At 40.5% G+C, this 61570-nt stretch overlaps 7 protein-coding genes across 7 annotated transcripts in view; 4 read left to right on the forward strand and 3 right to left on the reverse strand.

Moving 5' to 3' along the window:
- Positions 1-285, reverse strand: part of LOC138611604 (E3 SUMO-protein ligase ZBED1-like) — a 1936-nt gene extending 1651 nt beyond the window's left edge. The window contains exon 1 of the mRNA XM_069684784.1: positions 1-285. This exon is cut by the window's left edge and continues 569 nt beyond it. Within this exon, the coding sequence (XP_069540885.1) occupies positions 1-285 (285 nt within the window).
- Positions 286-7250: 6965 nt separating this feature from the next.
- On the forward strand, positions 7251-8933 carry LOC138611084 (tripartite motif-containing protein 16-like). The gene has a single exon (XM_069683993.1). It carries the CDS (start codon positions 7266-7268, stop codon positions 8931-8933), a length of 1668 nt encoding a protein of 555 aa, XP_069540094.1. The 5' UTR covers positions 7251-7265.
- An 11524-nt stretch (positions 8934-20457) lies between these two features.
- LOC138612256 (tripartite motif-containing protein 16-like) lies at positions 20458-22146 on the forward strand. Its single transcript, XM_069685572.1, has one exon. The coding sequence runs from the start codon at positions 20473-20475 to the stop codon at positions 22144-22146; it is 1674 nt and encodes a 557-aa protein (XP_069541673.1). The 5' UTR covers positions 20458-20472.
- An 8270-nt stretch (positions 22147-30416) lies between these two features.
- On the forward strand, positions 30417-32713 carry LOC138611315 (tripartite motif-containing protein 16-like). The gene has a single exon (XM_069684344.1). The coding sequence runs from the start codon at positions 30443-30445 to the stop codon at positions 32108-32110; it is 1668 nt and encodes a 555-aa protein (XP_069540445.1). The 5' UTR covers positions 30417-30442; the 3' UTR covers positions 32111-32713.
- Positions 32714-40116: 7403 nt separating this feature from the next.
- LOC138611605 (tripartite motif-containing protein 29-like) lies at positions 40117-41630 on the reverse strand. Its single transcript, XM_069684785.1, has 3 exons — positions 41620-41630; positions 40561-41102; positions 40117-40121 (listed from the first exon to the last, which is right to left on the reverse strand). The coding sequence occupies exons 1-3, from the start codon at positions 41628-41630 to the stop codon at positions 40117-40119; spliced, it is 558 nt and encodes a 185-aa protein (XP_069540886.1).
- An 825-nt stretch (positions 41631-42455) lies between these two features.
- Positions 42456-44131, reverse strand: LOC138611606 (E3 ubiquitin/ISG15 ligase TRIM25-like). Its single transcript, XM_069684786.1, has 2 exons — positions 43195-44131; positions 42456-43086 (listed from the first exon to the last, which is right to left on the reverse strand). The coding sequence occupies exons 1-2, from the start codon at positions 44103-44105 to the stop codon at positions 42456-42458; spliced, it is 1542 nt and encodes a 513-aa protein (XP_069540887.1). The 5' UTR covers positions 44106-44131.
- Positions 44132-56310: 12179 nt separating this feature from the next.
- Positions 56311-57827, forward strand: LOC138611049 (tripartite motif-containing protein 16-like). Its single transcript, XM_069683937.1, has 2 exons — positions 56311-57707; positions 57796-57827. Exons 1-2 carry the CDS (start codon positions 56315-56317, stop codon positions 57825-57827), a joined length of 1425 nt encoding a protein of 474 aa, XP_069540038.1. The 5' UTR covers positions 56311-56314.
- Positions 57828-61570: the final 3743 nt, after the last annotated feature.

Raw genomic sequence — 61570 nt, forward strand, 5'->3', positions numbered from 1 at the left:
ATAGCTGTGGTTGCCAGCTGAGGTCCAGTGATCTCCGGTTATAGCAACACAGTTTGGCGAATCCTCCACCAAAATCTCAAGTTTGTTTTTCTTTTCGCCGTCGTACATCTTGCTGATTTTGGTCGTCACTGTAGTCCTGCACGGTGGCTTGTATGATGGGTCAGTGGACGCAGTTTGCAACACCTCTGTTAACCCCTCGTCTTCCACTATGTTTATCGGCCTGCAGTTCATCGCTATCCACTTGGCAAGAACATTCGTCAGCCTGTCAGTCGCAGACTTGCTCATACGCGGGGTGTGCTCCTCAAATTTAGTTTGGCGAAGAGCTTTGCTATGGCTCGATAAATTGCTAACGTCTTCGCTTCTAACGTTAGCTGTGGCTGCACTCGCGACTGGGTGCTTTGCGTTGATGTGGTAGGCTAAACTTGAGCTGCTTCGGTGGTAAGCAAACTCCTTCTTACACAGAAGGCATATCACTCTACCTTTATCAATGGTGCCGTCGGGGCGTTTTTGAAATGTAAATTTTCCATTCATTGGACCGACAACTCTCACATGCTCCATTTTCACGTCTCCTCTCCGCTCCTCACCGCTCCTCACCTTGCCCCCCCCCAACTACAATGGGAGCCTATCAGCTAATGCTGAACAATCCCAAACACAATGACAGCCAATCGAAAAACGGATTTTATAAAAAGGCAACTCACATACAGAAACAGTAAAGTTCGATATTAATAATCAGATTAACGCGATTTAAAAAAACATAACGCGCTAAATATGACTGTAATTAATTTATCGCAATTAACGCGATAATTTGACACCCCTATCAAACAGTATTATAAATCCTTAATAATAGTGTTGCTGTTGGTTCTAATGTAACTGTGGCTCAGTTACATTATGACTAGTTTAACTCTGAATAATCAGTATTGGGCAAAGGTTATTAAAACAATGCCATGATGTGTTTAAATGTAATGTTGAAAAGGAGAAATTTCTTGATTAAAGAAAAACACTTTTTAATGTCTATAAAACTAAACTCAGATTAGATAAATGAGTTGAATGTTACTGGGTCTCAAAGATCTGAGAAAGTAATGATAAAGATAAATTGTTGTTTGGATCTTACAAACTGCAATTAAACACAAGTAGAAAAAAGTACAGTGAAGTAGACTTAAAGGAAAGTGAATGTACTAAATGTTAGATATCTATGATGTACTAACAATGTAAATATTATACTAATTAGAATATAATTTGTGCTACTAAAGATATAATGAAACACAATGAAAGCTACTTGGCTTAGACACCATTAAATATACAATTGAACATACTCGGGTTAAACTTGTTTATCTAATGCTACTTTTTTAAATGCACTTGATTGCTAAATTGTTCCAAGTGAAAGAATGAAATGTGATTTTATTTTGAAAGTCCGAACAAATTCTAAGAAATACATCTTACAAAGTATTTTCATACACTTCTATTCAATCGTAAATATTTCTTGTATGTTTGAAGTTGTATCATTTTAAACGTTCAGATAGAAAAGGTACATTTTTAAAAGCTTTGTGAAAAAAGATGAACTTTAATTCATGTTACTTGTGTCTCTAAATAGTCCAGTAACATATTATCCTGTGTAATCTCACATTTATTGTACTCAGCTGTTTTTTTTAACCTGGTAAGTCTTCAAATGAAGAAGCTAAAAACAACAGCAGCACAATCTCCTGTTGCATAAACTGTGTTTTCATGTTCACTCACATCCCCAGTCTTTAGTCCACTTAGTTAATTGGTCTTTTAAAGCTGTGAAGAAAACAGATCACAGCTGTTATTGATGATTGTAAAGCAAACAGTTTGACATGAACCACAGTAATGGCTGAGTGATTACCAAACCCTTCAGAGGACAAAAGACTTGGTTGCAAACTCGTGTAATCCTGAGGTGTAAAGAGGAGAGGCATTACAGCACTTGAGCCTGACCAATGGCAGCAGAGCACAACACCCACTCTGCATATGCTAATGCCTCCAATGCTCCCTGTGATCCAACTCAGAAGCCATCACAGTACAGCTTCCAGAAACAAACACTTTTGACCCTGCAAAGAAAAAGACCGAAAAGGGAGCCCTGAACAACAGAGCATAGAAACTCTAAAACATTCAGCCCATCAGGGCACATGACAACCAGCTTTCCTGATAAACTTATTTTATTTCTATTAATACAGGTCACCTTCACCTTGCTGCCTCATTACACGACAGCTTAAAGGATGATCCTGCCCACAAAAGACTTATTAAACATCTGCTGCATGGTTTAGAATGATTTCCACTTGGCTAAATTAAATCTCACCATATTTCCAGATTTTAAAGCTATGTATTAATCATTATAATGATAGAAAATATTGGTTGTAAAAATCAACAAGCCATATAAAACTCTGTGATTGGTTGGAGGTGAGGACGGCCAAAAGCAGAGACACTGATGTAAATAAATGCCATCTTCTCTAAACACAGAACTTTGTGCCTCAGCTGTGTTAGGTTCAGTTTTCAACAGATTCAACATCAGCTTAGTGCGACGGTCTGGAATAAAGAGAGACTAAAGTCTGCGTTCATTCTTGAAAAAACTTTATTTGTTTGTTTACACATCACAAACAATTTAATGTACAGAATCCCATCAGTGTAAAAAATAGGGATGATGTCCTTAATGATTATCAGAATCACAGTTTTGTGGTACCTCATTGAACGTCAAAATAACATTTGTTCTTAATGTGAAAATAACTAGATTTGCTTTCACTCTTCAGACTATTGAAGTGGCATAAAAAACACGACATGCCAAACGGTTGTACCAATATTCAAAAACCACAGAGCACAGAGAAGTTCACGTTTTTAGTAAACAAACCATCATAATCAGTGGTAGCCTCCAAGGCTAAACAGGATGATGTGCGATCTTATGAACCTCAGCAGGTGATCGCTTTTTTCAGTCCATTCTGTCTATTTCAGTTTACAGAACTCAGCAGTGGCTGGAGGAAAATATAAACCAAGTCCAGCATAGAGAGGCTGATCGAATGTGGTCTGGACTCTGTGGAGTCATGGTTTCAGAGATGCTGTAGAAGGACAGGATACCTGCATCGTGATCCAGGTACACTCCTACTCTGGAGGACAGAGGACCTGAGACATCGGTTCTGCGCCAGTTGTGCATGAATCCATAACCTGATTCACCACCGAAATCTGGGAGTTCACAATCTAAAGCCCAAGATTTTTCATTGTATCCAAATCTTATTTGATTTTTACACACTCTCTTGTAATTCCTGCTGATATTCTTGTATGTGACTGCGATATAAACCGTCCTCCCTGTCCTCTCCACCTCCCAGTAACAGCGTCCAGTCAGACTCTCTCTACCCATGACCTGGGACCAATAAGTAAATCTGTTGGAGTGATGAGGATAAGACTGATCTTCACTCATCAATGTTGCTTTTCTGTTCCCATCAGATAATAACAGCCGTGTGTGTGGTGTGTTAGATAGAAATATCTATTGTCGTAAAATCAGGAAAAAGTGAAACAAGTGGGTTTGGTGACACGACACATGAACAAAAAGGAAAGACCTTTAATAAATGGTTTACAACAGAACATGATGGAGTTGTAAGCAGATATAATAAGATTTTATTCATCTGTCAGCAACTGCACGTCCTCCATTAGGAACCTATACGCTGAGTCTGTTACATAAAAACATCCTTATTGTTGTTGTCATAATAATAGTTGAAACACGTGTGCGTACACACTTGCAGACAAATGTGGACAAATGCGTCCCAGACCACCTCCGTATGTGAGTGGTTGGATCTCAATGCGTCCTCAATCCGTCCTGGGTGTGTTTACACCTGTACTGAAGGCTGTCCACTTGTGATCTGATCACGAAAACCACATGTTGATACCAAACGTGAACAGGGTCAGACTGTCTTACTGCTGCCCACCTGATATGTTCCTGCTTCCTTCAGTTTCTGTGCCATCTTTTTGGTGTCTTTGATGAAAGTATGGACAACTACTAGATGGAAAAACACAGTAAAACTCATGATTCTTTTCTGATAGTCGGGCTACTTGGTTGTTGAGGGAGAACAGTTGGTTGTGTCGGAAAACATTTTGAAGCTTTATAATCAAATGTTTTAGAGTTGAAGTTATATAATCAAAAGTTTTATAATGATATGTTTTAGTTGAAACTTTATAATTAAAGGTTTTAGAGTTGAAGTTATATAACCATAAGATTTATAAATTAAATGTTTTAATGCCTTAAAGTTAAAGTTTTATAGTTAAAATGTCTTAAAGTTAACTTTTCTATAGTCTAAAGCCTTAAAGTTAAAGTTGTACAGTCAAATGTCTTAAAGTTAAAGTTTTACTGTCAAGTTTTTTATAGTTGAGGTTTAACAGTCGAATGTTTTATAGTTAAGGTTTTATATTCTAATGTTTTATAATAAGTTTTTATAATCTAAAGTGTTAAAACTCTAAAATAGAATCCTAAGCTGAAGCTAAACTCGCTGGGCTCAGTATGAAAGCCAGGTGCAGGGTTGGCAGCTGGCCAAGAAGAACAGGTGTCCCCCCCCAGCCCCTCCTTTTCTGTTGTACAGTGCATGAACGCGCCTAATTGGCCGGAGTGAAGAAGAGGCCTGCAGAAAAGTTGGAAATGGGTCAGGCAAAAACTGAGAGGAAACCGACTGAGGGAAGAGAGCCAGAGCAAGGGGGGGGGGGCTCCAACAGGTGTTGGGGCAAGCTGAAGCCCAGCGAGGGAGGGGCTTAGAGTATATAAGACCCGAGCGGCTGACCCGTGGGCAGTCTTATCCGGATGGACTCGGGTTTATTTGGTTGTATTTATACGGGAATAAACTCTTTTTGCATCAGATTCTGCCAGTCTCTAGTGTTTGCTTGTCTGAGTTTTTGAAGACTTTGATTATATTTTTTAACCAAGTTTTCTAACCTAGTTTTAAGAGTTTTTCAACCATGTTTTATTATCTATTGGAGATTGAAATTAAGTTGCAGATAAGAGAGTTTGTGGAACTTTTTTGCCACAACAGTTGATGAGGAGGCGTCATGTAAGAGACGCCTGTTTCGCCCCCACCTCTCCTTTGTTTAGCAAGAGTCTCTGCACGCTAATTTTGAGCTTGATCAGAACGTTCATCTACTTCTACGACCTGTTCTCCGTGCGGGTGGGGGCAATGGCTTTGGTCCGTGTCTGGAATATGTGTGCTTTAGGTCGTCCACCTCCAGACTGTGAGAAAATGTTTCTCAGAATGAGTTGGAATCTCATCTGTAAGAATAACAATGATGATATTTATAAAACTTGTAGCTTTCTGAAATCTCAGTGGGACAACACAATTTGCAGGAATAGTGCAACGATGTCGTGTAAAACTATACAGATGAAACACGGACTGGGCTTTGGAGGCTCATCGTCGTCGTGTTCCTCGTGGATAAAACATGAACCGACTAGAAAATGTTTTTGCAATTATTTATAAAAGTTATTTAAATAGCTGTCAAAAAGTGGCCTCGTACAAACAAACACCCGAGGACAAGTAATCACCGCTTAAATATTGTAAAGATGTGAGTCGTAGCAGTTTTTCTTGTACAAAATAACGATCACAATAATCAGCATCATCAACAAAGGCTGAAATAATGTCAGACAGTAAACAGAGCAGCCGAGTCTGCATCATAAAAACACCCTGTGTGGTCTAAAGAAGCATCTTAAGCTCTGATAAATACAATGAAAGAGCAAGAGAAAAGTATATCTGTCCACCAAAAGCAACTCAAATAAACTCCAAAATACCACAAAGCTTTAAAACTCACATGAAACTGATATGATATAAATATAACTTGTCTATGAGCGGATCAGATCACGCACAAACAGATGCCCTCGGTCTGTTAAATATTCCTGGTGGCGGTCGCAGGAGTTGGCAAAGATTGCCTGCAACGCTTCCTTAATACGGGACTAAGATTTACTTTGGCTTATAAACGTGATGTTTCTCAGCAGCAGAGACGAGCTGTGTGTAATGCGCTCCACATGGTTAACACCTGATTTATACTTCTGCTGCAAGTCGACGGAGTGGCCTTCAGGTAGCGCGTAAAAACTCGTTCAGTTTCTCTGCCTCTGTGTTGACCTTATTCTTGCTCCTACGTGTACTCCAACAACAATGATGGCGACTGAAATGTTGCGTGTGTGTTAGATTAGGAGCAAATAAATGTGAACAACAGTTTTACTGAAATGACTTGAATGCAGTAAAGAAAGAAGAAGTGGAAGCGACCAGGAAAGAAGGAGGAAGAAACCTGTGATTGTGAATTAATCGGTTGTCAAGAACTTCAATCAATCCCCTCATGTTGGTGAAGTGAACTCTGTCGCCTCCCAGTGGATTCTCAGTGTTTGACAGCTGGTGCTCTCATAAAGCTCCCTTTGTTGTACTGGCTTTATTTACATCACTAATATTGTATGCTCTCTCTTTTTCAATAAGTGGATTATTGATACGATGCATCACTAGTTGGACAGTGATTTAGTGAGTTTTGCCAAATTAGACGTATTTTAAAAACAAACAAATGGTTTTAAACATATTTTAGAAGTGTTAATGAATTTACTGCATCCTTCAACATTTGTTATTGTTCCTATTTGATTTACTATATTGTCTGTACATTATCTGTTTATATGCAGGAGCCTCCACGGACTTGCACAGGAGGAGTTAAAGTGGTGGACAAATGTATTCTTTTTCACATGCATCATCTGATTACAACTGCACACTAATAGTGTTGTATTAACCCTTTAATTCAAAGTGTTTGTACCTCTTACAAATATTAAATAGAGATGGAACATTTTAAAACCATACTCAACTGTTTCCTTAAACTCTTTCTTGAATTTATGTCTCTATTGTTGTTTGTAGACTTTTTGTTCTCGTCACAGTTCTGTCTTTTATTCACTTATTGGCCTTTGGATTTATCTGTAAAGAACATTGTGAGAACAGTTTTTGAAATGTTATATAGAGTTTGCTAGCTTGCTGAAAACAAACAGACAGTGTTTGTTTTCATGTGGAGAAACTGTGCAACGTAACATGAAGCAGAGCTTGATAACCCCTCCCTCTTCTTCCTGCTCTCAAACACAGCCAGCTCCACTCTGACTCAGTCACTTCCTTGTTCCCTCCCCTTCAGATCTACAGTTTGAAGATGGGTGTAACCAACCAGAGCTGACACTCACTGCACAAACACATGCTGTGTAGATCAGAGCTCAAACTAGTTTCAGTTCTGAAGGTCAGAAACTGAGACAGGCGTTGTCACTGAGAGATGAAATGGCGCAGAAAGGACTTCAGCTGGACCGGGAAACCTTCTCTTGTTCCATCTGTCTGGATCTACTGAAGGATCCGGTGACTGTTCCCTGTGGACACAGCTACTGCATGAACTGTATTCAAACCCACTGGGATAAAGAGGATGAGAAGAGAGTCTACAGCTGCCCTCAGTGTAGGCAGACCTTCACACCGAGGCCTGTCCTGCTGAAAAACACCATGTTAGCGGTTTTAGTGGAGGAGCTGAAGAAGACTGGACTCCAAGCTGCTCCTGCTGATCACTGCTATGCTGGACCTGAAGATGTGGCCTGTGATGTCTGCACTGGGAGAAAACTGAAAGCCTGCAAGTCCTGTCTGCAGTGTCTGGCTTCTTACTGTGAGAAACACCTTCAACTTCATTCTGAACTGGATCCATTAAAGAAGCACAAGCTGGTGGAGCCCTCCAAGAAGCTCCAGGAGAACGTCTGCTCTCGTCACGATGAGGTGATGAAGATGTTCTGTCGTACTGATCAGCAGTCTATCTGTTATCTCTGCTCTGTGGACAAACATAAAGGCCACGACACAGTCTCAGCTGCAGCAGAAAGGACCGAGAGGCAGAGAGAGCTCGGGGTGAGTCGACAAAACATCCAGCAGAGAATCCAGGACAGAGAGAAAGATGTGAAGCTGCTTCAACAGCAGGTGGAGGCTGTCAATCGCTCTGCTGATAAAGCCATGGAGGACAGTGAGAAGATCTTCACTCAGCTGATCCGTCTCATGGAGGAAAGACGCTCTGATGTGAAGCAGCAGGTCAGATCCCAGCAGGAAGCTGAAGTGAGTCGAGTCAGAGAGCTTCAGGAGAAGCTGGAGCAGGAGATCACTGAGCTGAAGAGGAGAGACGCTGACCTGGAGGAGCTGTCACTCACAGAGGATCACAACCAGTTTCTACACGACTACCCCTCACTGTCACCACTCAGTGAATCTACAGACTCATCCAGCATCAAGATCCGTCCTCTGAGGTACTTTGAGGCTGTGACAGCGGCTGTGTCAGAGGTCAGAGATAAACTACAGGACGTTCTGAGGGAGACATGGACAAACATCTCACAGACAGTGACTGAAGTGGATGTTTTACTGTCACAACCAGAGCCCAAGACCAGAGCTGAGTTCTTACAGTACTCATGTGACATCACAATGGATCCAAACACAACACACACATGGCTGTTATTATCTGATGGGAACAGAAAAGCAACATTAATGAGTGAAGAACAGTCTTATTCTAGTCACCCAGACAGATTCACTTATTATAGCCAGGTCCTGAGTAGAGAGAGTCTGACTGGACGTTGTTACTGGGAGGTGGAGTGGAGAGGAGGAGGAGTTCATGTAGCAGTCGCATACAAGAATATCAGCAGAGCAGGGAATGAATGTGGATTTGGATACAATGACAAATCTTGGGCGTTATATTGTAACAACAACAGTTATAACTTTTGGTACAACAATGTCCACACTCCTGTCTCAGGTCCTCGGTCCTCCAGAGTAGGAGTGTACCTGGATCACAGAGCAGGTATTCTGTCCTTCTACAGCATCTCTGAAACCATGACTCTCCTCCACAGAGTCCAGACCACATTCACTCAGCCTCTCTATGCTGGACTTTGGCTTTATTATTATGGATCCACTGTTGAGTTGTGTAAAGTGAAATAGACAGAAGTCATTTAAGGGACAGCGGGTTAACTTCTGTGTTTTCATTCTTCAGCTTGATTTTTATTCATGTTTGTTGCTGAGAGCTGATTGTTGGCACATTTTTGTCACCTGTCAATCAAACTTGATGGGCGGTACTTTGACGTCTTCTCATGTGTTCTGTAAATGAGTTCCTTTAAGTGACGCTCCTTCCTGTGTCTGTTTAGCGATGGAGGCTTTCACTGCTCATGATGACTGATGTTCACCTGAACTGACATTTCTCTGCGTGAAAATAGAAACTTCTCTCTGCTCTAAATGTTTGTTGATTGTTTGTATTGATGCGTTTATATGCTGTTGTTTCTGTTGTAATTCATGAGTGTGAAGAGAGAAAGCATCAGACCTTTCTTTAACATACACATTTCGTTTTCACCACTTTGTACATTTGTAGAAAATCTATAATCACATTGATATGAAAATGTTTTGTTGCTTTTTAAACGGATGAAAAATGTCCTCTGAGGTATTTTAAACCTTCAATGATCATGATGAAATCAATAAGGAGATTTTTTGACATAGTTTAGATTGTGGTCAAACAAACTGATGGTGTGGATGAAGTGAATCTGTTGATGACATCAGGAACAAGAATCATTGAACAGACTTTACTGATGTGATGTGTGAACAAACTGAAGTTTGACATCATGAATAAACAAACAGGATCAAAGTCTTTTCTTCTCGTCTTCATTGGTTGAAAGCTGTCCTTGGATGCTGTGAGTCTTCTCAACATCACTTTAGTTGCTGCAGTTTAAAAAGCCAGCGTATCTTATTTTAAAATACAAATCTTTGCAGAATCCAGAATCTCTCCTTAAAGAGACTCTGGCTTCTGCAGCTCAAACTCCCACAGTTCTGTTTTTGAAATTCCAGATGGTAAGAGAGAGACGGGGTGACAGAGAGGGGAGTCAGAGGGTGCCGTCTTCTCTGCCTCAGTTTCATCGGATAAACTGCAAACTTCCCGTTTTTAATCTGTCAGTGGATGTTTTGGATCCTAAAACCTGCAGCTCTCGAAGGAAAATCATCAAATGTCCTGAGTGTTGTTTGTTTTGATCATTTATTAGTACGACTAAGGAGACAGCTAAACGTGTGAAGCATGACAGCAAATGTATCCAAGTATATTGTATTGTATTGTATCACATTGAATCCTTTCCCATATTGTGCCTTCTTAGTTTACAAGAGATAAAAGTCATCTTAAACCAACAATCTCTAAGATTTCAGTTTCATTCTCTTGGGCACCACCTAATGGCAATAAACGGTAATTGTAAGGGCACACTTCCCAATCTAACCAGACGTCCACGGTCGGCTCCGGTTGTAACTCTTGATTTTCCTGGCTGACGGTCGCTTTCCTTTTTAGACTGTTTGCTTCATCTGAGCGTCGAGTTTGTTTCTTTTTCTTTGGATTTTCACTTCTTGTTGAAGTTGTATCTGTAGTCATCCATCTTTTCTTTGTTTGTTCAGCCATAGTAGATTAGTAGTAGATGTGCACATGCAAAATCGCGCCGAGCTTTATAGGGAATCATGCATTTAGGCAGAATTAAAGCATTGTTTTATCAGCGGAAAATATCGGCAGTAAAACGTCATTTTCAAGCCATAATCTGCAGATACCGATAACGTGCCGATAACATCGTGCATCCCTCAAACAAACTGTTAAAAAGTGGTCAGAGAAATAATATAGAAATCTGCAACATTACGGACACATTTTTCACAGACATGCTCAGAAAAGTCCAAAAAGACAAGACAGTGGCTCCTCAGCAGTGCCTAAATCTGGGCCACCCTCTGCCCAGGAAAAACTCTGGTGATAAACCGGCTGTCATCATGAGGTTTGTCAATAGGAAACACAAGATTGCACTACTAAAACAAGGAAGGAAACTTAAAGGATCAAATGTTTACATCAATGAGCACCTGTCCAAGCATAATGCAGATATAGCAAAAAAAGCACGGTACCTAAGAAAGCAGAAAAACATTCAACACACCTGGACCACAAACTGTAAGATATTCATAAGACTCAACGGAACACCTGAAGAGGCAAAAGTGCTGATGGTAAGAAGTATCGAGGAGCTGGACAAATGCCAATGATCAACATACGCTGGACTGTAAGGTAAACTACACACAACCATGATGACACACACCGAAAGAAGTCACTCATCTACATCTGGAGGCATTAGCAACATAACTCAGAGGATTAGTGAATATGACAATCTGGAACTGCAAACATTTCAATACACTGATCACAATACACAGGATATGGAGCATGATATAGACCCAGATAACAACTTCTTCAACTCAGTCAACAATAACTGCTGCTATTACACTGAGGAACTGTATAACCAAATCAACAAGGATGGGAAACTTTCAATTATACATATTAACAGTAGGAGTTTGTATGCAAACTTTACAAACATCAAGGATTACTTGCGGCAATTTACACAACCATTCAACATCATTGCAATAACTGAGACATGGATCAATGCAGAAAAAGGGGGGAACTTTGAGCTGGAAGGATACGAGTTTATGCACATAGATCGACAAAACAAAGGTGGAGGAGGAGTTGCAATCTTTGTGGACAAAACATTAAATTTCAGGGTGATAGACAATATGTCAACGCTTGTTCACAATGTTCTGGAATGTTTATCAATTGAAATGTACAAAGAAAAGAAGAAAAATGTAATCCTTAGCTGTATATATCGAACACCTGGGTCTAGCATTGAACTGTTTGGTGACTGGCTGGAGGAAACGTTCTCAAAACTAAGTCACAAAACAAATTTCATCTGTGGAGACTTCAATATTGACTTCCTCAATCCAAATAAACATCAACTGACCAATAACTTCATTAATACAATATACAGCATGAACTTATATCCCAAAGTCACCAGACCCACCAGAATAACCTCCCATTGTGCCACGTTGATCGACAATATATTTACAAACGACATTCTAAACAACACAATAAGTGGACTATTAGTCAGTGACATCAGTGACCATCTGCCGGTTTTCACAGTATATGACAGTAATTACAAGACAACTCAATTTACCGACAAAAACAGAATACAGAAGGATGAGAACAGAGGAGTCAATAAACTGATTTAGAAATGACTTAATGGCACAAAACTGGGAAAGCATATGCAATGAGAATAACATCAACAGTGCATATGATGCATTCCAAAGAGTATTTAGAGTATTATATGATAAAAATTGTCCTGTAAAAAAAATGAACAGGAAGTTAAGATACATAGAACATCCTTGGATAACAAAGGGGTTACAGAATGCCTGCAAAAAGAAAAATACACTTTATAGAGAATTCATTAGACTGAGAACTAAAGAGGCTGATAATAAATATAAAAAATATAAAAATAAATTAACTAATATAATGAGAACAGCTAAGAAAGAATATTATAATAAAATATTAGAGGACAACAAAAATAACATTAAAAGAATATGGGACATAATGAACACTGTGATAAAAAGTTGTCCAAGACAAGTAAGTTATCCTAAATACTTTATTGTTAATAACAACGAAAAGTATAACATGACTGAAGTAGTTAACAGTTTTAATGAATTCTTTGTAAATGTTGGACCTGACCTGGCAAAGAAAATCCCTGAGCCAGCAACACCGGAGGAACAGGACAGCAGTTTAATTGATAGAAAGCTGAATTCAATGTTCATCACTGCAGTTGATGAGAAAGAAATTATAGAAATTATTTCGAATTGTACAAATAAGAAATCTACTGACTGTGACGACATTGATATGTGTGTTGTGAAAAGCGTGTCTGAGGGGATTGTTAAACCATTAACGTACATCTTGTCATGAGTTCTTATTGTTTAATTTTGTATTTAATATATTGTGTTCTTGTCTTGATTTAGTCTTGTTTAGTTATGTAATTCATTTGTGTTTCATTGTCTAGAGATTTTCTGTTTGAGTTCTGCTGAGTTTGGTTTTTAGTGTTTCCTGTTTTATTTTGTAGTTCTTGCCCCATGTATGTTTTGTCTTGTTTTACTTCCTGCCTTTGTGTGTTTTCCCACCTGTTTGATTATGTGCCCTGCCCTTATTGTTTTCACCTGCTCCCTTGATGGTCTCACCTGTGTCCGATTAGTTTCACCTCCCCAGTGTATTTAGTCTTTGTCTTCCCTTGTCCCTGTGCTGTTCAGTTGTCATCCATCGTACGTGGGTCTATGTCATCCAACGTGTGTTAGTCTATGTCCATGACCTTTCCCTGGATATTCTTTGTGCTTCCCCTGACCCCTCGTGTCTCTTGGATTACCTGTTCCTGGTTTTGTTGTAAGTTTTTTTGCTCTGCCTTTTGATTTTCCTTTTTGTCTTTTGTTGGAGTTTAGATTTTGTTTTTGCATTTTTGCCTTTTGTTTATTAAATCCATTATTTCAGTCTGCATCTGGGTCCTCACCTTTTTTGTTTAAACCGAAACCGTGACACATCTGTCATTTATCATTTCAAACTGGTACTTTTCCAAACAAAATGAAAATAGCAAAAGTCATACCTCTGTACAAATCTGGGAACAAACACCACTTCACAAACTACAGACCTGTCTCATTCCTCCCTCAATTCTCTAAAAATTGAAGAAAAACTTTTCAATAATCGACTGGACAAATTCGTAGACAAGCACAAATGACTCACTGAAAACCAATACGGGTTCAGATCTAATCGAACAACATCACTGGCACTAATCGAATCTATTGAAGAAATCACTAACTCAATAGACCAAAAACAGTATACAGTTGGAATATTCATAGACCTGAAAAAAGCATTTGATACAATAAACCATAACATATTATTCAATAAACTGGAACGGTATGGTATTAGGGGTAGAGGGTTGGACTGGCTGAAGAGTTACCTCAGCAACAGGAGACAGTTTGTGAAGCTGGGTGATTACTGTTCAGCATGTTTGGACATTACTTGTGGGGTCCCTCAGGGGTCAGTGTTGGGCCCTAAATTGTTCATTTTATATATCAATGACCTATGCAAGGTATCTAATGTACTTAAGCTGGTGTTATTTGCAGATGACACAAATATTTTTTGTTCTGGTAGCGATTTACAAATCTTAGTGCAAGATATTAATACTGAATTAATTCAACTTAAATTATGGTTTGATAGAAATAAACTGTCACTAAACATGAGCAAAACAAAAATAATGCTTTTTGGGAACAGCAGATCTAATGCACAGGTACAGATTCAGTTAGATGGGGTTGATATTGAAAGAGTCAATAAAATTACATTTCTGGGGGTTACAATAGATGATCAAATCAGCTGGAAATCACACATTAAGCACGTACAAACCAAAGTATCACGGAGCATAGCAGTATTAAATAAAGCAAAACAGGTTCTGGATCACAAAACACTCCACATTCTATACTGTTCAATAGTTCTTCCATATCTAACTTACTGTGCAGAGGTTTGGGGTAACAATTACACAAGCACAATATATCCACTAATCACTCTGCAAAAGAAAGCAATAAGGGTAATTCATAGGGCAGGATACAGGGATCATACATATAGGGATCACTCTTCTTACAATCAAAACTACTGAAATTCAAAGATCTTGTGGAACTACAGACAGCACAAATAATATTCAAAGCAAAACATAATTCATTGCCTGGAAACATTCAAAAATTATTTACTGTAAGGGAAGGGGGTTACAACTTGAGGGGAAAATTCCATTTCAAAATCCAGAATACACGCACAACAAGAAGGAGCTTTTGTGTTCCTATCTGTGGAGTTAAACTATGGAACAGTTTGAATGTGGAGATAAAGGAATGTCCAAACATAATTCAGGTTAAAAAGAAATATAAAGAGATGATTTTCAACATGTACAGGGATGAGGGTGTTGAAAATCAAATGTGCTTATTATTTATTTAAGTATTCGGGTATTTATTTGCTTATTTATTATTTGCTGTTCTTTGGGTGTTGCCTTCAGTTTGTCTTTGTATATGTATGTGCCTATATATGTGTATGCCTGTGATAAAGAGTATTGATGAGTATGTATATGTATATGTGTACATATATGTATATATATGTTTGTGTGGGTGTATGTTTATATATGTGTGTATATATATATCTGTGTATATGTATATATGTATGTATTAGATATGTAGATGTATATGTATATATTAGATATATGGATATGCTATATGGTAGATATTCATACATATGTTTGATACTATAGATTATATTGTCAATGAATCTAGAGAGTTAATTAATGAATAAGGGGGGTGGGAGTAAATAAGTTTCACTTCTTCCCACTCCTTTTCAGACATGGGAAATCTAAACATCATGTTTTGTTTTCAATTTTCATGTTGTCTATGGCAAAGTATTTATTTATTTATTTATTTATTTTTTATTTTTTTTATGTCTGTCCATTACTGTTTTGTTTTCTTGTTTCCTTTTTACGAGTCCGAAATAAACTCATAAACTAAAACTAACTTATTTTATTTCTATTAATACAGGTCACCTTCACCTTGCTGCCTCATTACACGACAGCTTAAAGGATGATCCTGCCCACAAAAGACTTATTAAACATCTGCTGCATGGTTTAGAATGATTTTCACTTAAATAAATTAAATCTCACCATATTTCTAGATTTTAAAGCTATGTATTAATGATTATAATGATAGAAAATATTGGTTGTAAAAATCAACAAGCCATATAAAACTCTGTGATTGGTTGGAGGTGAGGACGGCCAAAAGCAGAGACACTGATGTAAATAAATGCCATCTTCTCTAAACACAGAACTTTGTGCCTCAGCTGTGTTAGGTTCAGTTTTCAACAGATTCAACATCAGCTTAGTGCGACGGTCTGGAATAAAGAGAGACAAAAGTCTGCGTTCATTCTTGAAAAAAACTTTATTAGTTTGTTTACACATCACAAACAATTTAATGTACAGAATCCCATCAGTGTAAAAAATAGGGATGATGTCCTTAATGATTATCAGAATCACAGTTTTGTGGTACCTCATTGAACGTCAAAATAACATTTGTTCTTAATGTGAAAATAACTAGATTTGCTTTCACCCTTCAGACTATTGAAGTGGCATAAAAAACACGACATGCCAAACGGTTGTACCAATATTCAAAAACCACAGAGCACAGAGAAGTTCACGTTTTTAGTAAACAAACCATCATGATCAGTGGTAGCCTCCAAGGCTAAACAGGATGATGTGCGATCTTATGAACCTCAGCAGGTGATCGCTTTTTTCAGTCCATTCTGTCTATTTCAGTTTACAGAACTCAGCAGTGGCTGGAGGAAAATATAAACCAAGTCCAGCATAGAGAGGCTGAGTGAATGTGGTCTGGACTCTGTGGAGGAGAGTCATGGTTTCAGAGATGCTGTAGAAGGACAGGATACCTGCATCGTGATCCAGGTACACTCCTACTCTGGAGGACAGAGGACCTGAGACATCGGTTCTGCGCCAGTTGTGCATGAATCCATAACCTGATTCACCATCGAAATCTGGGAGTTCACAATCTAAAGCCCAAGATTTTTCATTGTATCCAAATCTTATTTGATTTTTACACACTCTCTTGTAATTCCTGCTGATATTCTTGTATGTGACTGCGATATAAACCGTCCTCCCTGTCCTCTCCACCTCCCAGTAACAGCGTCCAGTCAGACTCTCTCTACCCATGACCTGGGACCAATAAGTAAATCTGACTGATCTTCACTCATCAATGTTGCTTTTCTGTTCCCATCAGATAATAACAGCCGTGTGTGTGGTGTGTTAGATAGAAATATCTATTGTCGTAAAATCAGGAAAAAGTGAAACAAGTGGGTTTGGTGACACGACACATGAACAAAAAGGAAAGACCTTTAATAAATGGTTTACAACAGAACATGATGGAGTTGTAAGCAGATATAATAAGATTTTATTCATCTGTCAGCAACTGCACGTCCTCCATTAGGAACCTATACGCTGAGTCTGGTACATAAAAACATCCTTATTGTTGTTGCCATAAGAAATAGTTGAAACACGTGTGCGTACACACTTGCAGACAAATGTGGACAAATGCGTCCCAGACCACCTCCGTATGTGAGTGGTTGGATCTCAATGCGTCCTCAATCCGTCCTGGGTGTGTTTACACCTGTACTGAAGGCTGTCCACTTGTGATCTGATCACGAAAACCACATGTTGATACCAAAGGTGAACAGGGTCAGACTGTCTTACTGCTGCCCACCTGATATGTTCCTGCTTCCTTCAGTTTCTGTGCCATCTTTTTGGTGTCTTTGATGAAAGTATGGACAACTACTAGATGGAAAAACACACTAAAACTCATGATTCTTTTCTGATAGTCGGGCTACTTGGTTGTTGAGGGAGAACAGTTGGTTGTGTTGGAAAACATTTTGAAGCTTTATAATCAAATGTTTTAGAGTTGAAGTTATATAATCAAAAGTGTTATAATGATATGTTTTAGTTGAAACTTTATAATTAAAGGTTTTAGAGTTGAAGTTATATAACCATAAGATTTATAAATTAAATGTTTTAATGCCTTAAAGTTAAAGTTTTATAGTTAAAATGTCTTAAAGTTAACTTTTCTATAGTCTAAAGCCTTAAAGTTAAAGTTGTACAGTCAAATGTCTTAAAGTTAAAATTTTACAGTCAAGTTTTTTATAGTTGAGGTTTAACAGTCAAATGTTTCATAGTTAAGGTTTTATATTCTAATGTTTTATAATAAGTTTTTATAATCTAAAGTGTTAAAACTCTAAAATAGAATCCTAAGCTGAAGCTAAACTCGCTGGGCTCAGTATGAAAGCCAGGTGCAGGGTTGGCAGCTGGCCAAGAACAACAGGTGTGCCCCCCCAGCCCCTCCTTTTCTGTTGTACAGTGCATGAACGTGCCTAATTGGCCGGAGTAAAGAAGAGGCCTGCAGAAAAGTTGGAAATGGGTCAGGCAAAAACTGAGAGGAAACCGACTGAGGGAAGAGAGCCAGAGCGAGGGGGGGGGCTCCAACAGGTGTTGGGGCAAGCTGAAGCCCAGCGAGGGAGGGGCTTAGAGTATATAAGACCCGAGCGGCTGACCCGTGGGCAGTCTTATCCGGATGGACTCGGGTTTATTTGGTTGTATTTATACGGGAATAAACTCTTTTTGCATCAGATTCTGCCAGTCTCTAGTGTTTGCTTGTCCGAGTTTTTGAAGACTTTGATTATATTTTTTAACCAAGTTTTCTAACCTAGTTTTAAGAGTTTTTCAACCATGTTTTATTATCTATTGGAGATTGAAATTAAGTTGCAGATAAGAGAGTTTGTGGAACGTTTTTGCAACAGTTGACGAGGAGGCGTCATGTAAGAGACGCCTGTTTCGCCCCCACCTCTCCTTTGTTTAGCAAGAGTCTCTGCACGCTAATTTTGAGCTTGATCAGAACGTTCATCTACTTCTACGACCTGTTCTCCGTGCGGGTGGGGGCAATGGCTTTGGTCACTGTCTGGAATATGTGTGCTTTAGGTCGTCCACCTCCAGACTGTGAGAAAATGTTTCTCAGAATGAGTTGGAATCTCATCTGTAAGAATAACAATGATGATATTTATAAAACTTGTAGCTTTCTGAAATCTCAGTGGGACAACACAATTTGCAGGAATAGTGCAACGATGTCGTGTAAAACTATACAGATGAAACACGGACTGGGCTTTGGAGGCTCATCGTCGTCGTGTTCCTCGTGGATAAAACATGAACCGACTAGAAAATGTTTTTGCAATTATTTATAAAAGTTATTTAAATAGCTGTCAAAAAGTGGCCTCGTACAAACAAACACCCGAGGACAAGTAATCACTGCTTAAATATTGTAAAGATGTGAGTCGTAGCAGTTTTTCTTGTAAAAAATAACGATCACAATAATCAGCATCATCAACAAAGGCTGAAATAATGTCAGACAGTAAACAGAGCAGCCGAGTCTGCATCATAAAAACACCCTGTGTGGTCTAAAGAAGCATCTTAAGCTCTGATAAATACAATGAAAGAGCAAGAGAAAAGTATATCTGTCCACCAAAAGCAACTCAAATAAACTCCAAAATACCACAAAGATTTAAAACTCACATGAAACTGATATGATATAAATATAACTTGTCTATGAGCGGATCAGATCACACACAAACAGATGCCCTCGGTCTGTTAAATATTCCTGGTGGCGGTCGCAGGAGTTGGCAAAGATTGCCTGCAACGCTTCCTTAATACGGGACTAAGATTTACTTTGGCTTATAAACGTGATGTTTCTCAGCAGCAGAGGCGTGCTGTGTGTAATGCGCTCCACATGGTTAACACCTGATTTATACTTCTGCTGCAAGTCGACGGAGTGGCCTTCAGGTAGCGCGTAAAAACTCGTTCAGTTTCTCTGCCTCTGTGTTGACCTTATTCTTGCTCCTACGTGTACTCCAACAACAATGATGGCGACTGAAATGTTGCGTGTGTGTTAGATTAGGAGCAAATAAATGTGAACAACAGTTTTACTGAAATGACTTGAATGCAGTAAAGAAAGAAGAAGTGGAAGCGACCAGGAAAGAAGGAGGAAGAAACCTGTGATTGTGAATTAATCGGTTGTCAAGAACGTCAATCAATCCCCTCATGTTGGTGAAGTGAACTCTGTCGCCTCCCAGTGGATTCTCAGTGTTTGACAGCTGGTGCTCTCATAAAGCTCCCTTTGTTGTACTGGCTTTATTTACATCACTAATATTGTATGCTCTCTCTTTTTCAATAAGTGGATTATTGATACGATGCATCACTAGTTGGACAGTGATTTAGTGAGTTTTGCCAAATTAGACGTATTTTAAAAACAAACAAATGGTTTTAAACATATTTTAGAAGTGTTAATGAATTTACTGCATCCTTCAACATTTGTTATTGTTCCTATTTGATTTACTATATTGTCTGTACATTATCTGTTTATATGCAGGAGCCTCCACGGACTTGCACAGGAGGAGTTAAAGTGGTGGACAAATGTATTCTTTTTCACATGCATCATCTGATTACAACTGCACACTAATAGTGTTGTATTAACCCTTTAATTCAAAGTGTTTGTACCTCTTACAAATATTAAATAGAGATGGAACATTTTAAAACCATACTCAACTGTTTCCTTAAACTCTTTCTTGAATTTATGTCTCTATTGTTGTTTGTAGACTTTTTGTTCTCGTCACAGTTCTGTCTTTTATTCACTTATTGGCCTTTGGATTTATCTGTAAAGAACATTGTGAGAACAGTTTTTGAAATGTTATATAGAGTTTGCTAGCTTGCTGAAAACAAACAGACAGTGTTTGTTTTCATGTGGAGAAACTGTGCAACGTAACATGAAGCAGAGCTTGATAACCCCTCCCTCTTCTTCCTGCTCTCAAACACAGCCAGCTCCACTCTGACTCAGTCACTTCCTTGTTCCCTCCCCTTCAGATCTACAGTTTGAAGATGGGTGTAACCAACCAGAGCTGACACTCACTGCACAAACACATGCTGTGTAGATCAGAGCTCAAACTAGTTTCAGTTCTGAAGGTCAGAAACTCAGACAGTTGTTGTCACTGAGAGGTGAAATGGCGCAGAAAGGAGTTCAGCTGGACCGGGAAACCTTCTGTTGTTCCATCTGTCTGGATCTACTGAAGGATCCGGTGACTGTTCCCTGTGGACACAGCTACTGCATGAACTGTATTCAAACCCACTGGGATAAAGAGGATGAGAAGAGAGTCTACAGCTGCCCTCAGTGTAGGCAGACCTTCACACCGAGGCCTGTCCTGCTGAAAAACACCATGTTAGCAGCTTTAGTGGAGGAGCTGAAGAAGACTGGACTCCAAGCTGCTCCTGCTGATCACTGCTATGCTGGAGCTGAAGATGTGGCCTGTGATGTCTGCACTGGGAGAAAACTGAAAGCCTGCAAGTCCTGTCTGCAGTGTCTGGCTTCTTACTGTGAGAAACACCTTCAACTTCATTATGATTCCCCTGCCTTTAAGAAGCACAAGCTGGTGGAGCCCTCCAAGAAGCTCCAGGAGAACGTCTGCTCTCGTCACGATGAGGTGATGAAGATGTTCTGTCGTACTGATCAGCAGTCTATCTGTTATCTCTGCTCTGTGGACAAACATAAAGGCCACGACACAGTCTCAGCTGCAGCAGAAAGGACTGAGAGGCAGAGAGAGCTCGGGGTGAGTCGACAAAACATCCAGCAGAGAATCCAGGACAGAGAGAAAGATGTGAAGCTGCTTCAACAGGAGGTGGAGGCTGTCAATCGCTCTGCTGATAAAGCCGTGGAGGACAGTGAGAAGATCTTCACTCAGCTGATCCGTCTCATGGAGGAAAGACGCTCTGATGTGAAGCAGCAGGTCAGATCCCAGCAGGAAGCTGAAGTGAGTCGAGTCAGAGAGCTTCAGGAGAAGCTGGAGCAGGAGATCACTGAGCTGAAGAGGAGAGACGCTGACCTGGAGGAGCTGTCACTCACAGAGGATCACAACCAGTTTCTACACGACTACCCCTCACTGTCACCACTCAGTGAATCTACAGACTCATCCAGCATCAAGATCCGTCCTCTGAGGTACTTTGAGGCTGTGACAGCGGCTGTGTCAGAGGTCAGAGGTAAACTACAGGACGTTCTGAGGGAGACATGGACAAACATCTCACAGACAGTGACTGAAGTGGATGTTTTACTGCCACAACCAGAGCCCAAGACCAGAGCTGAGTTCTTACAGTACTCATGTGACATCACACTGGATCCAAACACAGCAAACACATGGCTGTTATTATCTGATGGGAACAGAAAAGCAACATTCATGAGTAAAGGACAGTCTTATTCTAGTCACCCAGACAGATTCACTGAATGGTGTCAGGTCCTGAGTAGAGAGAGTCTGACTGGACGTTGCTACTGGGAGGTGGAGTGGAGAGGAGGAGGAGTTTATGTAGCAGTCGCATACATGAATATCAGCAGAGCAGGGGGCGGGGATGAATGTGGATTTGGATACAATGACAAATCTTGGGCGTTATATTGTGACAACAACAGTTATAACTTTATGTACAACAATGTCCACACTCCTGTCTCAGGTCCTCGGTCCTCCAGAGTAGGAGTGTACCTGGATCACAGAGCAGGTATTCTGTCCTTCTACAGCATCTCTGAAACCATGACTCTCCTCCACAGAGTCCAGACCACATTCACTCAGCCTCTCTATGCTGGACTCAGGTTTTGTAATTATGGAGACACTGTTGAGTTGTGTAAAGTGAAATAGACAGAAGTCATTTAAGGGACAGCGAGTTAACTTCTGTGTTTTCATTCTTCAGCTTGATTTTTATTCATGTTTGTTGCTGAGAGCTGATTGTTGGCACATTTTTGTCACCTGTCAATCAAACGTTATGGGCGGTACTTTGACGTCTTCTCATGTGTTCTGTAAATGAGTTCCTTTAAGTGACGCTCCTTCCTGTGTCTGTTTAGCCATGGAGGCTTTCACTGCTCATGATGACCTTTGTTCGTTTTTCTAGGCTGTAAATGGTTTGTGGTTTTTAATAATGATGTATTTGTCAAACGAGAGAAAGAACCAGATCTTGCTTTTAATGTAGATATTTTGTCTACAATACTTTGTTCTTTGCTAGATCAACTTTTGTTCATATCTAAATTAATGTAAAAATGTCCTCTGAGGTATTTTAAACCTTCAATGATCATGATGAAATCAATGAGGAGATTTTTTGACATAGTTTAGATTGTGGTCAAACAAACTGATGGTGTGGATGAAGTGAATCTGTTGATGACATCAGGAACAAGAATCATTGAACAGACTTTACTGATGTGATGTGTGAACAAACTGAAGTTTGACATCATGAATAAACAAAGAGGATCAAAGTCTTTTCTTCTCGTCTTCATTGCAGGGTTTCACACAAAGCTGATGGACAAAATGTCAAATAATATGAGGGTATAACTGAGGCAGGTTTCCTCCTGAAACACCCCAAAGTTCAATATTCATGATAAGAGCAGAAGAGCTCTTTGAGTAAGTCTCTGTGCTTTCAGCTTTCCTCACCAAAAACAGAAACATTTTGAAATAATAGTCAGAATTAATTTGGTGAAATTGAAGTGCTGCCTCACAGATATTATGTCCATGTGGACATTTATTGTCCTGTAGACTTTAATGAAGAGGAAACCTCCGAATGAGGCTGTCAGGTTGATTCAGTGTTTTGCTCACCTTGGCACTGAACCAGTGATTGACTCAGCTTTTTGTAACATGTAAATGTTTTAAAATCAACAGTAAATGCAAAATGTGCGCTCTATATTAGGTCAAGTCATAAAATCCTGAAACAATAGAAACACATTTCCCATTCCTAAATACAATTTCAGACCTGAGACTCTTTGCTGCCATCTTTTCAGTGTGACCTGATGTCAGTGTAGCCGGGTGAGTCTCCTCTGAACAAGCTGACATAATGTTGTATTACAGTTATTTAAACCGCTCTTGTTGTCTGAAGCTGCTGAAAGCTCAGTAACATTTGAACAAGTCTTCCTGCAGTGAACATGGCAGCAGGTTCACAACTGATATGTGAAACTGATGCCCAACACAAGAGGGCGCCCTTATCCTGCTAACCAGGGAGCTGAAAACATGTCAAAGCAGTTTGTCTGCATCAGGTAGGAAACGTTCTCATTGTGTCGAACTACTCTGAGCAGACTTGGGGAGCAACGGAATACAAGCAGACCTAATGGTGTTACGTAAATAGCCCTCTATGGCATGGTGTTGCCCACAGGTAACAAACTACCTTTTTGAACCTTACAGCGTCCCTTTAAGTTTTTAAAATAAGGATAAATATCAACATATCACCAGACATCTCTGAGTCCAATAAAATGAGGGTTTGAGGAGGGTGTGGCTTTTGTCTGAGGGTGGAGCATTGCTTTCAGGAAGCAAAGCTGCATGGGACACAGTGCCAAGAACTGGAAAGATAAATAAAATGTAAGATGTTTAAATTAAATTAAACATCTTACTTAATTAAAATTATGGCCATAGTCAATGTTCTTACTTCATATCTACTGACACTTACAGGAATGGACACAAGAACCTTTTCTGGTGGGAAGGAACATGATCGAGTAGTGAGGGTCATTCCCTCTGACAGTGAGGACAGTGAGGCTGAAGAGTCAGGACGAGTGGATTCCCAAAATCAGGTTTAATAGATAGTTAGCAGGTCAAGGGTCAGTGTCAGTAAAGCAATGTATATGTGTGTGCGCACACAGGTACACCGAAGGCCAAGTGCAGAAAATATGATGTCCACCTGTGTTTCACGTCCACCAGCAGCTGCTTCCTGAGGTTCCATACACAATAGGAATCACATGAAGAAGAGAAACACTTCAAATAATAACAAACACACAGCACACTGAATCAATCAATCAATCAAATTTCATTTGTATAGCGCCAAATCATAACCAGAGTTATCTCGAGACACTTTACAAAAAGAGCAGGTCTAGACCGACTCTTTGTTATGTTATTTAAAGAGAGGCCCAACATGAATCACCATGAGTAGCACTTAGCAACATTCGGCACATTGGCAGAAAAACTTCCTTTTAACAGGCAGAAACCTCGAGCAGAACCAGACTCATGTTGAACAGCCGTCTGCCTCGACTGGATGGGCCGAGAATGGGATAGAAGGAGATGCAGGATAGAGACAGGCAAAGAGAGCAACAACAACATATGTTCTTGTTACAACAACAACATATGTCCTTGTTACATGAACAACATTTCAATCAGGAGAGACTTAATACGTTTGAACAATTATTTATTTACAAGTTGAAATGAAATGTGCAAAGTCTTTGGCGATTAGACTCCATCGTGATGTCATCGTGTGCTGGAGGGGTGTAGAGGCCGAGAGCAGGATAGGATACCCCCCCGATGGAGTCTAGACACTGGTGGTGATGATGGTGAAGAGAGGATGCAGGATGAGCTGAGATGACTGGACACTGATGAAAAGGATGGAGGTGACTGGGGTGGAGGAGGGTCGCAATAATCGTCTGAAACGATGAGCAGACTGCGGAAGAGAGAGGAGCAGATTTAAAGTTTGACAGCAGTAAGATGATTGGTTCACAGACGTCGTGTCTAACTCTGGTTGGTTAATGCTTAAATGGAAACGCCCATAATCAGCTGATCGCGAAACAGGAACAGAGGGGGGAAAGAGAGAGAGTGCAGTATGAATGAAGTTCATGATGAATGAATGAATGAGAACAGTCTTCCTGCTTGAACTTTCGCTAAGCTCCATATGTCCTTGTTACATGAACAACAACAGACACATACTTATGGTTACAATGCCAATAATAGTGGTAGACTAGGGTGAAGATTAGCAAAATAAATAAATAAATAAATTAGCGAGAGAAGCAGAGTAATGATGAAGGCTGAGGTAATCGTAATTGTAACAGTTGAAGTCAACAGGTCTACTATTAGCATTAGCAGCAACAATAATGATACTATGGGGAAGACTGATGTCAGTACAGTGGTTCTCAAACTTTTTCTGTCAAGCCCCCCCTTGGAGAAAAAAAATGTCCAGGCCCCCCCTTGACCCCCCCCCCCCCCCCCCCCCCCCAAAAATGTCACAAATGGGTGAAGTTAAACTTTTATTGACAGAAAGTCAAGATCGTGACCGTTCTTTTCACTTTTCTCTGAGTAATTTGCTGTGCAAAAAAACCCAACTATCTCAATTGCTCCATCAGACTTTTTCCAAATAGAAATATAATGAAATGTGCAATGACTTTTTCAGAACAATAACAATAAAGTTCAATCAGTGCTTAAAAAAAACCAGTGTTTCCGCTACATACATTTTGCTGTGGCGGCCCTGAAACAGTGACAGGAGTCACAGGACATCAATCACACGTGAACTCAAGGCAACCAAATAAACGACAGCGGGGCCAGTTTACTCCTCACAGTGTTGGTTCTAACGGGTAAAAGAGGGTCCGACATCGGACGCTCTCTGTCCGCACACAATCATATGCAGTTCTGTTACGCAATCTAATCTAAACAATCCTATTGTATATCTCCGTATGTCCCTACTGTAAATGCATTGATTGTCGCTGTTTATAAAGCTTATAAAAAGGTGCAGATGTCATTTGGTAACAATCGATCGCTCGTTTTGATCGCTACGTCATTAATAACGTCCCCCGTGCACACGCGGCTCACGTGCTGTTTTGAATTGCGAGAGAAAATATTTAACTTTTGTAACTTAATTAAACAGACGGCTGATGAGGGTAGTCAACAAAGCAGACAGAGAGACAGACAGATAGAGGGGGGCGGGGCCAGCAGCTGTGCAGAGAGCAGAGGCACAGGTGTGTTGGGGGAGTGAAGGAAAGCAAAGTGAACAGATTAAAGTAGATTGTGAATGAATTAAAACTTAATACAGTGAAGAAAAGAGTACAATTAGAGTGTGGAAGTCTACATGTGATGTGCTTCTCACAGAAATCATTGACATATGCGAGGACAACGCGTTTGTGTACTGTGCCACCTGAAAATGAGTCCGGGTTGTCCGACGTCAAAACATAGTTCCGCCTGCTACATTTTCCAAACGTTGGCGCGCCCCCCCTGTCATTCCACCGCGCCCCACAGTTTGACAATCACTGTGTTAGTAGTTGTTGCAGTCGAGCAGGTCCACAGCAGCAGGTGGTCTGCAGCAACGATCTCCAGGAACTTACAGGACAAGGGAGCACGAGAACTCCCGGGAAGATATATGGTTAGTAATGTTAATGGGACCAGAAGATATTCGACACTCGACAGACACACACTTCCACATATACTTTCACACACAGTCAAACCTCCTCCACCCACTTACTTTAAACGCAAACGTAATACTCAGAGCTGTTGAAACCATTTGTGGTGGATTTTTGTCAAAATAAAAACTTTTCTTCTTCATATATTGCTTATTTTCCTTATTCTAATTATTAGATGTACTATAAAAACCCTGGGTGTTTCAGTGCCCTCATAGCACACACACACACACACATACACACGCATATATATATATATATGTATGTATTATCAGGGACCCCCAAGCTCCTAAAAAATAGTGTCAAATAATTTTTCCTTAGAAAAAAAAAGTTATAGTCTAATTACATTACAGATACATTCATTAAAAATGGGGATTACTAGCAGCATTGCAGTTTTAAAACACATTTTAAAATGAAGACGAGATAATACCAAAGATGCTCTTTAACATCTGGTGTTTCATTTCGAAACCGTCCGTCTGACCGTCTCTGATACCATGCGCGCACGTTACGTCACTTCACGACACACAAGTCTCACAACACTGCTCCTCAAAGTTGCCATCCAGTCTCTGGTTGCCATGGTCTGTCGTGAACAAGTGAATATTCAACGGTTGGAACGTTCGCCATCATTTTGTGTCTTCAAAGGAGAAAGAAAGCGAGCAACATCGCAGTACAGTGGAAGTTATGCCTCGTGATAATGCTGTCATTATCCACGGACTCCAAGTCTAATTTAAAGAAACGTTCACAGGTAAGACCAACTGCTAACGTTAGCTGCACAGGATCAAAATGTTAGCTAACCTGTCGTCTTCTTCTTCTACTACTGAAGATAAGAATGAGTGAAAATCTTTTAGTTTTTTAAAGGACGAACACGTTTCCTCTTTTCAAGGTAAAAAGAAATTAAGAATAATCGGTCGAATACAGTTATAAATGTCCTGAGAGTTCAGGGGAGAAAAAGCATTCCACTGTTAGGTGTGTGTGTTAAACACAGAGCGCGAATCAGGATATGATTAGCCTAGCTTAGCATAAAGCTAGGCTAGCCTGTCTCAATCTAAAGTTTAAAAATGAGCCTAACAACCCTAAAGTAGGAAACGTGTTAATCAAGAAACAAACAGCAAAGGAAAAACATTCATTTAGTTACATAAGGGAACTATTTCTGCTCATTTCAGCGTTTATGTTCATGCATGTATTTAGCAAAACAACTCGTGTATCAATGAGCTTTTAGGAGGTCCATTTTTCACCAAGCTAGCTCTTCCCTGTCTCTGTGCTAAGCTAGGCTAAACTCATCCTGACTCTAGCTCCACACACACACACGAGAGGTACTGATCTTTTTGTCTTGCGCTCAGAAAAAAAGCCTAGACTAACAATGACAAAGTGCTCAATTTTTACCATCACACAGTAAAAAAGAGACTCATTATTGAACATGGAAAGAAAACCACAAATGAAGTTTCAGCGTTTAAAAACAAAAACTCTTGATGAGAAGAAACATCATCATGAGGCAGAACTTCAGCTCTCTGTCTTATTAGTTATACCGACTAACATTAGATATTGTCATGCTGCCCACCTCGCATGGACACAATGCAGTCACAGTACATTTCATTGAGTATTAGTGTCATTGTCTACATGTGACTGTTTCCCCCTGGAATTATTCCAATTCTGTTGGGAAAGCATGAACACTTTAAAAGCCTTTTAATGCAGCTTTAACCTTTTAATGTTCTTGGTATTATAACAGCAGTTTTTAAGGAAGATCACTTTGCACGTGCGGTTGTTGCTGCTGCACAGTGACGGCTAAAAATCTGACATGGAGTGCTTTTTTTTTCTCCAGCCAGAGCTTAAAAGAGGATGTTGGTGGACACGCAGCTTTGTTTTTAGGATGCTTGTCAGTACCACAGGCTCTTTCCAATTAGTGCACAGTGAAAGAGGGAGGGGCTAAGGGCACACCTGTACACTCAACCGCCCACACAGGTAGGAAAAAATGGAATGAAAGACAACAGGGAAAAAAAGATGTACAATCAGACAGCCTGCCCACCCTGCAAAGTGGAGCAGAATTCAAGCTCCGCACACCCAAACTAAAGATAAAAAGTTCAACACAAATATTTCAAAAAGCACAACATGACGTTTTTTTATATCCTACATCCAGCTCGATAGCGACATTAAGAGTTCAACAAGATCAATATATCTTTATAATCATTTTAAGGTACCTCTTATATTTTTAGAGTATTTACAACTGTACAAGCAAAGCACACTTCAAAGTGCACACATTTAATACAGTATTGACTAGTTTTGCATTTACAAGGTTTATAATTTCCCCCGGAAAAAAACAACAACCTGAAACTACAGAACAAGAAACAAAAGGAACAATCAAAAGTTTTCTTTTCGTACATTTTACAAAAACAGAACAGAAAGAAAAAGCTGCTGGACTTGTCCTCTCTCTCTCTCTCTCTCTCTCTCTCTCTCTCTCTGTCTCTCTCTCTCTCTCTCTCTCTCTCTCTCTCTCTCAGTAAGACTTGTGACGTCTGTTACCACTTCATATTTTCCTCGTGTCACGCTTTGTTTACATTTTGGGGATTTTTTTTTGAAAAGAAATAAACTCTATGCTTGTCTTGTATAAAAGTTAAGTCATTTTTCAAGTTTAAATAAAATTCAAGTTTCTCAAACACTGGACGGAATTTTTTTCTTACATTTTGCGTATACATAGAGACCGCGATGCATCTCTATTTTTTTCGTCTCGCTAAAAAGAAAACTTAACGATATTTCTCGTGGAATAAACAGCATTGTTTATAAATAAGTGGATATGGTGCGTTTTTATCTCTTTTTCCATTTCCACCAATGAGAAAAATAGCAAAACAAAAATAATCGACCCATCCAAGTGCATCTCAGTCCTTCAAAAAAATGTTTTTATTTTTTAGCAAACTCAAGATTTAGCGTCCAAATCAAAAGCAGCTATGAGCAGGAGTACAGGCTTGTAAATGAAGCTCTCCCTTCTCCACATGGGCTCCTGTGTTCTCTTAGTGGGATTACCCAGAATGCTTCTTGTTGCAGGAAGACTTTGGCAAGACATGCGAGGTCCCACGTCGTGTAGGTTAATATTGTGTCTATAGTAGTGTTTTTTTTAAAAGAATGTTTTGCATGAGGTGATGACTTCAAAAGATAAACCAGAGCACACCGCAGATGCGCAGGGAGGGAAATGCACTTCAAGTCCGTCACGTTGCAAAAAAACAAACTTTTGACACTTTATAATTTAAGTTTCATCATTCTTCTGTCATTTGGAGCCATTTGAAAACACGTGTAGCAGCATTTTCACCACTCTGATTTGATACGTGAATTCAGCAGTTAAAGTGTTTGATGACAGTTTACTTTGATGACTTTAAATTCTCAGTCAGCTGTTTTTAAGCAGTAAAATAAGTTTGAACAGAATCTGATGACGAAGTAGAGAAATATGCAGCCATCACCAGAGACCTGAAGAGTCGACAAGTATTTTACAACTTAAAGCTGCAAATGTTTCACATGTGGAGCAGGTTTTAACTGAGGCTTCATGTAAATGAGAAAACAAAGTTCAAAATCCACAGCGCCGCTCCTCTTCTGGGAATCACAGCTTGATAACCCCTCCCTCTTCTTCCTGCTCTCAAACACAGCCAGCTCCACTCTGACTCAGACACTTCCTTGTTCCCTCCCCTTCAGATCTACAGTTTGAAGATGGGTGTAACCAACCAGAGCTGACACTCACTGCACAAACACATGCTGTGTAGATCAGAGCTCAAACTAGTTTCAGGTCTGAAGGTCAGAAACTCAGACAGGCGTTGTCACTGAGAGGTGAAATGGCGCAGAAAGGAGTTCAGCTGGACCGGGAAACCTTCTCTTGTTCCATCTGTCTGGATCTACTGAAGGATCCGGTGACTGTTCCCTGTGGACACAGCTACTGCATGAACTGTATTCAAACCCACTGGGATAAAGAGGATGAGAGGAGAGTCTACAGCTGCCCTCAGTGTAGGCAGACCTTCACACCGAGGCCTGTCCTACTGAAAAACACCATGTTAGCAGCTTTAGTGGAGGAGCTGAAGAAGACTGGACTCCAAGCTGCTCCTGCTGATCACTGCTATGCTGGACCTGAAGATGTGGCCTGTGATGTCTGCACTGGGAGAAAACTGAAATCCTGCAAGTCCTGTCTGCAGTGTCTGGCTTCTTACTGTGAGAAACACCTTCAACTTCATTCTGAACTGGATCCATTAAAGAAGCACAAGCTGGTGGAGCCCTCCAAGAAGCTCCAGGAGAACGTCTGCTCTCGTCACGATGAGGTGATGAAGATGTTCTGTCGTACTGATCAGCAGTCTATCTGTTATCTCTGCTCTGTGGACGAACATAAAGGCCACGACACAGTCTCAGCTGCAGCAGAAAGGACTGAGAGGCAGAGAGAGCTCGGGGTGAGTCGACAAAACATCCAGCAGAGAATCCAGGACAGAGAGAAAGATGTGAAGCTGCTTCAACAGGAGGTGGAGGCTGTCAATCGCTCTGCTGATAAAGCCGTGGAGGACAGTGAGAAGATCTTCACTCAGCTGATCCGTCTCATGGAGGAAAGACGCTCTGATGTGAAGCAGCAGGTCAGATCCCAGCAGGAAGCTGAAGTGAGTCGAGTCAGAGAGCTTCAGGAGAAGCTGGAGCAGGAGATCACTGAGCTGAAGAGGAGAGACGCTGACCTGGAGGAGCTGTCACTCACAGAGGATCACAACCAGTTTCTACACGACTACCCCTCACTGTCACCACTCAGTGAATCTACAGACTCATCCAGCATCAAGATCCGTCCTCTGAGGTACTTTGAGGCTGTGACAGCGGCTGTGTCAGAGGTCACAGATAAACTACAGGACGTTCTGAGGGAGACATGGACAAACATCTCACAGACAGTGACTGAAGTGGATGTTTTACTGCCACAACCAGAGCCCAAGACCAGAGCTGAGTTCTTACAGTACTCATGTGACATCACACTGGATCCAAACACAGCAAACACACAGCTGTTATTATCTGATGGGAACAGAAAAGCAACATTCATGAGTGAAGAACAGTCTTATTCTAGTCACCCAGACAGATTCACTGAATGGTGTCAGGTCCTGAGTAGAGAGAGTCTGACTGGACGTTGTTACTGGGAGGTGGAGAGGAGAGGAGGAGTTTGTGTAGCAGTCGCATACAAGAATATCAGCAGAGCAGGGGATGAATGTGTATTTGGATACACTGACAAATCTTGGGCGTTATTTTGTAACAACAGCATTTATATCTTTATGTACAACAAAGTCCAAACTCCTGTCTCAGGTCCTCGGTCCTCCAGAGTAGGAGTGTACCTGGATCACAGAGCAGGTATTCTGTCCTTCTACAGCATCTCTGAAACCATGACTCTCCTCCACAGAGTCCAGACCACATTCACTCAGCCTCTCTATGCTGGACTTTGGCTTCTCTGGTCTCCTGGATCCACTGTTGAGTTGTGTAAAGTGAAATAGACAGAAGTCATTTAAGGGACAGCGGGTTAACTTCTGTGTTTTCATTCTTCAGCTTGATTTTTATTCATGTTTGTTGCTGAGAGCTGATTGTTGGCACATTTTTGTCACCTGTCAATCAAACGTTATGGGCGGTACTTTGACGTCTTCTCATGTGTTCTGTAAATGAGTTCCTTTAAGTGACGCTCCTTCCTGTGTCTGTTTAGCCATGGAGGCTTTCACTGCTCATGATGACCTTTGTTCGTTTTTCTAGGCTGTAAATGGTTTGTGGTTTTTAATAATGATGTATTTGTCAAACGAGAGAAAGAACCAGATCTTGCTTTTAATGTAGATATTTTGTCCACAATACTTTGTTCTTTGCTAGATCAACTTTTGTTTATATCTAAATTAATGTAAAAATGTCCTCTGAGGTATTTTAAACCTTCAATGATCATGATGAAATCAATGAGGAGATTTTTTGACATAGTTTAGATTGTGGTCAAACAAACTGATGGTGTGGATGAAGTGAATCTGTTGATGACATCAGGAACAAGAATCATTGAACAGACTTTACTGATGTGATGTGTGAACAAACTGAAGTTTGACATCATGAATAAACAAACAGGATCAAAGTCTTTTCTTCTCGTCTTCATTGCAGGGTTTCAAACAAAGCTGATGGACAAAATGTCAAATAATATGAGGGTATAACTGAGGCAGGTTTCCTCCTGAAACACCCCAAAGTTCAATATTCATGATAAGAGCAGAAGAGCTCTTTGAGTAAGTCTCTGTGCTTTCAGCTTTCCTCACCAAAAACAGAAACATTTTGAAATAATAGTCAGAATTAATTTGGTGAAATTGAAGTGCTGCCTCACAGATATTATGTCCATGTGGACATTTATTGTCCTGTAGATTTTAATGAAGAGGAAACCTCCGAATGAGGCTGTCAGGTTGATTCAGTGTTTTGCTCACCTTGGCACTGAACCAGTGATTGACTCAGCTTTTTGTAACATGTAAATGTTTTAAAATCAACAATCAATGCAAAATGTGCGCTCTATATTAGGTCAAGTCATAAAATCCTGAAACAATAGAAACACATTTCCCATTCCTAAATACAATTTCAGACCTGAGACTCTTTGCTGCCATCTTTTCAGTGTGACCTGATGTCAGTGTAGCCGGGTGAGTCTCCTCTGAACAAGCTGACATAATGTTGTATTACAGTTATTTAAACCGCTCTTGTTGTCTGAAGCTGCTGAAAGCTCAGTAACATTTGAACAAGTCTTCCTGCAGTGAACATGGCAGCAGGTTCACAACTGATATGTGAAACTGATGCCCAACACAAGAGGGCGCCCTTATCCTGCTAACCAGGGAGCTGAAAACATGTCAAAGCAGTTTGTCTGCATCAGGTAGGAAACGTTCTCATTGTGTCGAACTACTCTGAGCAGACTTGGGGAGCAACGGAATACAAGCAGACCTAATGGTGTTACGTAAATAGCCCTCTATGGCATGGTGTTGCCCACAGGTAACAAACTACCTTTATGAACCTTACAGCGTCCCTTTAAGTTTTTAAAATAAGGATAAATATCAACATATCACCAGACATCTCTGAGTGCAATAAAATGAGGGTTTGAGGAGGGTGTGGCTTTTGTCTGAGGGTGGAGCATTGCTTTCAGGAAGCAAAGCTGCATGGGACACAGTGCCAAGAACTGGAAAGATAAATAATATTTAACATGTTTAAATTAAAATGAATGCATATAAAAAATATGTGCATGAGAATGTAAAGAAGCATGTTTCATTGTTAAAATACTTTTGTTTTTATTTAGAGACTATAACTGTGTCTTCTCTTTGTTGCCTCAGGGCAACATTGTGCATTTAGAGCTCTTTTGTTCAGGCTATATGATGCTGAAGTGAGGACATGTGCTCGGATGTTTTGTTATGGCCATAGTCAATGTTTTTACTTCATATCTACTGACACTTACTGGAAATGGACATAAGAACCTTTTCTGGGGGGAAGGAACATGATCGAGTAGTGAGGGTCATTCCCTCTGACAGTGAGGACAGTGAGGCTGAAGAGTCAGGACGAGTGGATTCCCAAATCAGGTTTAATACACAGTTAGCAGGTCAAGGGTCAGTGTCAGTAAAGCAATGTATATGCGGTGTGTGTGCGCGCACACATGTACACTGAAGGCCAAGTGCAGAAAATATGATGTCCATCTGTGTTTCACGTCCACCAGCAGCTGCTTCCTGAGGTTCCATACACAATAGGAATCACATGAAAAAGAGAAACACCTCAAATAATAACCTCAACAAATACACAGCACACTCAATCAATCAATCAATCAATCAAATTTTATTTGTATAGCGCCAAATCATAACCAGCGTTATCTCGAGACACTTTACAAAAACAGCAGGGGTCCGTTTCACAAAGCAGGTTCAACAAACTCTGAGTCTAACCCTGAACTCTGAGTCGATCTACTCTGAGATAGGAAACTCAGAGTTTTCGGTTCCAGAACAGCTGATCTGAGTTAGTTCAATCAACTCTGCGTGGGTTCAGCCAGAGTTAAGTGCGTGCACGCTGACTATCAAAAGCCAGCATTAATGGAGCCCCGATACCACGATTCACCATGGCAACGGTACACAAAAGAGGTCCTCCTACGTCACACCAGTGGAGCTCAAAATCCTCATGCGGACGTTCAGCGAATACGAGCATGTTTTTAGAAAAATAAAGTAACACGGCTGCAGCTGCAAAAGAGAGAGAAGCGGCGTGGGAAGAAACTGCTGCTCGAGTTAATGCGCAAGTTTGAACCGGTCTGTTTATTTAATACTTAATCACGACCGGAAGCTAAAATTATATTAATTTAGGAGCAATCCAGCGGGAGAAAAAAACATACATGGAAGCAGTTAGAAATAAAATACCAGAACATCATTCAAAGGTGCGGCTCAGGCAGAACAGGCTCATGGCTGAACCTCACTTCAATCATATTTTAAATATTAAACTAATGAAATATTCATCATTCACTTTATCCCTAACATGATGCTGACTTCACATACATTATAATTCATGTTGATTAAACTGAATTGTGTTAGTTTCAAAAAATATATATTATTATTATAATTTACGGCGTCTTATTTGAGTGCTTTCGGCAGTGGTGGTGGAAAATCTAAAAATGGTGACTTTGACACAGATTTGTCTTTTGTTTTTTTAATCATAATTATAAAAGACTTTTGCAAAGGGGTCAGAGCAGCACAGAGACGCAACGTTTCTTCTTTTAATTCGGTAACCGCTCAAACACACGCGTGAGACGGGCTGAATGAATGTAGAAGTCGAATGAGGGTTTTATATTCTAGAGGGAGGAGACAGAGCGAAACTCTGAGTTTCCTGAAGAAAACTTGCTCGCGACCAGGTTAGGTTCACAGACACAGTTACCATAGTAACCAACTCAGAGTTAAAGTTACCTCTCTTTCTGAAATGGCAAACCCGAGGTTTCCCTCATTTCAGGGTTAACAAACTCGAGGTTTTCACTAAACCCGCTTTCTGAAACGGACCCCAGGTCTAGACCGACTCTTTGTTATGTTATTCAAAGAGAGGCCCAACATGAATCACCATGAGTAGCACTTAACTCTACCATTTTTAAGTAAGATAATCGAAAAGGCTGTCTTTCAACAGTTGAACCACTTTCTGACAGTGAACAACTACTTTGATGTCTTTCAGTCAGGCTTTCGACCACACCACAGCACAGAGACGGCTCTTGTCAAAGTGATTAATGACATCCGCTTAAACACAGACAATGGCAGAGTTTCAGTCTTAGTACTACTCGATCTTAGTGCTGCATTCGACACAGTTGACCATAAGATATTACTCGACCGTCTGGAAAACTGGGTTGGACTTTCTGGCACAGTACTAAACTGGTTTGGTTCTTATTTAAAGGACAGGGACTACTTTGTGTCTATAGGTAACTTTACATCTGAGCAGACAAAGATTACATGTGGAGTTCCCCAAGGCTCCATTCTTGGGCCTCTTCTGTTTAACATCTACATGCTTCCACTGGCTCAGATAATGGAAAACAACAAAGTTAGTTACCATAACTACGCAGACGACACACAGATCTACATCACAGTGTCACCAGGGGACCATGGCCCCATACAAGCACTAGTTAAATGTATTGAACAAATCAATGAGTGGATGTGCCATAATTTTCTTCAATTAAACAAAGACAAAACTGAGGTAGTTATTTTTGGAGCTAAGGAGGAGCGATTAAAGGTCAGCGCACAGCTTCAGTCATTAGTGTTGAAAACCACTGACCAAGCCAGAAATCTGGGTGTAGTCATGAACTCAGACCTGAATTTTCAAAGCCACATTAAAACAATTACAAAGTCGGCCTACTATCACCTCAAGAATATATCCAGGATTAAAGGACTTATGTCTCAGCAGGATCTAGAAAAACTGCTCCATGCATTTATCTTCAGTCGACTTGATTACTGTAACAGCGTCTTTACAGGCCTCCCGAAAAAATCAACCAGACAACTGCAGCTGATTCAGAACGCTGCTGCTTGAGTCCTCACTAAGACCAAGAAAGTAGATCACATCACTCCAGCTCTGAGGTCTTTACACTGGCTCCCTGTCTGTCAGAGAAGAGACTTCAAAGTACTACTGCTGGTTTACAAAGCGCTGAACGGTCAAGGGCCAAAATACATTTGTGATCTACTGACACAGTACGAACCATCCAGACCACACAGGTCATCAGGGACAGGTCTGCTTTCTGTCCCCAGAGTCAAAACCAAACATGGAGAAGCAGCGTTCAGTTTTTATGCTCCGTATATCTGGAACAAACTCCCAGAATCATGCAGGTCTGCTGAAACACTTTCTTCTTTTAAATCAAGCCTGAAGACTCACCTGTTTACAGCTGCCTTTTATTAAACTATTTTAATACTTTTATTTTAATAACTATTCTAAATTATTTATATCTGCACTGTAGCTTTTACCCTTATTTTTTATTTTTATTTTATTTTATTTTTACATTTTAGCTTCTATTTTAGCTGTTCTTCTTCACTTTGCTTTTTAATGTATGATGTGTTTCTTTGCCTTTGTTGTTCTATGTAAAGCACTTTGAATTGTCTTGTTGCTGAAATGTGCTATATAAATAAACTTGCCTTGCCTTGCCTTAACAATATTCGGCACATTGGCAGAAAAACTTCCTTTTAACAGGCAGAAACCTCGAGCAGAACCAGACTCATGTTGAACAGCCATCTGCCTCGACTGGATGGGCCGAGAATGGGATAGAAGGAGATGCAGGACAGAGACAGGCAAAGAGAGCAACAACAACATATGTTCTTGTTACATGAACAACAACAGACACATACTTATGGTTACAATGCCAATAATAGTGGTAGACTAGGGTGAAGATTAGCAAAATAAATAAATAAATAAATTAGCGAGAGAAGCAGAGTAATGATGAAGGCTGAGGTAATCGTAATTGTAACAGTTGAAGTCAACAGGTCTACTATTAGCATTAGCAGCAACAATAATGATACTATGGGGAAGACTGATGTTAGTAGTTGTTGCAGTCGAGCAGGTCCACAGCAGCAGGTGGTCTGCAGCAACGATCTCCAGGAACCTTCAAGACAAGGGAGCACGAGAACTCCCGGGAAGAAATATGGTTAGTAATGTTAATGGGACCAGAAGATATTCGACACTCGACAGACGCACACTTCCACATATACTTTCACACACAGTCTAACCTCCTCCACCCACTTACTTTGAAAGCAAACGTAATACTCAGAGCTGTTGAAACCATTTGTGGTGGATTTTTGTCAAAATAAAAACTTTTCTTCTTCATATATTGCTTATTTTCCTTATTCTAATTATTAGATGTACTATAAAAACCCTGGGTGTTTCAGTGCCCTCATAGCTATATATATATATATATATATATATATATGTATTATCAGGGACACCCAAGCTCCTAAAAAATAGTGTCAAATATCTTTTCCTCATAAAAAAAGTTATAGTCTAATTAGATTACAGATACATTTATTAAACATGGGGATTACTAGCAGCATTGCAGTTTTAAAACACATTTTAAAATGAAGACGAGATAATACCAAAGATGCTCTTTAACATCTGGTGTTTCATTTCTGAACCGTCCGTCTGACCGTCTCTGATACCATGCGCGCACGTTACGTCACTTCACGACACACAAGTCTCACAACACTGCTCCTCAAAGTTGCCATCCTCAGTCCCTGGTTGCCATGGCCTGTCGTGAACAAGTGAATATTCAACGGTTGGAACGTTCGCCATCATTTTGTGTCTTCAAAGGAAAAAGAAAGCGAGCAACATCGCAGTACAGTGGAAGTTATGCCTCGTGATAATGCTGTCATTATCCACGGACTCCAAGTCTAATTTAAAGAAACGTTTACAGGTAAGACCAACTGCTAACGTTAGCTGCACAGGATCAAAATGTTAGCTAACCTGTCGTCTTCTTCTTCTACTACTGAAGAATAGTTTGTGACTCTGGTGAAACTTCAGCCGGGATGGTGTGGGTAAAAACACAAGCCCCAGACTGGAAGAAGTTTGTGGCAGTTTACTTGAAGTTTGAGTGTGAAGTAGTGTGAACAGCATACTTAACAAAGTACATTTAAATGCGCATAATTACCGCTATTAATTTAAACGGACATTCGCGCATTACAAAAGTATTGAAATTTATTTTCTCTTGTCTTTATTTCAGTCTTTATTTGACTTTATAATCAGTTACTTTACTTTACAATTGTGTGACTTGGATTAAGTGAATGATTTACTGACTTCTAACAGGTAATTAACTGTGTTGGAGTACATTTTTAAGGTAACCCTCCCAACCTAGACTATAAGTCTAAAGGAATGCTCCTTTTAATTAAAAGAGTAAAATGTTTTTTGACTGTTCTTGAGTATTTTCTACTTATTAATTTTGCTCTGGGCTATTAATTACAGAATTAACAATCTCTGAGGGAAAGTAATGGTGATTCTTGCGGGCTTTCCGGTTTACATCTGGCATTTAGATTAAGACTTCCAGCCAATACTTCCTTTTGCTGCACTGTTTACAGTCCAACTAGCAACTCAAGAAGTGACCATGTGTTCAGATCAAAAGTGAAGTAATATTCTCCCCTCCAGATAGGCTACGTCAGCAAAATAAAAGCTGTCCTTTCTTGGAATTACATCCCCTGGAGGAGCGGCCGTTCATCTGTTTGTGGTGAGTCCCAATTTGACTGTGAATAGTCAGTTACACAGAGGCTGCTCTCTGGCTTACTTCAGCGGTATGAACCCGTAAAAGATTTTCTTGTGATTGACTTTAATTAACGGCTCTTAAGTTTGCTGAAATAACAACATCATGATGCAGATTAGTCAAAATGAAGCTTTGTCAGGTCTGTCCTCGAGGAGAAGCAAACTACTTTAAAATGAGACATTTGTTGAACGGAGGTTGGAGCGATCATTTGTGATGCATTCAAGGAAACCAGGAAATCTAATCTCTGAACAGCTTTTTGACACAGTGTCAAGGGAATTTGTCTCAAGTAGAATTTTTGATCTAGAGCCGATTGTTAGCTGAACTTTGCATCAGATATCTGTAAACAGCACTTTTCTGCCAAACAAATACATTTTATTGTAATGATAGATCTCCTTACAAATGTTCACAGAAGTGAGAACAACATATCTACTATAAAAGCAGGTGCTTGTGTCTTAAGAACCATGCAGCCAAAGAGAAACAACAGAAAAGACATCAATAAAAATATTCCAAAAAAATCGGTCCTTAAAAATGTCAATGAGCATTGAAAGCCTCAAAGGATGAATAGACCCAGGAAGAAGCGACGCTTGAATTGAACCCAAAGTCCTTTTAAATGATTTTACATTAGTTTACAGATCTTAGCACTGGTTTCAGCATAATATAACCCAAGTCCAGCATAGAGAGGCTGAGTGAATGTGGTCTGGACTCTGTGGAGGAGAGTCATGGTTTCAGAGATGCTGTAGAAGGACAGAATACCTGCACTATGATCCAGGTACACTCCTAGCCTGGTGCACAGAGGACCTGAGACTCCAGTTTTGTATGAGTTGTGCATTAATGAAAATGTGGTTACGTCACACTCTAAAGTCCAGGAATAGTCATTAAATCCAAATCTAGATTCACTATTCTTGTATGCAACTGTTACATTACCTACATCTGTCGACATCACCTCCCAGTAACAACGTCCAGTCAGACTCTCTTTGCTCAGGACCTGAAACCATGAAGTCAATCTGACTGGGTCCCTAGAATAAGAGTGATTTCTCTCCCTTCTCGTTACTGTTGCTTTTCTGTTCCCGACAGATAATAACAGCCGTGTGTGTGCTGTGTTTGGATCCAGTGTGATGTCACGTGCATACTGTAAGAACTCAGCTCTGGTCTTGGGCTGTGGTTGTAGCTTTAAAACATTCACTTCAGTCACTGTCCGTGAGATGTTTGTCCTTTTCTCACCCAGAACGTCCTGTAGTTTATCTGTGACTTCGGACACAGCCGCTGTCACATCTTTCTCTCTGTCCTGGATTCTCTGCTGGATGTTTTGTCGACTCACCCCGAGCTCTCTCTGCCTCTCGGTCCTTTCTGCTGCAGCTGAGACTGTGTCGTGGCCTTTATGTTCGTCCACAGAGCAGAGATAACAGATAGACTGCTGATCAGTACGACAGAACATCTTCATCACCTCATCGTGACGAGAGCAGATGTTCTCCTGGAGCTTCTTGGAGGGCTCCACCAGCTTGTGCTTCTTAAAGGCAGGGGAATCATAATGAGGCTGAAGGTCTTTCTCACAGTAAGAGATCAGACACTGCAGACAGGACTTGCAGGCTTTCAGTTTTCTCCCAGTGCAGACATCACAGGCCACATCTTCAGCTCCAGCATAGCAGTGATCAGCAGGAGCAGCTTGGAGTCCAGTCTTCTTCAGCTCCTCCACTAAAACTGCTAACATGGTGTTTTTCAGCAGGACAGGCCTCGGTGTGAAGGTCTGCCTACACTGAGGGCAGCTGTAAATGAAGTTTTAATAAAATGTGGATCCAAAGACGCTGGATGGTTTGGCCTTGGGGGTAACAAAGCTTAACACTAAAAAGACATGACAGCCTCATTTAAAAGTTGTGTATTAAATCCTCTTTTTCTCTTTGTGCACAAACAAAAACGTGTTTTTAAAACTCAACAAGTGATCGAAAACTCCCCTTATGTCTTTGTGACAAAGCTGTTTGAGTGAGGGAAGCTGAAAGGATAGAGACTCGTGAATGTTTCACTCAGTGTTCTAGCACTGGGAAAACTGTTAAATGTTTGGACAGCCAGGAGGCTGGTAAGGGGCTGAGTCCAAGCCTTCAGGCTGACGGCCTGGAGGCGGGGCAGAGTCCAAACCTTCAGGTGGACGGCCTGGAGGCGGGGCAGAGTCCAAACCTTCAGGCGGACGGCCTGGAGGCGAGGCAGTTGGCCAGAGCAGATCTGGAGGGCAGCCTGGAGGGCAGCCAGGCAAGCAAAGCCTCTCAGGAGGGCGGCCAGGGGGCTGACCAGCCAGGCATGACAGCCTCATTTTAAAGTTGTGTATTAAATCCTCTTTTTCACTTTGTGCACAAACAAAAACGTGTTTTTAAAACTCAACAAGTGATCGAAAACTCCCCTTATGTCTTTGTGACAAAGCTGTTTGAGTGAGGGAAGCTGAAAGGATAGAGACTCGTGAATGTTTCTGCTTTAAATGAATATATTGAGCTTTAGATGTATATACTAAGCCCTAAATGTACATGTGTTCTCAAATATCCTTATTTTTATTACTGCTTCTTTAATTTTGTTATCACATTTTAAGTCTTTATATTTAATATTCAGCCTTTATAGATGGAGCCTCCCAGCAAAAGAATTTCACACGCTTATTCTTGTATAACCGGAGTGACAATAAACATCTTGAATCTTGAATCTGATGACAAACGCTCTAAGAAGACAAACTGAAGTTTGGTGTTTCAGGTGGGAAATATCCTCAGTCTGACTCTCACATTAGTTTCATATTCTCTCCATCAGCTTTGTGTGAAACCCTGCAATGAAGACGAGAAGAAAAGACTTTGATCCTGTTTGTTTATTCGTGATGTCAAACTTCAGTTTGTTCACACATCACATCAGTAAAGTCATCATGAGCACTGATGGGCTTCATGGCTAAACAGACACAGGAAGGAGCGTCACTTAAAGGAACTCATTTACAGAACACATGAGAAGACGTCAAAGTACCGCCCATCAAGTTTGATTGACAGGTGACAAAAATGTGCCAACAATCAGCTCTCAGCAACAAACATGAATAAAAATCAAGCTGAAGAATGAAAACACAGAAGTTAACCCGCTGTCCCTTAAATGACTTCTGTCTATTTCACTTTACACAACTCAACAGTGTCTCCATAATTACAAAACCCGAGTCCAGCATAGAGAGGCTGAGTGAATGTGGTCTGGACTCTGTGGAGGAGAGTCATGGTTTTAGAGATGCTGTAGAAGGACAGAATACCTGCTCTGTGATCCAGGTACACTCCTACTCTGGAGGACCGAGGACCTGAGACAGGAGTGTTCATGTTTCTGTACCAAAAGTTATAACTGTTGTTGTCACAATCTAACACCCAAGATTTGTCATTGCATCCAAATCCACATTCATTCCCTGCTCTGCTGATATTCTTGTATGCGACTGCTACATGAACTCCTCTTCCTCTTCTCTTCACCTCCCAGTAACAACGTCCAGTCAGACTCTCTCTACTCAGGACCTGATCCCATCCAGTGAATCTGTCTGGGTGACTAGAATCAGACTGTCCTTTACTCATGAATGTTGCTTTTCTGTTCCCATCAGATAATAACAGCAGTGTGTGTGCTGTGTTTGGATCCAGTGTGATGTCACATGAGTACTGTAAGAACTCAGCTCTGGTCTTGGGCTCTGGTTGTGGCAGTAAAACATCCACTTCAGTCACTGGATACACATGGATATTGATGCTGAATGAGTCTGTAGATTCACTGAGTGGTGACAGTGAGGGGTAGTCGTGTAGAAACTGGTTGTGATCCTCTGTGAGTGACAGCTCCTCCAGGTCAGCGTCTCTCCTCTTCAGCTCAGTGATCTCCTGCTCCAGCTTCTCCTGAAGCTCTCTGACTCGACTCACTTCAGCTTCCTGCTGGTATCTGAGCTGCTGCTTCTCATGAGAGTGTCCTATCTGCATGAAATCCATCAGCTGATTAAAGATCTTCTCACTGACCCCCATGGCTCCACCAGCAGAGCGTCCTTTCTTCATGAGACTGAACAGCTGGTTGGAGATCTTCTCTCTGTCCTCCACGGTTTTATCAGCAGAGTAATTGATAGCCTCCACCTGCTGTTGAAGCATGTTCACATCTTTCTCTCTGTCCTGGATTCTCTGCTGGATGTTTTGTCGACTCACCCCGAGCTCTCTCTGCCTCTCAGTCCTTTCTGCCGCAGCTGAGACTGTGTCGTGGCCTTTATGTTCGTCCACAGAGCAGAGATAACAGATAGACTGCTGATCAGTACGACAGAACATCTTCATCACCTCATCGTGACGAGAGCAGACGTTCTCCTGGAGCTTCTTGGAGGGCTCCACCAGCTTGTGCTTCTTAAAGGCAGGGGAATCATAATGAGGCTGAAGGTGTTTCTCACAGTAAGAGATCAGACACTGCAGACAGGACTTGCAGGCTTTCAGTTTTCTCCCAGTGCAGACATCACAGGCCACATCTTCAGGTCCAGCATAGCAGTGATCAGCAGGAGCAGCTTGGAGTCCAGTCTTCTTCAGCTCCTCCACTAAATCTGCTAACATGGTGTTTTTCAGCAGGACAGGCCTCGGTGTGAAGGTCTGCCTACACTGAGGGCAGCTGTAAATGTTCTTCTTCTTCTTTCCATCCCAGAAGCGTTTGATACAGTTCATGCAGTAGCTGTGTCCACAGGGAACAGTCACCGGATCCTTCAGTAGATCCAGACAGATGGAACAAGAGAAGGTTTCCCGGTCCAGCTGAACTCCTTTCTGCGCCATGTGTCCTTCTGAAAGTTGAGGTTCACTCTCTCTGCTCCAACACAACTGTTTGCCTTCAGTTCCTGTTGATCCGCTGATCTTCAGTGCAGAGTGCTCATCAGCTCTTGTTGGTTATACCCAACTCAACACATGCATATCAATGAGGGGGAGGGACCAAGGAAGAGGATTGGTGGATTGGAGTGAATGAAGCGAGCCATCAGGGAGGGGTCATAATGGTGATGCATTTTAGCAGGAGATGGTGGAGCCTGCTGTTACCAAACAGACACAGTGTTTGTTTTAATATGTATTTTATATTGTATGTGCATTTTATGTTATAATGAGACAGGTTGGTCTCAGGTGGAGGTGTACTTCCTGTGTGTGATTTTCTCTGGAAGGGCTGCAAATGTACATAAATAAAAACAACTAAATGATATTGTTATGAACAATTTATCAAACAGTATTATAAATCCTTAATAATAGTGTTGCTGTTGGTTCTAATGTAACTGTGGCTCAGTTACATTATGACTAGTTTAACTCTGAATAATCAGTATTGGGCAAAGGTTATTAAAACAATGCCGTGATGTGTTTAAATGTAATGTTGAAAAGGAGAAATTTCTTGATTAAAGAAAAACACTTTTTAATGTCTATAAAACTAAACTCAGATTAGATAAATGAGTTGAATGTTACTGGGTCTCAAAGATCTGAGAAAGTAATGATAAAGATAAATTGTTGTTTGGATCTTACAAACTGCAATTAAACACAAGTAGAAAAAAGTACAGTGAAGTAGACTTAAAGGAAAGTGAATGTACTAAATGTTAGATATCTATGATGTACTAACAATGTAAATATTATACTAATTAGAATATAATTTGTGCTACTAAAGATATAATGAAACACAATGAAAGCTACTTGGCTTAGACACCATTAAATATACAATTGAACATACTCGGGTTAAACTTGTTTATCTAATGCTACTTTTTTAAATGCACTTGATTGCTAAATTGTTCCAAATGAAAGAATGAAATGTGATTTTATTTTGAAAGTCCAAACAAATTCTAAGAAATACATCTTACAAAGTATTTTCATACACTTCTATTCAATCGTAAATATTTCTTGTATGTTTGAAGTTGTATAATTTGAAACGTTCAGATAGAAAAGGTACATTTTTAAAAGCTTTGTGAAAAAAGATGAACTTTAATTCATGTTACTTGTGTCTCTAAATAGTCCAGTAACATATTATCCTGTGTAATCTCACATTTATTGTACTCAGCTGTTTTTTTTAACCTGGTAAGTCTTCAAATGAAGAAGCTAAAAACAACAGCAGCACAATCTCCTGTTGCATAAACTGTGTTTTCATGTTCACTCACATCCCCAGTCTTTAGTCCACTTAGTTAATTGGTCTTTTAAAGCTGTGAAGAAAACAGATCACAGCTGTTATTGATGATTGTAAAGCAAACAGTTTGACATGAACCACAGTAATGGCTGAGTGATTACCAAACCCTTCAGAGGACAAAAGACTTGGTTGCAAACTCGTGTAATCCTGAGGTGTAAAGAGGAGAGGCATTACAGCACTTGAACCTGACCAATGGCAGCAGAGCACAACACCCACTCTGCATATGCTAATGCCTCCAATGCTCCCTGTGATCCAACTCAGAAGCCATCACAGTACAGCTTCCAGAAACAAACACTTTTGACCCTGCAAAGAAAAAGACCGAAAAGGGAGCCCTGAACAACAGAGCATAGAAACTCTAAAACATTCAGCCCATCAGGGCACATGACAACCAGCTTTCCTAATAAACTTATTTTATTTCTATTAATACAGGTCACCTTCACCTTGCTGCCTCATTACACGACAGCTTAAAGGATGATCCTGCCCACAAAAGACTTATTAAACATCTGCTGCATGGTTTAGAATGATTTCCACTTGGCTAAATTAAATCTCCCCATATTTCCAGATTTTAAAGCTATGTATTAATGATTATAATTATAGAAAATATTGGTTGTAAAAATCAACAAGCCATATAAAACTCTGTGATTGGTTGGAGGTGAGGACGGCCAAAAGCAGAGACACTGATGTAAATAAATGCCATCTTCTCTAAACACAGAACTTTGTGCCTCAGCTGTGTTAGGTTCAGTTTTCAACAGATTCAACATCAGCTTAGTGCGACGGTCTGGAATAAAGAGAGACTAAAGTCTGCGTTCATTCTTGAAAAAACTTTATTTGTTTGTTTACACATCACAAACAATTTAATGTACAGAATCCCATCAGTGTAAAAAATAGGGATGATGTCCTTAATGATTATCAGAATCACAGTTTTGTGGTACCTCATTGAACGTCAAAATAACATTTGTTCTTAATGTGAAAATAACTAGATTTGCTTTCACTCTTCAGACTATTGAAGTGGCATAAAAAACACGACATGCCAAACGGTTGTACCAATATTCAAAAACCACAGAGCACAGAGAAGTTCACGTTTTTAGTAAACAAACCATCATAATCAGTGGTAGCCTCCAAGGCTAAACAGGATGATGTGCGATCTTATGAACCTCAGCAGGTGATCGCTTTTTTCAGTCCATTCTGTCTATTTCAGTTTACAGAACTCAGCAGTGGCTGGAGGAAAATATAAACCAAGTCCAGCATAGAGAGGCTGATCGACAGTATTGGGCAAGCTACTTGGAAGGTGTAGTGAGCTAAGCTACCAGTTACTCTACATTAAATTAAGCTTCACTACACCGAAGCTACCCCCCAGAGAAATGTAGCAAGCTAAGCTACAGCAACATGGCAAAAGTAGTTTAACTACATCAAAGCTATTTTTTTTTAAATATTGGAACAACTTCATTCCAAGGCAAAGCTATCTCAGTGATCAATAAAACTGTCAATCAGACAAATAAGCAGGCAAAAATGTTACATTCAATTGTTTATTAAACAATAAGCTGTGCTCTCACTGCTCCAAAACCAGAACACAAAAATTTGGCAACAAAAACCAAAAAAAAAAAAAAACATGTGCTCCACATAGTAACAAAAAGCAGGTGTTGAGAGTGTGTGTATGTTCATCTATGTTTGTTTGTTTGTGTGTGTGTGTGCGCGCGCACATACCTGAGTTTGCATGGGTATGCTCAATAACTTGGGCACATTTGCAGGACGAACTGCAAGTTAACTCTAAACTCAATAACTTAACTCAAACCACAGTAGTAAAAGAATAAAGACCTGCTCCAAACTGCTCTATTATGTTTATTTTGAACTATGCCATTAAAGATAATGTGCAACTAACTCTGTCCAGGACACTGGGTCAACTCTTATCAACTTAATTAAACACATGACATATTTATACACTTACAGTTTATGTAAGGCTTTTGGGAATCAAGTTCAAAGTTTATATCTGGCTATTATAGCCTTTCTCATGTCATTTAACTTTGTGCTTTCATAGGCAATTACCATGAAGCTGATTCAAAAAGTAATGTTTCCATGTCCACTGTTGTAGTGAAATATCAGGAAGAGTTGTGTGTTGGATCTGTCATCAGTATACAGTAAGAATGATAACAAATGCATCAATGATCACTGATGTCATGTAACAGCTGCTGCTGAAGTAAAGGGTTCAAATTCACTTCCTGAAAATCCTGCAGCATGAGAAACATTTTGTTTGTGTGTTCATTCTCAGTTAAAAGCCACAGCAGTGTGTGTGTGTGTGTGTGTGTGTGTGTGTGGAAGAGATCTATCTCTCAATGTAAACAAGTTTCTGCCACTGCATATCAAAGTTTCCTCCTCACTAGAGGATGAGGTGGCCAGGCTGATCTTTCTCACAAGAGGTGTTTGTTCACACGACACAAAAGAAGCTTTTCAAAATTTGCATCGGAAAGACGGTTTCTCTTTGGTCGGAAAATGTCTTTTCCTACACTAAAGAGTTGTTCACAAGCTGCACTAGCAGGGACTCCTGTGTTGTACTTCAGGAAGATCATCTTCATCATCGGCAGGTTTTGGAATGCATTGACAAGTTTGGTTTCGGTTGACTGCAAGTAGCTGTCCACTTCATTCAGAACTGTTGTTTTCAGTGATGGGAAGTATCCAGTTACTTCATCACTGTCAACAGTTGGGTCCTCGCCATCTGTCTTCATGTGATCATCTGGAGATTGCGTTTGAAGCTGGTTTACTTCTGCTTTCAGGTTTGACACAACATCAGCCTTCTTTCCACTGGGGATGTAGGCCAATCTGAACATAGGATGAACTGCAGAGGCTATGAGCAACCTTGCATCTTGAAAAATGTATCCAAACCTCTGCTTCACCCCATTGATGACTGCATCTACCAGTGGGTAACAGTGATGTAGGTTGGTCTCATGCTTCATCCGCTCCATCTTCTCGACAAGAATCGAGATTGTTGGCACCAACACTCCTGTGTAAGCCATTCTGTCGGACTGTAGTACGTCAAGGGCCTTGGCCAGGGGTGCCATAACCTAAAAGATTCACAGAAAAAAGACAAGGAAAAAAATTACAATTACTCAAACGTAATAGTAATAATAATCAATAAAAGTATAATTATTATTATTATTATTGTTATTCATAATCATCATCCTAATAGTAGTAGTAGTTTAACATTCAGTTAACAACCTGGGAGAAAAATTCATTACACTGGTAAGCTCACTGACAGGTGTGTAGTTTATGTTCTTTATGTTCAGACAGATACATGGATTACAGCACCTGAACACCTAATTAACTTAACCCTTATGCCCTCCTCGGGCATTTTTGTACATTTTTCTCTACTTTTTTTTTTGATTTGGCGATCATTTTGGCTGTGTTACAGCTTTTGGCATGAATTTTTGCAGGAACTTTTCTTTTTAGCTAAATTTTTGAAATCCAATGTCTTTTACTCTTACATGTCTTTTATACTCTCGTGATGCATTTTGCACCCACATGAAACACATCCCTCAAAAGATGCCCTTTTTTGACCCCTGAAATGATCAGTGCGTGCTTACAGATTTACACACTCTCTCTCACACACACACACACGCACACACACGCACACACACGTACACTCACAGACACACACACACACACACACACACAGACACACACACACACACACACACACACACACACACACACACACACACACATACACACACACACACACACACACACACACACACACACACACACACACACACACACACACACACACACAAATCATTCTCGGGGCCCCCTGATAGTCACATGGCTCCATAATATAACTGGCAAAAATACAAGAATTTCATGCATCGGCCTACAATGGGAAAAGGGTTGAATATGGTGGAATATAGTAAAAATGTCAAATATCACTACTTATCTTCAAAATGAAATGCTGACATTACAGAATGCATGGTTTTATACTGTAATGGCAGCGAGATTAAAAAATGTGGTTTTAATGGAAGTCAATGAGGCTCTTTTGGCCACGAAGGTGTCCAGAGGGAGTATCTGATACTACATGAAAAATACTAATGCAATCAAATCAATTTCGTTGCTAATCTTTGACATATCCAAGACTCTAATCACCACCAAAGCCCCATCTCCCTACTATTTATAATATGGAAAATAATTCACTTTTTCTGTTTTTTTGTAATAAATAATGAAATAATTCAAATAATTAAACTGGCATTTAAAGGGTTAAAATTCTGAAAATGATTGAATGTTTTGTAGTTTTGAGCAGGTCTGAAGTTGTTTAAGTGATTTATGAAAAAAAAATCTGAAAAAAATATTGATGTATGATGATTTTATAGAGGTTTTTCTGTGCGTGTACATTTTTGCCACGAAGGTGTCCAGAGGGTAGCAAATTTGAGGAGGGCATAAGGGTTGAACATCAAAATAAAGGTAATATTTACCTGAACATACTCCTGTATGAAGGTGAGTTCTGCCGCTTTGAAGCGAGTCACCTGAAGCTTCTCACAGGTTTCCTGGAGGTCTTGTTCTTTTGTCAGGATACAGATACTCAAGCGCTCCATGGCGTGGTAAGTGGAGTTCCACCTTGTTGGACTGGGAACTGTCAGCTGGCACCCTAACTTGTCTTTGATGATATCTGAAGCTTGTGTGCTCCTGTGTTGCTTGTTCCATGGTGCCTGGCATTTGCCCATTGTTGATCTTGATATTTTTTTAAAGGGCTCTGACTGGGTCAAAGCATCCTCAATGTCTCTTGTGGCAACCAAGTTGAGGGTGTGGCAGGCACATCGCTGATGAGGTGGGAGACTGTAGTCTTCTTCTTCTTCATGTAAGATATCTGTGACATTTATGAAGACAGGGTGTCCCTCCTCTTCTTCCTCATACTCTTCTTCTCTGTCTTGAATGGTTCTTTGAACTTCTGCAAAGACACTGAAAGCCTTCACAAAATTTGAACCATTATCTGTGGTTGTAACGGTCACCTTGTCTTTTATGTTGAAATCTCTGTGCACGTCTTCCAACATCTCAGCCAAAACATCATATGTGTGGCGCCCTATGATCCTGCGACAGGCTAATGCCCCAGAGCAGATGCTTAAGGTTTCTTGGTTTATCCAGTGGATAGTCACCCCAAGGAAGCTTTTGTTGTTTGATGACCATGCATCTGTTGTGGTACATACATGGTTCTGTTTGGACAAAGTCTTAGTCAGTTTGCTTTTCATTGATAAATGCTCATCCTCAAGCATTCTTCCCAATGTTCTCCTTGAAATCAAATGCCTGGAGGGTAAAATCTCTCTGAATAAATCCCTGTACTCTGGTCTCTCCACAGTGTGAAGTGGATGCAGTCCTTGAATGATGAAGTTAAGGATCAACTTGTCAAATCGCTCTTGGGTTATGGTGGGGGTACTACCCCTGAAATACTGTGCTACACTGCCTTGTATGAGGGGAACAGGGTGTTCCTCCTCACTCCGGGTCGCGCTCCTTTTCCTGGCGTGCTCACGTTCCATTTCCATGGAGGCCATTTTAGTTGGGTGGACCCTCTACAAAAGAAATAAAATTCTACAATTTTGTATATTGTATTATTCAACTATCAATGCACACTTAATTCTAACATCCATGGACAATCATGCACCTTACTACCATAGCAATATCCACCTGACTTGCACTAATGTACAGTGTCCTACACTGTAGCACATTAACATAATTAAACAGTGTATACTCAGCAAACAGTATATTATAGTTATAGTTTTCGTTAGGGTTCTCTAGGCTGTATTCTAGTTTCAGCTTTTATATTTATATTTTATATTTGAGTTAGTCTATTTAGTTATTTATATAATTCAGCCTTTTAATTGTATTTGTTTCTTTTACCTACCTCATTGTTTTTGTATTTTGATTCATGTCAAGTGGCTGTAACACTTTGATTTCCCTTTGGGATTAATAAAGTACTCTATCCATCTACCAGTATCACATATAACTGGCAGTTTCAAAAGTGGTATTTTTATTAGGCCCACTCTGTACTAGTAGCTATATCTACATACATTTTAAGCTAATAATTTTGACTAACCACCATACTTTGATTTTGTGTTTCTCTGTTCCCTCATTTCCCCACCTCTTACCTCCTATATGTAACGTTACTGTATTTGTTTATTATTTAAGTTTGTCTTTTGCAAGTTGTTAGCTGGTGTTTGCAGACTGCACTGACTTGGGATAATTAGCTTGGTTGGCGATGGTTGTGTTAGCTTATTCTGGAATCACCTGAATGTGTGTTCTTAAATTTGTGTTCGAAGTCTTGGACGTTGAGAGCAGCTTCTTCTTGGGGTTGCACAGCAAGCACCTGAACACATAATTTTTCTCTGTTGTTTCATTCAAACTCATGTATTTCTCGAGGTACGGCCACGGCGACTCCCTCGGGATCAATTCGTCTCCGTCCTCCTCACCCTCTGCCATCTTTCCATCAAGTAACGTAACTCACTCAAGCAAGCTGACTTGTCTGTATTCCCCTGCAGCAGAGACGTTGTAGCCAGCCCAAGAATTGGTCGGTGATGTCACCGTCATACGGAAGTGCTTCTGTCGGCTCCACATACACGGCCGTGTATGGCAGTGGCATCACTGACTGATCCTTTTATTTCAGACCGCAGCAGAAAGCTCCGCTGCGCTGAGCTTCAGAGATGTTTGTAAAAATGTAGCTTGTGTGGACGCTACCGCACTACTTGGTTAATAAAAGAGCTAAGCTACTGAAAAGCTATTTGATTCAGAAAACAGCGACGCTACCACCACGCTACTGAGAAATGTAGTTAAACTAGTAACGCCGCTACTTGTAGCGACGTTACTGCCCAAAACTGCTGATCGAATGTGGTCTGGACTCTGTGGAGGAGAGTCATGGTTTCAGAGATGCTGTAGAAGGACAGGATACCTGCATCGTGATCCAGGTACACTCCTACTCTGGAGGACCGAGGACCTGAGACATCGGTTCTGCGCCAGTTGTGCATGAATCCATAACCTGATTCACCATCGAAATCTGGGAGTTCACAATCTAAAGCCCAAGATTTTTCATTGTATCCAAATCTCATTTGATTTTTACACACTCTCTTGTAATTCCTGCTGATATTCTTGTATGTGACTGCGATATAAACCGTCGTCCCTGTCCTCTCCACCTCCCAGTAACAGCGTCCAGTCAGACTCTCTCTACCCATGACCTGGGACCAATAAGTAAATCTGTCAGAGTGATGAGGATAAGACTGATCTTCACTCATCAATGTTGCTTTTCTGTTCCCATCAGATAATAACAGCCGTGTGTGTGGTGTGTTAGATAGAAATATCTATTGTCGTAAAATCAGGAAAAAGTGAAACAAGTGGGTTTGGTGACACGACACATGAACAAAAAGGAAAGACCTTTAATAAATGGTTTACAACAGAACATGATGGAGTTGTAAGCAGATATAATAAGATTTTATTCATCTGTCAGCAACTGCACGTCCTCCATTAGGAACCTATACGCTGAGTCTGGTACATAAAAACATCCTTATTGTTGTTGTCATAATAATAGTTGAAACACGTGTGCGTACACACTTGCAGACAAATGTGGACAAATGCGTCCCAGACCGCCTCCGTATGTGAGTGGTTGGATCTCAATGCGTCCTCAATCCGTCCTGGGTGTGTTTACACCTGTACTGAAGGCTGTCCACTTGTGATCTGATCACGAAAACCACATGTTGATACCAAAGGTGAACAGGGTCAGACTGTCTTACTGCTGCCCACCTGATATGTTCCTGCTTCCTTCAGTTTCTGTGCCATCTTTTTGGTGTCTTTGATGAAAGTATGGACAACTACTAGATGGAAAAACACAGTAAAACTCATGATTCTTTTCTGATAGTCGGGCTACTTGGTTGTTGAGGGAGAACAGTTGGTTGTGTCGGAAAACATTTTGAAGCTTTATAATCAAATGTTTTAGAGTTGAAGTTATATAATCAAAAGTGTTATAATGATATGTTTTAGTTGAAACTTTATAATTAAAGGTTTTAGAGTTGAAGTTATATAACCATAAGATTTATAAATTAAATGTTTTAAAGCCTTAAAGTTAAAGTTTTATAGTTAAAATGTCTTAAAGTTAACTTTTCTATAGTCTAAAGCCTTAAAGTTAAAGTTGTACAGTCAAATGTCTTAAAGTTAAAGTTTTACAGTCAAGTTTTTTATAGTTGAGGTTTAACAGTCAAATGTTTTATAGTTAAGGTTTTATATTCTAATGTTTTATAATAAGTTTTTATAATCTAAAGTGTTAAAACTCTAAAATAGAATCCTAAGCTGAAGCTAAACTCGCTGGGCTCAGTATGAAAGCCAGGTGCAGGGTTGGCAGCTGGCCAAGAAGAACAGGTGTCCCCCCCAGCCCCTCCTTTTCTGTTGTACAGTGCATGAACGCGCCTAATTGGCCGGAGTGAAGAAGAGGCCTGCAGAAAAGTTGGAAATGGGTCAGGCAAAAACTGAGAGGAAACCGACTGAGGGAAGAGAGCCAGAGCGAGGGGGGGGGCTCCAACAGGTGTTGGGGCAAGCTGAAGCCCAGCGAGGGAGGGGCTTAGAGTATATAAGACCCGAGCGGCTGACCCGTGGGCAGTCTTATCCGGATGGACTCGGGTTTATTTGGTTGTATTTATACGGGAATAAACTCTTTTTGCATCAGATTCTGCCAGTCTCTAGTGTTTGCTTGTCCGAGTTTTTGAAGACTTTGATTATATTTTTTAACCAAGTTTTCTAACCTAGTTTTAAGAGTTTTTCAGCCATGTTTTATTATCTATTGGAGATTGAAATTAAGTTGCAGATAAGAGAGTTTGTGGAAGTTTGTGATATTTATAAAACGTGTAGCTTTCTGAAATCTCAGTGGGACAACACAATTTGCAGGAATAGTGCAACGATGTCGTGTAAAACTATACAGATGAAACACGGACTGGGCTTTGGAGGCTCATCGTCGTCGTGTTCCTCGTGGATAAAACATGAACCGACTAGAAAATGTTTTTGCAATTATTTATAAAAGTTATTTAAATAGCTGTCAAAAAGTGGCCTCGTACAAACAAACACCCGAGGACAAGTAATCACTGCTTAAATATTGTAAAGATGTGAGTCGTAGCAGTTTTTCTTGTAAAAAATAACGATCACAATAATCAGCATCATCAACAAAGGCTGAAATAATGTCAGACAGTAAACAGAGCAGCCGAGTCTGCATCATAAAAACACCCTGTGTGGTCTAAAGAAGCATCTTAAGCTCTGATAAATACAATGAAAGAGCAAGAGAAAAGTATATCTGTCCACCAAAAGCAACTCAAATAAACTCCAAAATACCACAAAGATTTAAAACTCACATGAAACTGATATGATATAAATATAACTTGTCTATGAGCGGATCAGATCACACACAAACAGATGCCCTCGGTCTGTTAAATATTCCTGGTGGCGGTCGCAGGAGTTGGCAAAGATTGCCTGCAACGCTTCCTTAATACTGGACTAAGATTTACTTTGGCTTATAAACGTGATGTTTCTCAGCAGCAGAGGCGTGCTGTGTGTAATGCGCTCCACATGGTTAACACCTGATTTATGCTTCTGCTGCAAGTCGACGGAGTGGCCTTCAGGTAGCGCGTAAAAACTCGTTCAGTTTCTCTGCCTCTGTGTTGACCTTATTCTTGCTCCTACGTGTACTCCAACAACAATGATGGCGACTGAAATGTTGCGTGTGTGTTAGGTTAGGAGCAAATAAATGTGAACAACAGTTTTACTGAAATGACTTGAATGCAGTAAAGAAAGAAGAAGTGGAAGCGACCAGGAAAGAAGGAGGAAGAAACCTGTGATTGTGAATTAATCGGTTGTCAAGAACTTCAATCAATCCCCTCATGTTGGTGAAGTGAACTCTGTCGCCTCCCAGTGGATTCTCAGTGTTTGACAGCTGGTGCTCTCATAAAGCTCCCTTTGTTGTACTGGCTTTATTTACATCACTAATATTGTATGCTCTCTCTTTTTCAATAAGTGGATTATTGATACGATGCATCACTAGTTGGACAGTGATTTAGTGAGTTTTGCCAAATTAGACGTATTTTAAAAACAAACAAATGGTTTTAAACATATTTTAGAAGTGTTAATGAATTTACTGCATCCTTCAACATTTGTTATTGTTCCTATTTGATTTACTATATTGTCTGTACATTATCTGTTTATATGCAGGAGCCTCCACGGACTTGCACAGGAGGAGTTAAAGTGGTGGACAAATGTATTCTTTTTCACATGCATCATCTGATTACAACTGCACACTAATAGTGTTGTATTAACCCTTTAATTCAAAGTGTTTGTACCTCTTACAAATATTAAATAGAGATGGAACATTTTAAAACCATACTCAACTGTTTCCTTAAACTCTTTCTTGAATTTATGTCTCTATTGTTGTTTGTAGACTTTTTGTTCTCGTCACAGTTCTGTCTTTTATTCACTTATTGGCCTTTGGATTTATCTGTAAAGAACATTGTGAGAACAGTTTTTGAAATGTTATATAGAGTTTGCTAGCTTGCTGAAAACAAACAGACAGTGTTTGTTTTCATGTGGAGAAACTGTGCAACGTAACATGAAGCAGAGCTTGATAACCCCTCCCTCTTCTTCCTGCTCTCAAACACAGCCAGCTCCACTCTGACTCAGTCACTTCCTTGTTCCCTCCCCTTCAGATCTACAGTTTGAAGATGGGTGTAACCAACCAGAGCTGACACTCACTGCACAAACACATGCTGTGTAGATCAGAGCTCAAACTAGTTTCAGGTCTCAGGAAGTGAAACTCAGACAGTTGTTGTCACTGAGAGGTGAAATGGCGCAGAAAGGAGTTCAGCTGGACCGGGAAACCTTCTCTTGTTCCATCTGTCTGGATCTACTGAAGGATCCGGTGACTGTTCCCTGTGGACACAGCTACTGCATGAACTGTATTCAAACCCACTGGGATACAGAGGATGAGAAGAGAGTCTACAGCTGCCCTCAGTGTAGACAGACCTTCACACCGAGGCCTGTCCTGCTGAAAAGCACCATGTTAGCAGCTTTAGTGGAGGAGCTGAAGAAGACTGGACTCCAAGCTGCTCCTGCTGATCACTGCTATGCTGGACCTGAAGATGTGGCCTGTGATGTCTGCACTGGGAGAAAACGGAAAGCCTGCAAGTCCTGTCTGCAGTGTCTGGCTTCTTACTGTGAGAAACACCTTCAACTTCATTATGATTCCCCTGCCTTTAAGAAGCACAAGCTGGTGGAGCCCTCCAAGAAGCTCCAGGAGAACGTCTGCTCTCGTCATGATGAGGTGATGAAGATGTTCTGTCGTACTGATCAGCAGTCTATCTGTTATCTCTGCTCTGTGGACGAACATAAAGGCCACGACACAGTCTCAGCTGCAGCAGAAAGGACCGAGAGGCAGAGAGAGCTCGGGGTGAGTCGACAAAACATCCAGCAGAGAATCCAGGACAGAGAGAAAGATGTGAAGCTGCTTAAACAGGAGGTGGAGGCTGTCAATCGCTCTGCTGATAAAGCCGTGGAGGACAGTGAGAAGATCTTCACTCAGCTGATCCGTCTCATGGAGGAAAGACGCTCTGATGTGAAGCAGCAGGTCAGATCCCAGCAGGAAGCTGAAGTGAGTCGAGTCAGAGAGCTTCAGGAGAAGCTGGAGCAGGAGATCACTGAGCTGAAGAGGAGAGACGCTGACCTGGAGGAGCTGTCACTCACAGAGGATCACAACCAGTTTCTACACGACTACCCCTCACTGTCACCACTCAGTGAATCTACAGACTCATCCAGCATCAAGATCCGTCCTCTGAGGTACTTTGAGGCTGTGACAGCGGCTGTGTCAGAGGTCAGAGATAAACTACAGGACGTTCTGAGGGAGACATGGATAAACATCTCACAGACAGTGACTGAAGTGGATGTTTTACTGCCACAACCAGAGCCCAAGACCAGAGCTGAGTTCTTACAGTACTCATGTGACATCACACTGGATCCAAACACAACATACACATGGCTGTTATTATCTGATGGGAACAGAAAAGCAACAGTAATGAGAGAAAATCAGTCTTATTCTAGTCACCCAGACAGATTCACTGAATGGTGTCAGGTCCTGAGTAGAGAGAGTCTGACTGGACGTTGTTACTGGGAGGTGAAGTGGAGAGGAGAAGGAGTTAATGTAGCAGTCGCATACAAGAATATCAGCAGAGCAGGGTGCGGGGATGAATGTGGATTTGGACACAATGACAAATCTTGGGCGTTATATTGTACAGACAGCATTTATAACTTTTGGTACAACAATGTCCAAACTCCTGTCTCAGGTCCTCGGTCCTCCAGAGTAGGAGTGTACCTGGATCACAGAGCAGGTATTCTGTCCTTCTACAGCATCTCTAAAACCATGACTCTCCTCCACAGAGTCCAGACCACATTCACTCAGCCTCTCTATGCTGGACTTTGGCTTTATTATTATGGATCCACTGCTGAGTTGTGTAAAGTGAAATAGACAGAAGTCATTTAAGGGACAGCGGGTTAACTTCTGTGTTTTCATTCTTCAGCTTGATTTTTATTCATGTTTGTTGCTGAGAGCTGATTGTTGGCACATTTATGTCACCTGTCAATCAAACTTGATGGGCGGTACTTTGACGTCTTCTCATGTGTTCTGTAAATGAGTTCCTTTAAGTGACGCTCCTTCCTGTGTCTGTTTAGCCATGGAGGCTTTCACTGCTCATGATGACTGATGTTCACCTGAACTGACATTTCTCTGCGTGAAAATAGAAACTTCTCTCTGCTCTAAATGTTTGTTGATTGTTTGTATTGATGCGTTTATATGCTGTTGTTTCTGTTCTAATTCATGAGTGTGAAGAGAGAAAGCATCAGACCTTTCTTTAACGTACACATTTTGTTTTCACCACTTTGTTCATTTGTAGAAAATCTATAATCACATTGATATGAAAATGTTTTGTTGCTTTTTAAACGGATGAAAAATGTCCTCTGAGGTATTTTAAACCTTCAATGATCATGATGAAATCAATGAGGAGATTTTTTGACATAGTTTAGATTGTGGTCAAACAAACTGATGGTGTGGATGAAGTGAATCTGTTGATGACATCAGGAACAAGAATCATTGAACAGACTTTACTGATGTGATGTGTGAACAAACTGAAGTTTGACATCATGAATAAACAAACAGGATCAAAGTCTTTTCTTCTCGTCTTCATTGCAGGGTATCAAACAAAGCTGATGGACAAAATGTCAAATAATATGAGGGTATAACTGAGGCAGGTTTCCTCCTGAAACACCCCAAAGTTCAATATTCATGATAAGAGCAGAAGAGCTCTTTGAGTAAGTCTCTGTGCTTTCAGCTTTCCTCACCAAAAACAGAAACATTTTGAAATAATAGTCAGAATTAATTTGGTGAAATTGAAGTGCTGCCTCACAGATATTATGTCCATGTGGACATTTATTGTCCTGTAGATTTTAATGAAGAGGAAACCTCCGAATGAGGCTGTCAGCTTGATTCAGTGTTTTGCTCACCTTGGCACTGAACCAGTGATTGACTCAGCTTTTTGTAACATGTAAATGTTTTAAAATCAACAATCAATGCAAAATGTGCGCTCTATATTAGGTCAAGTCATAAAATCCTGAAACAATAGAAACACATTTCCCATTCCTAAATACAATTTCAGACCTGAGACTCTTTGCTGCCATCTTTTCAGTGTGACCTGATGTCAGTGTAGCCGGGTGAGTCTCCTCTGAACAAGCTGACATAATGTTGTATTACAGTTATTTAAACCTCTCTTGTTGTCTGAAGCTGCTGAAAGCTCAGTAACATTTGAACAAGTCTTCCTGCAGTGAACATGGCAGCAGGTTCACAACTGATATGTGAAACTGATGCCCAACACAAGAGGGCGCCCTTATCCTGCTAACCAGGGAGCTGAAAACATGTCAAAGCAGTTTGTCTGCATCAGGTAGGAAACGTTCTCATTGTGTCGAACTACTCTGAGCAGACTTGGGGAGCAACGGAATACAAGCAGACCTAATGGTGTTACGTAAATAGCCCTCTATGGCATGGTGTTGTCCACAGGTAACAAACTACCTTTTTGAACCTTACAGCGTCCCTTTAAGTTTTTAAAATAATGATAAATATCAACATATCACCAGACATCTCTGAGTCCAATAAAATGAGGGTTTGAGGTGGGTGTGGCTTTTGTCTGGGGGTGGAGCATTGCTTTCAGGAAGCAAAGCTGCATGGGACACAGTGCCAAGAACTGGAAAGATAAATAAAATGTAAGATGTTTAAATTAAATTAAACATCTTACTTAATTAAAATTATGGCCATAGTCAATGTTTTTACTTCATATCTACTGACACTTACAGGAATGGACACAAGAACCTTTTCTGGGGGGAAGGAACATGATCGAGTAGTGAGGGTCATTCCCTCTGACAGTGAGGACAGTGAGGCTGAAGAGTCAGGACGAGTGGATTCCCAAAATCAGGTTTAATAGATAGTTAGCAGGTCAAGGGTCAGTGTCAGTAAAGTAATGTATATGTGTGTGCGCACACAGGTACACCGAAGGCCAAGTGCAGAAAATATGATGTCCACCTGTGTTTCACGTCCACCAGCAGCTGCTTCCTGAGGTTCCATACACAATAGGAGTCACGTGAAAAAGAGAAACATTTCAAATAATAACAAACACACAGCACACTCAATCAATCAATCAATCAAATTTCATTTGTATAGCGCCAAATCATAACCAGAGTTATCTCGAGACACTTTACAAAAAGAGCAGGTCTAGACCGACTCTTTGTTATGTTATTTAAAGAGAGGCCCAACATGAATCACCATGAGTAGCACTTAGCAACATTCGGCACATTGGCAGAAAAACTTCCTTTTAACAGGCAGAAACCTCGAGCAGAACCAGACTCATGTTGAACAGCCGTCTGCCTCGACTGGATGGGCCGAAAATGGGATAGAAGGAGATGCAGGATAGAGACAGGCAAAGAGAGCAACAACAACATATGTCCTTGTTACATGAACAACATTTCAATCAGGAGAGACTTAATACGGTTGAACAATTATTTATTTACAAGTTGAAATGAAATTTGCAAAGTCTTTGGCGATTAGACTCCATCGTGATGTCATCGTGTGCTGGAGGGGTGTAGAGGCCGAGAGCAGGATAGGATACCCCCCCCCCCCCCCCCCCGATGGAGTCTAGACACTGGTGGTGATGATGGTGAAGAGAGGATGCAGGATGAGCTGAGCTGACTGGACACTGATGAAAAGGATGGAGGTGACTGGGGTGGAGGAGGGTCGCAATAATCGTCTGAAACGATGAGCAGACTGCGGAAGAGAGAGGAGCAGATTTAAAGTTTGACAGCAGTAAGATGATTGGTTCACAGACGTCGTGTCTAACTCTGGTTGGTTAATGCTTAAATGGAAACGCCCATAATCAGCTGATCGCGAAACAGGAACAGAGGGGGGAAAGAGAGAGAGTGCAGTATGAATGAAGTTCATGATGAATGAATGAATGAGAACAGTCTTCCTGCTTGAACTTTCGCTAAGCTCCATATGTCCTTGTTACATGAACAACAACAGACACATACTTATGGTTACAATGCCAATAATAGTGGTAGACTAGTGTGAAGATTAGCAAAATAAATAAATAAATAAATTAGCGAGAGAAGCAGAGTAATGATGAAGGCTGAGGTAATCGTAATAGTAACAGTTGAAGTCAACAGGTCTACTATTAGCATTAGCAGCAACAATAATGATACTATGGGGAAGACTGATGTCAGTACAGTGGTTCTCAAACTTTTTCTGTCAAGCCCCCCCTTGGAGAAAAAAAATGTCCAGGCCCCCCCTTGACCCCCCCCCCCCCCCCAAAAAATGTCACAAATGGGTGAAGTTAAACTTTTATTGACAGAAAGTCAAGATCGTGACCGTTCTTTTCACTTTTCTCTGAGTAATTTGCTGTGCAAAAAAACCCAACTATCTCAATTGCTCCATCAGACTTTTTCCAAATAGAAATATAATGAAATGTGCAATGACTTTTTCAGAACAATAACAATAAAGTTCAATCAGTGC

The sequence above is a fragment of the Semicossyphus pulcher genome, unplaced genomic scaffold (genome assembly GCF_022749685.1).
Source record: "Semicossyphus pulcher isolate SPU_LCO1_2020_fin unplaced genomic scaffold, fSemPul1.0.p SCAF_7, whole genome shotgun sequence".
NCBI lineage: Eukaryota > Metazoa > Chordata > Actinopteri > Labriformes > Labridae > Semicossyphus > Semicossyphus pulcher.

Coding starts and splice junctions, on each gene's coding strand:
- LOC138611084 (XM_069683993.1), top strand. CDS start 7,266: ATGGCGCAGAAAGGACTTCAGCTGGACCGGGAAACCTTCTCTTGTTCC.
- LOC138612256 (XM_069685572.1), top strand. CDS start 20,473: ATGGCGCAGAAAGGAGTTCAGCTGGACCGGGAAACCTTCTGTTGTTCC.
- LOC138611315 (XM_069684344.1), top strand. CDS start 30,443: ATGGCGCAGAAAGGAGTTCAGCTGGACCGGGAAACCTTCTCTTGTTCC.
- LOC138611606 (XM_069684786.1), bottom strand. CDS start 44,105: ATGGCGCAGAAAGGAGTTCAGCTGGACCGGGAAACCTTCTCTTGTTCC. Junction 43,087..43,194: donor GAGCTTCAGGAGAAGCTGGA/GCAGGAGATCAC, acceptor GTCACCACTCAG/TGAATCTACAGACTCATTCA.
- LOC138611049 (XM_069683937.1), top strand. CDS start 56,315: ATGGCGCAGAAAGGAGTTCAGCTGGACCGGGAAACCTTCTCTTGTTCC. Junction 57,708..57,795: donor CAGCAGAGCAGGGTGCGGGG/ATGAATGTGGAT, acceptor CAATGTCCAAAC/TCCTGTCTCAGGTCCTCGGT.